This window comes from Rhea pennata, chromosome Z (genome assembly GCF_028389875.1).
Source record: "Rhea pennata isolate bPtePen1 chromosome Z, bPtePen1.pri, whole genome shotgun sequence".
Taxonomy (NCBI): Eukaryota; Metazoa; Chordata; class Aves; order Rheiformes; family Rheidae; genus Rhea; species Rhea pennata.
In genome coordinates this window covers 12,366,060-12,438,148 of record NC_084702.1, presented here as the reverse complement: position 1 = coordinate 12,438,148, position 72,089 = coordinate 12,366,060, and the positions used below count along the sequence as shown (strand labels likewise).

Here is a 72,089-nt window from a genome sequence, read left to right as displayed (position 1 = left end):
ACAACCTCTCTCAGAGGCCAAGATGCCGGGATGCACTTGCTCTTGATACCCCACTGCAGAAGAAGCAGCAAGCTTGGGATGATTTTCCCAATACAGCTTGCTGAAAGGTGCTTGAGTATACTCCTGTCTAGATCTCTCATTCACTAGATGAGGCAATTCTGCAGAGGCCTGCATGATCTGCCTACAAATACTTGAGCCACCTAGTGCCCAGAAAGAGCAGGGAGTTTTCAAGAGGACACCATCACCAAAATGCTTACCATGAATGAGACAAGAAGCCATCATGAAGCTACAGAGCATGGACTAATCCTGATGTGACAAGCTGGAAAAGCTCTTTCTACTAGGGAAAGTCCAAGCTCTTTTTTGCAATGCATGACAAACCAGAGAGCTCTTGGAGCTGACAGGCACCACTTCACTGATGGGCCATCCAACGTACAACGTCAACTCTACTGTAAACAGTGGAGCCATGGTAACTTAAAATCAGCAGAAAGGTGGGGAACGGGGGGGGATGCACATCTGAGGAAATTCCAGCCACGCATGTCACATTGTGTAACGACAATTTAAAGCAAAGACAACAAAACATTTCAGAGTTTTCACTGATTTGATGGCAAGCTATAGCATTTTATGTTATGTCTTTGGAAATAGACAGTAAAAGATGCCTGATGATTGAATGTCCCTGCCCTCTTATGTTCTGAGACAGAATTGCTGAATCCAGTTCTGCAGTCAGGAAACTGAGGCACAGAAAAGCACTAATTAGTTGCATAGCTAGCTAGTGATCAGAAAAACCAACCCAGGACACAAGAATAGAGCAGCACGTGTCATCCCCACATACTTTCTTCCAATGTGACCAACACCTTCTGCTTCAGTAAAAAGCCATATGTTGCTATATTGAGACTTCTGTGGAACCCAACTCTGCTCATTTAGAGTCTTTGAATAGTTCCACACTACAGTACAATGCAGACAAACTCACACATTTTCAGAAGAAGGAAATGACACATCTTACAGGGTTCATCAATCTAGCAAAGAAGGGCTTAATAGGTACTAAGTTCTGGAAGGTAGAACTAGACATATTCAAACTAGAAATAAGCAGGATGAATGGTTGACTGTGGGAACCAACAGCAGAGAGAAACAATAGTCTTGCTGTTCCTTGACACCCTTACATTACACCAGGCCAGTTTTCTGAAAGATACATGCAAGTAAAGAACAAGTTATTGATCTTAACATATTGGCAATTGTATGCAATTTAATAGCCTGTGATAACAGGTCAAGGCCAGATGACCTCCTGCTTCTCTCTGTTTTAACTTCAATGAAAAGATCATCTGTATCCAGTGTATCCTTTTCCTGTCTTTTTCTACACATCCTCTAACTGGATTCAAAACCTGTGTGTCGTTCCTTTACATCACATGTGTGCTCTGTAAGGAAGAAGCACACATGCTTTCAGAGAGTCTGTGAGCAAGTGATGTACCACTGCCTGGATCCATTCAAGATATTGTTTCCTCGAGGTAAGCCCAGGATGAGCTTTTCCTGTGGAATTACTGAGGGACTTTATGAATCTCCTTAACATCTTTCCAAGTCTTACTTCCCTTATGGACTAGGCGTGAATGGTGTGCAGGTCAGCACTTCCAAGCAGAAAACACACTGAATCTCTGTGGCAGCCCTCAGTGAGGATTTCTGTACTTAAACCCAGAGCTGCAGAGACTGTATGATGCAACTAGGGCTAGCACAAAAAGAGATCTATAGGAGAAAGGTAGCAGGCACCAGCACTCTGGCTTCCTGTGATCTTATTTGTGAAGTGGACAGCGAGAATGTATTGTCTGTGTGCTTTGTCTCTCTTTTCTGTGATGCTATTGAACAAAACAGATATTTTGAGATCCTCACCAGCTAAGAAGTATGAGCATTGTCAGTGGATGGGCCTGGTTTCCTGGTTTGAAGGAGTAAAGTAGAATTTCTGGATCCAAAAGCTGACATTTTAGAAATCCTTGAAACACTTGGATTAGGCATGGCACAAGAAAAACTTGGTGATATTTAGTTCACCCTTAACCCCAAATAGGATGTCCACTTGATTACTGTTTGGCAATCTGAACTGGAACATAGATACTTAAAGAGCTCCCAGTATTTGAAGCTTGACTGAAGTTGAATAGTTTATTGACAATAAGACAACAGAAATATTTCACTGTTCTTTCTCAGAGGGACATCCGTTTGCCTCTCACATAATTACCAAGAAAATGAACACAAATCCACTAGAGATCAGTAATAGGAAAACTGCTATTGGGGATCAAGCTCTTTGATCATGCTCCCAGCTGCTGTGACCATGCACAGGCACTGCTGACTATTGTTGCATTTCATTTTCACTTATTTTTCCCCCACATAGGATTTCAGTCCTTAGCTTTGTTCTTGAGCTCTAATAACTCTTACGTGTGAACTCGTAAAACAAGGTAAATTTCCCAGTCTTCAGGCACTGTCATGTAAGTTGACTTTCTACAGATTCTAAAGCCCAAATAACCAGCACCTCTGATGCACAAACCAAGCTTATATGCCTGTGAAGATCATCACAAAGAAAACCAACATTTTTTGCTACTGTAGAGTTTTTCAAAAGATCTGGAAACAATTATTGGCTAGCATCTTCCTTCTAAGACAGTTTACCTGATGCAAGGACCATAAACTTCACCTGACAGGAGACCTACCAAAGCAGCAATGTATGAGGAATTCAGACAGCAGTATGTTCTGTAGCTTTTTGGCAGAGTAGCTTTTAAAATCTCTCTTTTCCATGGTGTTGGTTGTTTTTTTGGAAACATGTATGATGCAGTTGAATGCCACAGGCAATAATTTAATGAGATTATGTTTGTTAGAGAGCCACAGATCAACATAGACTGTTGATCAACTGTGAGAGGCACCACTGATTGAGATGGCATAAGCCACATGAACTTGGTTGAAATTGGGGCAAGTAAGAACGGTGGGGCCCTGTCTCTGTTTCTGCCACAGCCCTGCTGGAGGCATCACAGGGGTGAGATAAAAATTGCCTTACAGTAACTACAATTAAAGATATGAGGTGACTCTTACTGTGCCAGTCACACTGCCCACTTCCCATGCGGCTCTGTGATTTCAGACTCCCAGCTCTACACAGCAGGGGCTGCCTCTTGTCATAGATATGCACAGCTATTAGCATAAGGTCACTCAGCTTGAAATACAACCTTCTGAAACACACTTGCTCAGGCCAGTTGTTTGAGTGAGTGGGTGAACAGCTTGGAAGACACAGCTTTGCTGACTTCCCTCTTCCTCTGCTGTTTCTTAATCTTCCTGTTATATTAAAACTTCAACATAATTGCGTGCTTAAAAAGCAGTGGTTTTATTCCCCATCATCTCAACAAATGCTATAATTAGCACAGCAGCATCCTGAAAGGGCTGCTCCAGCACAAATGTGAAAACTGGTACATGCACATTTTTAATGACTCCCCATACTCACAGAGCCCGGTAGGTGTTGAGCAACTGTGCCCATCAACAGTGTTTTATTAAGAGCCATTAAGCTCTGACTACCTGCTCTCCTGGACAGCAAAACCTTAGGGCCTATAACAATTCAGGCATGCACAGCAGGCTCTTCAGCACACTGATGCTGGTGTCCTACAGATACCAGTTGTGTTGGCTTCCCTCCTTCATCACTCACTGAAGAAGAGGTGAAAAAAAAAACAAGTCTTTAGCCAATTTAATGATTTTGAGTGAGGAGGGGCTCAGAGAGGTCATGCAACCTCCATTCTTGGAGCAGTTCAAAACCCAGCTGGACACAGCCTCAAGCACCTCGGTCTAAATGTAGTGTTGACCCTGCTCTGAGTGGGAGGTTGGACTAGAGACCTCCTGCAGTCCCCTCCAGTTTGAACAGCTCTGGGATTTTGTCAGGTACACCAAGCAACACAACCATTTTATCACCACTGATTGCAGAAGCCATAACTCTAAAGAAAGCCTGTGATACTTACAACACACAAGCTGGTACATGGGCAGAGGGCCAGCGTCTGTGATAGCACCTGGCAGGTATAAGGTCAAGAAATGTGATTTACAGCAAAATAAATACAGTCATGCTGTTTGCTCAGGTGCTGGAGCATATCACATGCCCACTCAGTAACTTTTCCAGCCCTTGTGCATAAAAATCCTGCCTCTCATGAAACACTAAAAATGCTCTTCAGGTTATACATAGGCATATACAGATATGATTCAGATATTGCATTAATGAAATTAATGCTGGCAGCTGAAAATGCCAGCATTACAGAAAGGCATGAAGAGTTTGGAAATAAGCAGGATGACAATGCACCCTGAGTCTTAGACGCACTGTAACCCCACAAAATCAAATGCTGAAGCAAATCTGGCTTTTGATGGGAGAAGTAGTGGGCTTAGGGAATGGCTTATTCTACCACTTGCTGATGATCTAGCCAATAGCACAAAATTGATGGAAGCACCTTCTCAGGGAGAGTACTGACAAGAAGTGCTGTTGGTGATAAGTTGGTCAAAATGGAGATGGTAGCCCTGAAATATGAGGACTGCAGTAAAGCTAATGCTAAGCTTAGCTCCTTATGCTAAACCTGATTTGTAAGAGATATTTTGGTGATTAGCAAACACATTACTACTACCAAAATTATATAAAACAGCAACCATGCTACCAGAACTCACATCTCCTTTTCTTCGGCTTCATCCTTCAGGTCTTCAAAAGCAGGGTAGATTTGTATTTTTATCCCTCTGACTAAATTCTTCTTCTTCTGAAAAAAGATGTGCCCGTTTCCTCCTAGAATAAGATTTATCCATCTTAAAAGACATATTTTAATCACACAGAATCAGAGTAAAGGTTAAGATCTCAGTGAAAGGAGCAGGACTTCTCAGTGACTTTTGTCCTGCCCCATTGTTTCCTCATTCTCCTCCCCAGTACAGCTTGTGCTCCAATGTCACACCATGAGTAACTATAGGCATGGTTACACAGGAAGATGGGAGTCTTCCCATCCTTCTGCTGTTGTGAATTACTGCCTCTAGTTGCTCTTCACTCTCTTTGAATGTTACAGTATACCAGCAAGTCAGCCTTGGACTGAAGATGAGATTAAGGAGTAGAGGAGCAACTCAAGGACCTATGGACATCCTTCCTAAGCCCAACTTGTGCTAGGACAGCCAGGGCAGCTGTCCTCACAGTGCTTGGCTGCCTCTTCTCTCCGTGAGGATATGGTGGCAATGTAAGCAGTTGTCATCCTGGCAGCACACTGACCCAGCCAATGCACCAAACAGGCAACACAAGGCAGAGCATGTTTTCATGGAAGGCCTGGGACCTCTCTGACTTGCTCTGCTGTTTGATATCAAGACAGTGCCTGCTTAAAAAAATTCTCATTTATTTTTAGCCTGTTTCCTTGCATTAGCCAGATCCACGGGAATAAATAGATTACTGGGTCCTCACTCTCGGCTCAGCTATTTCTGAGGCCTGCATTAACTCAAGCCCACATTTCATGGAGCCATCTCAGGAGAGGAATCCCAATGATGTCTCTTTGAGAGAATGCTCCTGCAAAGGCTGGTTTCCTACAACTTGGAGCCCAATATTAACACGTCCCTTTTTCCTCTAACCCTCCTCCAGGCAACTCTGGACCATTTCCCTGCCTCTAGCTCCTTTCTGCTATGAAACCAGCCCCATTTTCACACTCCTTCCCCATCAGGATAAGTGCGTGGACATGGATTGAGAATGATAAATGCGTCAATTCAGCCACTGGCTGGATTAGAGGTCATTACACTAGCCTTTCCATCTTGTCATATGAAAAATCAGTTACAGTATTGAATTTAAATGCTCTCAGGTTGTTCACTGTTACGTCATTTGTGACTAGCCAGTTGATTCAGAAGTTATTCAGAGGTGAGCTCTAAAACACAGAAATTGTGAGAGAAACAGGGGTAAAAATCTAATTCTGGATTTCCCTAGAAAACCAGTTCTAGAGTAACTTTGCATCTAAATGAGTACTCTGATTTTCCAAAGCATTGAGCTCCTGCAAGAATTTGGCCAAAGGTGCTTTGAGATGCTGAACTCAGAAGTCAGTCAGAAGATACCGGAGGTTTTGCAGTATCACCACCTACTTTTGCCCTTAATTACATGCTTTACATTATCTATTCCTTGATATACAGTCATTTTAGGTAAGGAAGTCTGTAATAAGTGTCCATTTACATTATTATGTAAATTAACGCTTAAAGGAAGCTGGAAACAAAGCAATACAAGAGAAAGCTAACACATACAGTAGAAGAATCTAAAATCTGTTCACTCAGTAGGCTGCAAATGTGGCAAAATCTTCAGCATTAAACAGTGCTTAACCCCTCTTGTGGCCTTGCACGCACAAACACAGAGATATTGTCCCGTGAGAGTCTGCAGACTGCAATTCTCCAGAAGCATGTACCGTCCTTCCTGCTGCAAACTAGAATTTTCCCATCAATACCCTTCAGGACACACCAGGGTGTACTTTGAGCCGCAGAACGTTTAACAGATAATCCTACAAATTTCATACATACCACAAGCACACAGGCAGAGGCTCTTTCACAAAAATGAGAACAGCCCCATAAGAGCTCTTGGAGAGCTGATGCAGTGCTGGAACAAGTGACTTCCAGCCAAATAGCTTGCTGTGTTGTGGGATTAACAGAGGGATGCATTTCTTTCTTCTTCCCAATTAATAACTGTAACTGTTTTGACAACGTCTGTAGCAGAAAGGAGGCCTGGCATAAGAACATTTGTGTTTGCAAGGAATTAGCAAACATTTTCTAAATCTGGAAGAATCTGAAAACAGCCAGCGCAAGAAATGCTACTTCCTTTCCTGTATACTAGCTTCAGACTAATGCCACTTTACAGGAGCAAAATTAAACAGCTATTTCTGGCCCCTACTAACAGGGTCTAAGTGATGTAATTTATTCCATAAGACATGTCAAATGGTATTAATGTTTTATTTCAGTGAGATTACTGTGTTGATTTGATATACCTAGATTTTCTCAGGTGCCTTACCTCCATTATCTGTAGTAAGATCTTACACCGTGGACGTTTACAAGACTGGAAGTGATATGTGTAAACACTTTCTTCACAGACACATCCTCAAGTTCTGCAGTTATGAATGAGATCATGAGAAATGTGTGGGTCTGTTTTAACAACCCCCCTAGGTACAATCCTTGCTGCAACACTGCTTTGTATTGCTACCTGCTATCTAAACAATTATGCTAAATCTGTGCTGGTAAGGTTGGTTGGCGACTCACAAGCTGGTAGGATAGTAAAAGCTACGTAAGACAGACAGTCATTACAAAATGATCTGAACCAACAGGTTAATGGCCACAAAACATTAGTTAGTTTGTACAACAAAGGACTAGATATTACCTCTGGACGCAGCATCTAAGTCCTACGAGCAGGGTGAAGGTTGTCCCATGCCTCACCATAGCTACTCCATGTTCTTCCCCACTCCAACAGCACTAAGACAGGGCAAAGATGACTCGAGGGCAAGAGGAGGACTGCTGAAGAACGGGTGCAGAGAGAGAAGGGAAGCAGCTGCAACTGAGACACAACTCAGTTCAAACAGCAACACAGGAAAAAGACATCAGATGCTGGACAGCATCTCCTTTTTGCCAGCAAATACAGCAGTGGAAGTGTCTAGCAGTTGAAAGTAAAGAAATTGCTAAGATATCATCTATATGTCTACATGGAATAATACCAGTCATTTCACTCCGAGATTATGAAAAACATATCAAAATATTTTTTTTTCCTCCACATCTCCCAATTTTTAAACAAGAGCTTAGTGCTTGAGTTATGGTAGGGGAAGTACAGAGGACACTAAAAACAGCCATAGCTTGGTGGTGAGAAGAAATATTTCCTCATTGCACTTTGTTCAGAGAAAAAGCAAAAAATGCAAACTGTTTAAAAAATCTGAAGAAAGGAATTACTTCCTAACAGCAGAATATGTTGGCACAGAAACAGGGTGTTTTTAGACTATCTGGTTTGTCAGCAAGGATCATGGGCATAGATCTCAGAAATTAAGTCCTTGGCATTGGAGACTTCTGTGCTTGGTGTAATTTGGTCTCCTAAAAAGGGCAGTGTCTTTCTTCAGCTTAAAATCTACGGAGGAGAGTAACAGGTGCTTCTTTGTAATGCTGATCAGCTTTTCTTAGGATACAATCCTGTAGATCTTTGCATCAGAGTCTGAGTGATGGGAAAAATTAAGGGGGCCTAGGGATTCAGAATGACAGAGAAGCCCTGACGACTTACATTTTCAAAAAAATAATGAGTAATTTCAAGTAAGTTAAATATACAAGGCCTCAGTTTTTCTAGATGCACAGTCTGATACCTCCTGGTGCAGTCTATCCAATCAATATTCTAAATTCACTGCTCCTTCCTGAAAATATAGCCCAATACCTTCTCTACTACAGATTTTCATTCAATTTCATAGAAGTCTGTCCCCTTTCTCTTCATATATTTTAATCTGTAACCCCCAGCTGTACATAATAAATTAATATACCTTGGATCTCCTCCCTTTTTGAAAAAGGTTTTCAGAGAAAGTGTAAGCTTCGCAAGAAACCTCTATCCAGATCACAGGACTTAGACTTGTGTTTAGGTCAGAATAATTTATTATATAATTCTGTGATTCAGTCTGACCCTCTATATTACATAGTCCCTTGGAAAGAAATCTTAAGAGTGGTTGGAAATTTTTCACTGGTTCAGCTCTGGAACCCAAACAACTTACAGCTGAGATTTCATTTTCTAGTCTATAGACTAATGATTTTGAAAACCTAATGACCCCCTAACAAGCAGTAAGCATAGGACTTCTCATTTTTGTGAGGGTTATAGCTCCCTCACACAACAGAATTAAAATAACATAGCTTGCTTCTTAAAAAGCATTCGTTCCAAAACACAATGACATCAATGTCACTAGTAGTAGAACATCCCAGGTTACAAAAAAAGTTGGCGGTAAAGCTCTGCATTGAAGTTCCCTAACCACTGAACAAAATCCCCACCTCTAGACTCAACAAATCCTTAAATACTATGTTCACTGGCACATTCAGATTAGTTTCAGACTGAGATGACGCTTTAATGGAGTCTTACTAATTGCCTGGTACAGGTTATAGCAGAGGGCTGTGAATTCAGCAGTGTAGTAACACTCGGAGATGTTTCATTTCACATGTGACAGCAGCTGTGAGAAGACAAGAACTACCGGGACCTGCCTCAGTAGGCATTGACCCAAACTCCTAGCTCTGCTGAGGAGCTCTGCTCCTAGCACTTGACACTGAACTTTAACACCTGAAGTAAGGCAGCATGAATCCTGCTCTCCACTGTGCCCAAACCACAGCAGAGAACAATTAAGACTATATTCACATACTTCCTTTGTTCCCTCCATTTTTCCTGAGCTCTCCAAGAAAAAAAGAACCTTTTTGGATCAGAACTCCTTTCTGACCTAACATGACTTTCCTTCTTGTAAAGGTTTTATCATCTGGTACTAAGTCCCCTATTCTCCTCTCCTTTTCTGTTGCTTCACCTCTCCTCTCTGCATCATACTGCTAAATCCAACTAATAAGAAGCACTCAGGAAGAAATCACCCTACAGCTGCTTCCAACATCACAGAAGGTTGTCACAGCCATTTTGGCTCGGCTTTGTAAATTGGCAGGACTGTCTCTGAGTAAGCAGGCTGAGAAAAAAAAAATAGATTGGCGAAATAGAAATAGCTTATCCATGGAAATAGCTAACTTTCAAGGGACTCCTCTAAGAAGGCTCAAAATGTCACTCTCCCTCCTCGCCCACCACCGCTCCCCCAGACATTGCCACATCCATACCATTTAACAAAGGTCATGAGATATTTTTTGCTTTGGCTTTATTTGGGCTCAGGAAGAATTAGTTGGCTACTGTCATCCAGAAAGGGTCTTTCAAATACCAATGTTCCCGTCATTTGTACTCTCTGTTGGCTCAGAACGTTCTGTAGACGGCAGGCCACAAACTTTCATTAAACCAACATCAAAGCATCTATTTTTTGAACCTTCAATCTCTCTTCCTTAACAAGGCAGGTTTTTTCAGAGCAATGTTTGGCATTGCCACACTCCAGAAATTAATTTAATGATCTTCTTTTGTTTCTTGGTGGAGGTTGCAAGGAGATATTTCCACAAACCTTTCAAAAGATCCTTCAGCAACACTTTCTTATTCTGGCTATCATTAGCTAAGCCATCACATACTCGTCTCAAAACTACTAAACCTTCCCTCTGTAATATTAGTGACTTGGTTATGTTATGAATTGTCCTGAATTTGGCCAAAGAGAAAGGGACAGATTTTCCATTAAAGGTGGCGTTTGTTACAGAGATGTGTCATGGGTCTCCTGGAACTTTTGTTTTGTTGCTTCTTGTATCCTTACCAACATGCTTGCATCTATACTTAATGGGATTGTGATAGACTCTGAAAGTGTTTGTGTGTTTGTTATCCCCCCCCCCAATATATAATTATTATTATTGCTACTATTAGACTTTCAACATTCAAAGACTTCAAAGGGCTCAGATGAAATGTTATGTCTTCACATCTATAACCAGGATTTAATGAGGCATTACATTTTTGGAGGTGCAATTAATTGCTGGCACCAGTGCTACAGTGTAGATATCTGACTACCTCAGAGCACCTACAAACCATCCAAAATCTTCCTGGTATGCTGAGAGCTGAAAGGTCAAGCTGTTTGTGCCAACAGGCAGTAAGACTTAAAATATTTTTTTTTTTGCCAAATTTCTCTGTCATATCCCTTTATCTCCATATGAAAGGAACAAGTCACTGGGATACTCTTGAACTCTGCTAATTTACATATGTTCATGTAAGAATCACTTTGAGGTTTGAGCCTTATATTTACAGTGCATTTTGATTTCTCTTGAATCATGGAACCAGCCCCAAAACAAAAAGGGTAATTGATAACACAGGAAAGGTAGAGGAATCCTCAATATCTTAAAACAAGCCAGCAATATACTGCAGAAATGTGGCTTTTCTCTATGTGGTTTTCTCAGACTTGGTGCTGACCCAACATGTGGAGAACCCCAACATGACAAGATGTCCAGGTGGTCAGAAGAAGGAGGATGATCTAACTGTTCAGAATAAGACAGAGGACTGAAGAAGCCTGTTCAACTCATCTGCAACAGACCTCCTTCATGACCTCTGTCGGGCTGTTTAGCATGGTGTCCTTTCGAGATGTTTGTGGGCTTAAAGAAACAGATGCCAAGACATGGTGCTTTTTGAAGTGTCTAAACACCTTTTAAGAAAAGAAAAAATCATATTAGACTGTCATTCACATCTGAAAAGCTGGGCCTTTCATCTTTGCCATCTGTCTCCATTTAAAGGTGCGGATGCGCAGAGTAATGGAAAGATTAGCATTTCCCAGCTTCATCAAGTAACAGGGAATAAATGTACTAAAGTACGAGAGAGTAATCTACCACAGACTGAAGTGCTCAGACATGATGGGGACAAAGGCCAAAACAAGAACAATAAGGACCTAGAACAACCAGTTTCTATGAAGGAAAGATGAAAGGCTCACTCCTGACTGTGATTAAAGTCAGTGGGAAGGCTCTTATTGACTTTAATAGAAGCTGGATGAAGGGCTCATTTGTGTTTAGCTTTGTGAAGCAACAAAGATGTGGATACAAGCCTGAAGATACACATGGCAAGTGTCATAACCAGCCACAAAGAGGGGCTTGCTGCAGGCACAGCAGGGCAGGCAGAATTGAATTTCTGGTCTGGATAAGCAAAAAGCTACCTATAACAGACTATATAAAATTACGTATAAAACTGCTGTGAGGAGTAATGTAAGCAACAACCCTCTCATGACTTCTGAGGAACCTAATGCTTTTGGCCCGAGTAGAACTGACTACACTGAATAAACCTAGCGATACTGCTCCCAGTACCTCGAGGTACCAGCCCTCTGCTAGGTCACAGGGACCTTTGCTCAGAGCTGGGTAAACCACTAGAGACATATGAATATACAAAGCACCGGGTAAACACGTCGTAATAACGATCCTGCATTAGCACAGTGGGAGCGTTAAACAGGTTTGGTCAGCTGTCATCCCACAGGCCAAATTCAGCCCATGGGACAATTCTACTGACCTGTCTGGATTGGAGCACAGCTGCGAGAAATGCAGAGGAGGCAGAGCGAGCACAGATCCAAAGCAAATTCACCAGCAGCAAGACACATCCTGCCCCTTGCAAATGTGGCTGCATTAGCCTGGTCTTCTCCAAACACCTGGCTGCAAACAAAAACGTCCCTTCAGCATGCAGAAGCTGTCAATCCCTTAGCAAGGTGAGCAATACCTCTCTCTCATCTTTGGCTGATGACTGACCAGACTGCATGTGCTGGCAAACAGCATCACCAGCCAGAAGTTAATTTCAGCCTTACATTAATCCCCAAGAAGCAATACGCAGCAAAATAACCTATTATGTGGAAGAAAGGGATAAATGTTTATTAGCAGGTAATAAGATTACAGCAGGAATTTCCATGGCATTTTCAGAGGGGGCGTTCTGAGAAGAGGTACCAGAACTTACACTAGTAGAACCAACCTGGAAGAAAATGAGTAAAAGCACAACGTTTCTGTACTTCATTTTGCTTCTGTGAGTAACGGCTTTGAAGTACTTAAGTTCATACTTGCACATTTGCAAGAGCAGGGCACAAATTGGCACATTCTTAACATTATTTCATCTCTAAAGCTATTAATATAAAAACAAAAGGGAATGTACTTAGCTGACCACCTGCACATACAGTCCTGCTCTTTGTATGAATAGTCACTAAAAGCTCTTTTTGAAATCAACTATGATGTGCAGGCTTTTTCTATTTTAAAATTAGGCCTTTAATGACACATAGAGATCTAAGCAGACAGCTTGCTTTAAATGTTGGGCTTTTTTAAATCCCTCAGTGTTGACTGGAGATTCTAAGTTGTCTCTCAGTGACACACTCGCAGCTGGGATGAAAGGATACGAATCTCTGATCAGTAAAAATATGTCAATTCACATCAATGGACGGTCTGGCCCCTGCAATACCCTATGTTGCTCTATTGTGAAAAGAAAATGAATGGCTCTGTTTCTCAGTCCTCTGCTCTCTAAACAGCGTCTGATTCTTATTTACACTCCTTACATCACTCCGGCCTTGGAAAGAAGCCTCCAAGAGAAGTGGAATTTCCAAAGCGGAACCTCATGGTCTGTGTTCCAGTTCTTCGTGTTCTGCAAAGAATCTGGAAAATATCAAAAGCATCTGAAACTCATGCAGCAGCCAGCATGCCATTGTGAAGAATACTGGAACATTTGTAATATACCACTTTAATGGGCTGCTGACAAAAGCTCCAGAGAGGTTAATGGGAGATTTGGAAAAGTAAAAAAAAAAAAAAAAAAAAAAAAAAAAAAAAAAAAAAAATTAAATTAAAAAAAGAAAGAGAAATTTGTCAAAAATGTAGTTATGCAACACAGATCATTCCATGCTTTGGCCTGAAGTTCACTGCATCCCTATCAGACACTTTGAATATTTAAAGGCCTTTTAAAAGAAGTCTCTGCTTGGGATTGCAGTTGGGACAACCGGAAGTGTAGCCCTCTGAGATATCCATCAGCAAATAAAAGACAGAAGGATTTATTAATGGTTACTCACTCAATTATTTTTTGATGGACTTAGCACAGGCATTCAGTTTGGAGAAGATCTGTTAAAATGAGGAAAATGTCACACAGAACTGATCACAACAAGTTTACATGCCACAGAGTTTTTTTTGTTTTTTTTTTTTTTTTTTTTTTTTTTTTTTTTTTTTTTTTTAAAGAAAGCCTTGTGTATATCAAGAACCATAAGCCCACGGGAAACAAGGTATTATTATTTCTGGCACTCAAAGAACAACTTGTTTTTTTTTTTATTATTACTTCTAACACTGGCAAAACCTACCTTCCCAGTTCAGTATTTTCCTGCAGCATATGCACCCAGCTTATCTGATCAACAGAGACCTTGGCTCCTATGAGCTAGACACATTCACATGACAGGAATAATCTTGAAACAGGCTATTTATATCAGACCCAAAGCAGCCTAATACACAATTTTATCACTGCCCATTGTTTCAGAGGGGAGCGTAGGTGAAGAGGGTTAAACTTACACAGAAGTTGAGATTCGAAGAGATGTCAGTTAACCTATTCTTCACGACAAATCTTATCCTTAGCTCTAATCACCAAGAATTATCTGAAAGCTAATCTCTAATTATACCCTTTCCCAAACCTTTCTTGTCAGGAATGATGATAATCACTGGCACCAAGATGAATAGATGAGAAAGGATCAGTTGCCAAAAATTTAGTATGAAGGTTCAAAGAGTATTTTCAGAGTCTTTTCCAAGCATGAACTCCCACTGAAATCTGCAGAAAGGCTCTAATGTCATTTGGGCCCCGAAAGCTTTCTCCTTTCTGCTTTGAATGAATGGTAAAATTCAAATTTAAATTAAAGTTGAGATGTAATTCAAGTGTCTTATTCACAGCCCCAGGAAGGATCTGCCTAGCTTGGTATCACCACACAGCAGATCATCTTTAGTATTAATAAATGTAGCAGCAAAAATGCCTACTGGACAGCTAGCTTGTGTGAGGCAGATTTCTACAATGACTACAGGAGACCAATAGGGACAACATGAGAGCTAACGTGTTCTCACACAAACAACTTCTATTTGGTTTTCTTGTCAGAAAATCCTGCATAGTATGATGCTCACTGGTCAGCAGATGCCTCTTCTGCTTGCACTGAGTACCCATCCCGTACGTGGCTTGCTTCTCTGAGTCAGAACTTGCTTTTCAGTCTGTGCAGGCTCAAATTAGGACAGAGCCCTGACAGCCGGCACCCAAAATGTAGAACCTCATTCAAGAACACAGTAAACACTCCCTTTCAGGTTGAATTCTTCTTTCTGAAACCACTATATTATTTGTTGGTCCATAAAGCCATTTTTAACACTAGGGAATGAGCTCAAACAGAACTTACAGGCTTGAGAGAGCACAGTATGTGTACATTAGCAAGTCAAGCTTGAGAAGCAAATGCTTTCTTTTCTCCCTTCCTTCTCCCACTGCTAGAAAAGTGCATGGTAACTTAAGGACTGATAATGAAGGGGTCCTTTGAAGTGAAATAGTAGACAGACAGTTACAGCATCTCATTTGGTGCTGTTTCTTGCCCTGTCATTTCAGCATACCAATACTCCTTCCACCCCCAATCTTCTCTCAATTGTTCAGAGATTTATCAGCTCATAAATCCTCTGGGAAGCTTTCACAAGAAACATTCATAACTATATTGTTGTTTCTTACTGAGCAGAGATTATTAACCAGAGCTTCAGTGGCACGCAGACCAATGCAATTCAGTCTTGAAGGATCAGAACACATTGTAGTAAACATCTCAGTTAGCCTCTGCTCTTAGGGAAAAAAATAATAATAAAAATAAAAAGGCAGAATATGGAAAGTTAGGATGAGCCAACACAGAAGTTATACCCCTCACTGAATGATAAGGTTGAATGATAAAGGCATTCAAAAGTTGAGACCTTGAATTAATCACGTTTAAAGGCACGTTAGGAAGTCTTTAGCTCAATCTTCTGCTCAAAACAGGATCAGCCATGAAGTCAGACCTGGTAGCTCAGGGCTTCAGCCAGTCTTCACTTGAAAACCTCCAGAGATATAGATGGCATAACCTCTCTGGAAAAACTGTTCCACTGCTTGACTCAAATGAACCTTCCTTTATTGTAATAAGAAAAAAAAAAAAAAAATGTCCTTCATTACAAGAATGAGTTTAGATACAAATGTTCTAGAAATCATCCTGTGTGAACAGCAGCATTCACGTTCTAGGTTATCTGCTGAAGTCAAACTTGCCTGTATGAAAAACAGCCTCAAAGCGTCTTCACTCATGTATGATGGCTGAAACCATTAGACCACACAGCCTTTCCACCTTAGCTAAGAATTAAGCTAGTAACTATTACAGGATGTCATCTTTCAAGTAATGAGAACAAGATGACAAACTTTTTAAGAACCTTCACAGATATTTACTGACAGCAGAGGACAGGCAATACTCCAGCTCCTTAGGATGTGTTTCCAGAGTGCCATAGCTTGGTGATTCATATCCTACAATCTCTACACTATCTGCACGCAGTCCCAGGAACTGCTGCCAAACACAAACATAACATAAATTCCTGTATATGCAAGGAGGCACTGTGGAAAAAGAAGATTAATAAAAATATCATCAATGGTGATCTTAAGTTTTACATACTTGTAAATGAAAGCTATTGTAGCAACAAAATACAATCATTTTGGATTAAAAACAAACAAAAGCAAGTCAAAGCTGCTCAGAAGTTCTGTGTCTTTTATGAAAACCTGATCCCCACTGATTTTTTCCAAACTTCAAGCCTATAGATTTCTAGAGCTCTATCTTCTCACAGCAATCAACAATAGTCACCTTTTTAGCCCTACAACCTTGAAGTGATCCGTGTATGAATGGTAAATTCAGAATATTCAGAGCAGACAGCTATGTCACAAATGCAGACTTCTCATACGACAGATATTCTGCCTGGGCACTGAACTTTGGAAGCCAAGAAAACACTCAGTCCTCATAGGAACAGGAGGAGGAAGAACTAAGTGCACAGGTGGAAAAAAGACACCACATACAAGAACATCCAGACATCTTGTACCTCTGCTCAGCAGAACAAATTTGAAGCTGAAAAAAAATCAATTCCCCTCATCCTCAAAATTATTTCCCAAACAGCAGAACTGTTTATATTTCCCAAACAGCAGAACTGTTTTATCTGCACCCTGCTGAAAAAAATAGACAGTCACAGGCAGATACTCAGCGAGTTTTCTTGCGTATTGTTTAAAACTGAGAAGTTAGAAGCAACTGACTGCAGCATTTTAGAACACAGGATGTAAATTAAGGTTTTAATTATTCCACTTAGCTCTATGAAAAGCCCTACAATGGCCAGTGTTTTCAAAAAACATGTCCCATCTCCTTCCTGATCATGACTTTTTCTAAGAGTGTAACAGCTAGTCCTTTACACTACTGAAGCTACTCTGATCTGTCAAGTAGCCTGTGCTCAAGCACAGGACCAAACAATACTCCGTTCTCTGAGACAAAAGCAAATGACTATTTCCCATCTCTACACTCAAGCTCTCCAAAATTCCGATTGTTCTCAGAATTACATATTCAGATTTGGAAAAAGAGAAACTATTAAAATACAGCAAACATTCTGGCAACCTGAGGGTACACTCATTTTGCTTGATAAAACAGATGCAGTTTTCAGTCGAAATAAGAACTTATGCCCAACTCTTCAAGCTGCACAAATATTTTCATACATCTATTCAAACCCTCATACAAACAATTCAAACAGACATTTCTTCAAGTATCTGCTCTCTCTAGCCACCTCACTTGCATGCTGCTAGACTTTTTACCCCAAGACTTAAACTTTACTGTCCCAAAAGAGCTTCAAAGAACTTCTGGATTTTTTTCTTCAAAAACAAGCTGGCAAACGTTCTGCCTTCTCTTGTCCAAAATGCTCAATCACTTTATCCTTTTCTCCCCTCTCCTCAAGTTACTTTGTGAGCAAAGCCACACAGAAGCCTGGTCATTTCCAAGTGCCCTCTATTCACACTTTTGTAGCTGCTAGTTTAATTTGATACCTGAGCTGTTCATCTTTCATTTTCATATTCCTACCGTAGTTTACTCTACAATTACAAAATCTGAATTTTAACATGAAGATAACCAACAGTGTGGCTGAAGTCAAAAGTGAACGGAGAGCATGATTAAACCAAGCAACCTATACTTTCACCCAATTACAGCCACTGCCTAAGGATGACCCTATCCTTCTGACTAAAGAAAAAAGTTGCACCAATTTTCAGGTTGGAGCAGTTGAGCAGTACATAAAAACAAAGCACAAACCCACAAATACACCATACTGAAGATTAGCTGAATCTAAGCTGAAGTAGAAAACTTGGCTTCATTTGCCTCAACATTCAGAGTTATTTGTTTTTGTCTGTCTAAAAAGAAGCTATATACAAACAGGAACAACAACAAATTTTCAGACACTTGTACCATAGCATTTGTTCTATGTGGCCTATAAAGATGATGTGACTTTTTTTTTTTTTTTTTTTTTTTTGCTAGAAGGAGTAATATGACAAGTTTCCAGTTTCTCCATCTACAAATCATACTCATGTAAATGATATCTTACAATCAAGAGAGCTTGTTTGTGTAAACACAGATTTAAGCAGTTAGATATTTGGAAGGCGTTCTGAACATGCCATAAAATCCAGCAGGGCAATAATCAACAGAAAACCCAGTGTCAGTGTCTTCAATTTAAACACGTAAAGATGGCAAAATTCTGCTTAAGCACTACAAGAGGCCCCACTAATCGAGTATGGTTTTCTTGCCACATTGACCTCCCACAAGATCTCTTGTACTCCCTTGTTTTATCTTCAGATGAATTATGCTTTGCAAATGTTAAAATACCACTATCTATGCCTGACGTCATGAAAATAGGATACAGTGTATCAGATGCATTCAGCCTCACTTGACATTACTGTGCTTATTAATACATCCCAGAAAAGTCTAAGGTCTTACCGCTCCATGAAGGAACCAGTGGCTTTCTCAGTTGTTCTCACTAGAACCCTTAGCTTTCTTTCAACTAGCTTCCACTTCAAGCAGTGGGGTAATACAACTCAAAGATGACTAAAGTTGGCTCTTCAAATAAATGTGCAAAGCAACAGGTTCTTTTCTAGCAACTCGGAAGTAAAAACATTTCTGAATTGAGTTCAGAAACACAAACCAACTCCCACTGCTAGCAGCAGCAGCATAGAAAGTTGCCATTAAATCCATCCTCTCCACAAATGGTCACGCCAAGTAATTATAACCAGCAGTAACATCCCTTCATTCACTCTGCTGAGTGTGAGCAAGTCATCAGTCTTGCTCACTGCAAAGTAAGGGTAAATATTTCAGGAATGTCATTTTACCACTGATTTTGAACAGTGACCAGGACACTACATGCACACAGGTGTAGAAACAGGTGTAGAAAACGGTCTGCGTACTTTTACCTCTTTAACACTTGTGCACCTGTGAGTCACTTTGGATTTTGAGAAATGGGAATGTCAAAGAAAAACAATATAGCTACGTCCTCATTTAGCAACAACTTGTTTTCTTTCAACAACTGCAAAAATAGTGTGGATCTTGATTTAGAACTGCATTTCACATATTCTGAGTTTCTCATCTTAACCTTGCTCTTCTTCAGAGATTATTCCTAGTTGTTGCTCTTACATCTTCCCATGGCTCTCAGTTCAAAATTTAGAAGAGGCATAAATTAGACATGCCCACGTGACCTGAGCCTAACAGAATTAGTTGCCGAAATGAACTTTGCATTGGTCCATTGGTATGCTGCGTAACACTGCCCAACACTGAAGGGGAATTCGATGCTTTACAAAAACCTACAAATAAAACGAACAGTTAAATGTACAGTTAGGTTGATAACCCATTTCTCTCACTTCAACAGCAAAGGCAATAGATTTCTGAAGAGGCCCAAAGAGCAGATTAGGTCTCTATAAGGTGATATACAGTTGGAAATAAAACCAAATGACTCCCCCCCCACACCCTCAACATACACACACCCCTTCAAAAGCAGGAGCATCTCAGCAAGGTTAAGCTCAGCAGGATTAAGCTAAGATTGTATCTTGGCATAGATCTCAAAGACAACATGTAGCACACTCTGGTCTGTTCTTCTTTATTGTCTTCTTTATTTTGTAACCTCTTTATTACCTCTTAGTTAGAATATGCTTCATGAATAGTCAGCTCGTGATGACTGACCCACTAGATAAAGAGCTAATGGATGAAAAGCAAATCCTTTTTCCTTGCCTTTGAAGACTCCTTCAATATTAGTTCTTCTCCCAGTTTCTCTACCAACCAAAAACTTGCATTTACTTGTATAAGCCCAAACATTCATTCATTATCTGGCTCTCTCTGTTCAGTCCTGCCCTGTGACTCCATTCTTCTGTGTTCAACATGGGTGCCTTAACTCTTCCAGCCATGCCCTTTAACAAGCACTGCCACCTCCTCTTCTATATGCAGACTCCTCACTTAAAGATAGCTGCCCTACAGAGGCAATATCTACTAGTCCATTCGCTTGGCAATCATCACCTCAGAGTCACTGTTTCATTACATTCCCACCCTGAAGGCTAACCATTTCACTATCCTACACCTCAACCTCTCTCTTTGAATTCCTGTTCTTCTGTTCACAGACAAGCGCTGATGACATTTCCCTTACAGCTCACATGCTTTCTTTAAAAGTGGGAAGAGACAGGGGAAAAAAAAGTCCATGCTAACCTGAAATATACCATTAAAAATACAGACCTGAATTTAAAGGATTTTGACCAATTCTACAAATAAGGCCACCTAGGCACTTTGGAGATACTGCCTTGTTTTTTCATCTTTGGTTGCTGCACATTGAGGCTTGTGCTTTATGTTGCAAGGAGAGCAAGGAATCCCTCCTTGAGATGGCAAATAGATCTGCCTTTTGCAGTATCTGGTCACACCTAGTCTACCACATCTAAAATTCTTATCTCAGGCAACAATAATCTCTAGGATGTTGCTCCTTGTCCTCTGGGGCACAAAGTATTTACATTAGTGCTTCTAGTCATACCATAACAGGATAGCAGAATAGCAAGGTATGCATTTTGCAAACTAAAGGCATTTTGCATTCCAGTTCTCCAGGCGCAGCTGCGTAAGTATACACAACACAAAACCTTCAGGTAAGTGGTAGTTTTAACATTAGACTTTTGATGAACAAAAGCATACAGTAGATACTATTTTATAAGTGTGCACTGAGGGAAATGCTGAAGCACAGGGGTAAGTTGAGATAAGACTCTTTAGAGGGTATTACTGTTTTTCTAGCTGAACACTTCCACTGCTTAGGAATGCGTCTGAATTCATTGATCTCAGTGCAGTTCTGGACAGGAAATATCGCAGATGCTAATGTCTTCATAAAATGTGCTTTGATTAGAATAAGAGTTAAACTGCTTATTACTAATATTTCTTTCCTTTGCCTAGCCAATAAGTGTATCTCACTTCAGGAAGGAGGAAAGAGAAGTTAGTTGAATTTTAACAAGAATCAAGAAGATAAATGTCCCATTTTCTTAGAGGTCTTATTCATTACGAAGAAGGATTTTTATACAAAAATAGCACTAGTACTTGACAATTAGAATCCAAAAGAATCAGCTACAATCAACTACAGCCTGCGACCACAAATTCCAAGTATTAGCATTGATGATCAATCAAGTATTTTGTGGTAATTTCAAAACTAAATTATTGCACATTCCATCAAGGGTAGAATAAACCTACCTTTGTAGATATTTTAATGAAGTCCCATTTTCTGCCACATAGTTTCATAACCATATAATTTTTATTTCAAAATAGTGTTTTTAAAAAGATAATGTGATTAACTTAGAAGAGCTGAACATCTCGCTAGTGTCCCAAACCACAAAAGAACAAAAAATTTTTTTACTGACAGAGGTTGTCACTCTTCCCTTACCATTTCCATTGAATTACAAAGTATTCTCAGTGCAGAAACTCTAGAGTGAATTCTTTTGCGCACATACAAGTCTGAGTCTGAAATCAATACAAAACTTCAAACATTAACAAACCTGCTCCCAAATCTATAAAATCAAGTGAAACATCCCCTGCACATCCCCAAAGTACAGGCCCACTGACATCACCAGGGGAGGTGGCTTTGTGTCTCCCAATTTCTTTCATCAATATGTATTCTTGAAGAAAGAGGTCAGCCTGACACTTCAAAATTAATCATAGCTTGACTTCTTAAGCGATTACGTCATATTCCCCCCAAAAGTTACTTTACTGTGGTAAGAATAAAAAGCATCAATCAAAGTCTTGGGTTTTATCTAGATTCATGAAAGGATGCTGGACAAAGTTAATGAACCTTACCATTACGATGTAGCAGTACAGAGGACACAGCAATTAACAACTCTAAGGCTGATACAACTTTCAGGGGAAAATGTTTTCTCTCAATGAAAAGTCCATCAGAAATAGCATAAAAGGAGAAAACAAACAAATAAAAACCTTTCAGAGGTTTTCATCCATTTTTCACTAAGCAGATACCTAAAAGTTTTTCAACAAAAGTAAGGACTCCAGTAATAAAACTGAAGTAGTAAAGCTTGCTTTTCTTGGTTGCTGTTCACAGAGGAGGCAGCTCCCCAAGCTGGAAAATTCTTATCTGCGCAGACCATTTCTGTTCTGGTGGTAGCACATGATACTTAGTAGGGAGCATTATACCTATGCAACTTGTTCAGGTCACATCAGTAAAACAGCATAAGATTTCCATATATTCTTCCTTTTTGGCTGCTACTGTAGAGAGAGATGTGGTTCTGCCTAGCAAGTAACCCACTATTGATACCCATGCATGCTGGTTTTGCTAGCATATATATTTGGTATCCTGCTCTTCATCAGAAGACAGACAACCAATGGAATAGAAATGAGTCCATTGATGAAAAACAGGAACATCATAATCAGTAAGGCTTCAACCAGGGCAACTATAAACTTCTCTAATACCCAATATAAAAAGCTACAAATGACCATAGTATATGCTGGAAGATCTTGTATAAAATCAGCATTTTTCAAGTACCTGGTAGTTAGTCCTTATACACATAATTATTAACCCCTTTTTTTGTCTTTGCGTAACTGTACATTATTAAAACCAATCTCTTGCAGTACCATAAATATACTGATACTCCTGAAATATACTGGCAGACTTAGATATTTATGTTAACTTTTGTAAAATGAAAGTATTGTGAAAAAGTTATTTTTGTATTTTATTTTGTATTTAGCAGTGTCACAGCTTGTACTGATAGATTTTGATTGCACTACTGATCACTCAAACATTATGCATTTATGAAATATTAAAAATTAGAATCTGAATAATTAAAATACACACCATTTCAAAAATATCATAGATGTTTAAGGCTACAGAGAAGCAGTGAAAGGTTTTATTATGTTCCATTATTTTATGCAAATAATTATTTAACAGACTAAGGCCAACCAATGAAGAAATAAAGTATGAATACAAGTGTTTCCACCTTTTTCTCCTTCTCTTTTCTCAGATACATGATTTGTACTTTGAGCATAAGCAGTAGTAAAATCCCATTTCTACATATTCCAAGCAGAAGATCTTTCTTTAGTTGCACCACTAAATTATCAGTGTTATTAATGGTACAACAGTCCAAGGTTGTTCCACTAATGATGCTAATATTGTCTTAGTTACTGTAGTAAAAAAAGCTTGTAATCAGCTAACCGTAATACAATAGTAAAAAACTCACGATATCCCCAAAGTATGTTCAGGAAATGTTGCACAACACATCTTAGAAGAAACTGGAATTTGTTTTTGTCACCAGCACGGCATTGACTAGCAAGGTTGTCTCTAAAAATCAGTGACTATTAAGAATGTTAAATTTCCTGCTCACTAAACAAAATAATGACAAATAGGTATCAAGAAATAAAATTTAAAACTCTGTAATTAGGTATTATTTTTAAAAGAAAAGTACGTATGTGTAATCTTTTGGGTTACAGTAACTTGTTTGCTTAATTTCTCAATTTTTGAGCTTCTTTCTCACTAAGTAAATAAATCCTAAAATAGTATTACTGAACAGAAATGTCTTGATCATTACAACCTATTCAAAAGCAATAGAAAGCAAAGAACTTCAGAGTGGTCATTCATTCCCAAAGATAGGAATAAAAATAAAGTTTAAAGTATTACAGATATCAGACACTTGGTTCTAAGATGCTAACAGCTGTATTTGTTGGACCAGCCCTTACAAAAAAAGTAGGAAAGTAAAATTTGAGTTGGTAATAAATAAAATATTACTGGGATGGATAAAAACAAAGCTTACATTTTCTTTTTTGGCAGAAAAAAATACTCTGTTCACAAGAGTGAATATAACAAAATCAAGCATGCAATCATTGCTTTTCAAACCTTTACTGCAATGTAACATTGAAGTAAACAGTAATTAGATTATCTATCATTTTTCCCCAAAATAAGAAATGTAAACAGGAGAAAAGTTTTCCTGTACATATACAGTTTCTCAAATCATTTTAGGAGGAGAGGAGAGTTCTCAAGTAATGATGAAGACACTTAACTAAATTGGTTTCCATTTAAAGGGATTCATTTTTTAATTGTTGAATAAAATAATGGGTTTCTTGCACTAATTTAATACATCTGAAATAGCAAAATAACTACCCATATTTTGGCATTTATGTTTACATTTGCTCAGATATTTTAGATTTCTCAAAGCCACTATCCAGTGTTGCCATGAAACACAGACTGCAGATTCTAAGTAGCAAAGGCAATCTCCAATACCAAAGTTAAGGAAAAAGGAACACGAAGCAGGGCATTACACTACATTTCTGGAACTACTACAGTAAGAGTGAAAACCTAGAAAAAGAAATTAACCTACGGTTTATAGAAGGGACTAAATACCTGCAGAAGCTGATTTTTGGTTGCATATTATTTTACGCTGTGCGATTTGCTGCCTCTGCTAATTTAAAGCAGACATACTTGTTTTTCTTTCCTTTGTTTCCTATATTTTCACCTCTCTTCCCCCCTCCCCCCACCCTCCCATATACCATACACCAAGCATTATGGATATGAGCCCAAATATCCCAGACAATCCAGTGAACAAAGTTAGTGTAATGCACTGGTGTGAGGTGTGAGATTAAAAAAAAAAAGTCTCTCCCTTTCAATCTTCATCAAAGTTCTGTTGTAGAAGAAAGTTGGCAGCCAAGTTTTCATTCTTCTCACAAGCAAAATATGCTTGTATCACAAGTCCTTCAGGAAATCCTAACGCCTTTAACTGAAGAAGAGAAACATATTTAGAAACTACAGTTTGTACAGTTAGCTTCTTCGTATGTTTAATAACTTCAGATGCCACTTAAGCCATTTTTGGTTTGTTGAAATAAATATTGCTGCTTAGCTCTATATAGTCTTCAGTAAACAAAGAACACATAGCCTGTTTCTTTAGGAAGCAAAATTAAGTTCTCACTTAACAAACTGGCTTGGAGTCTAATGAAGCACTTAAAAGTCATGTCATTTTGCTTTCACTGCCGGAGTAAATTATTAAAACAGATCCGTGTCAGAGTAATTTTAGGAAGTAACTACACAGTGCATTGCTACAGAAAAAAAATAATCTGAAGCAAGGCACATTTAATCTAGTGATTATACAAAGCACGGTACTTTTAACAAAAAATGCCTGGAGCAGAAGCTTCCAGCCTGTGATTTACAGACCACTGGTAAGCAGTCCAACACATAACATTAAGCTATATTTTTGATTGTTCCAGCTAGGCTTTGGTTTTAAAAGAATCTAAATAAAAACTGCAGCCATGAGAAATAAGTCAGGAGCAATCTGGTTTTCTGAAAGTCTGGGGACTAACATCTTGTACACAGTAACATTGGGGGATGAGACTACTGGAGAAAGGCTTGTTACTGTGCCAAATGAAAAGGAATTAGCCTGTATTTAGACATTCTACAAACACATCTTTGTTTTAACCAAAGACAAACAAATGCAATCTTCTTTTAGAGATTTTCTTAAAATCTGCACAGCACCTGCAAGGCATTCTACATACAGGGCAGATCAAATCTCTGAGCGAAACTAGGTTCTATTATCTCTTATCATCCCTTCTTAGATTTAGTATCATGCTTACAAACAGAATGAATGAGTCTGTTGTAGTGCTAAGTTTTCAGGTGCGTCTTTCATGGAAACAAGATGAAACTTATATCTCTCTTTGTATGTTTTGGAGCAGGCTTTAGTGATAATGCTGTACTGCAAAAAATAGTTTTAAAGGGAAATGCAGCAGACTTAAGAGAGGATAATCTGTAAAGATGCACATCGGCAAAAAGAATAATTTTATTAACTATTTCCTTCAGATGTAGGAAACTAAAGGCCAGATTAAAAAGCTTTTTGAGTAATCCTTACATTACCCTGTGCTTTGCCCGTTAAAAAAAAAGTCTTTGATATACAATAAAAACATTACTACATTATATCATCGTAAGTCCTTTCAGTTAGATCTTAATAAATAAAATCTCAGAGGCAGTGCCATCTATGTAAATCAGATTTAGTCAGTCTTTCAAACAGTATTAATGCATGCAGTAAACCTCCAAAAGTTGATTTTTTATTTTAAAATTTTACCAGTATTTTTAGAAAGTTAAAAATAACTAATTCTTACAGGTAGCCAAGTAATTGGGTTAAGTAGTGACTTCAACTAATCTACTTAACTATGAGTGCTCTTACCATCCAACTATTTTGCAAACAGTGCTCATGCACACTCCTTTGAGCCTAGCAACCTATCACAGCTACACTAGCTTGAACACTGCCATCTGAGGCTTTGGCAGAAGGAGCTACTCCCTGAAGGTCTATTTCCTCAGTTAAGCTCATTCAAATAATGATTTATTACAGAAGACCTCTGATCAGTTAAAAGGCTCTATATCTTCTAAACAGGACAGATTCAGGAGAGTTTAGACTTAATTGCTATACAGCAAAAACAGACGTGATTTGAAACACAGACTACAGCAGCTATGAAATATCAAATATAAGCCATAAACTACTAAATATGCAGTTTAAGTTAAGGCATATCTTAACCATGCACTAACTTCTCTAAGCAGAAAGGCTCACCCTTTCTATAGCTTCTTTTTCCTGAGGTGTTACTTGAATATAGTTCATGTGACCACTTCCAGCTTCTGCTGCTCCAGTGCTGCCATCACCACTGCTTATACCTTGACTAGATTCTTGAACTGGCTCATTCAACATCTGAATAAAATGCTCCTGATGTTGGCTTATTTGCTGTAGTATACAGAAGAATAAAAGAAACACACTGAAATAAAATATATCTAGTCCTGCCAACAGGCAGCTAACATTATTTATTTTCAGTGAATTAAGCAGTCAAAAGAATGTGTAAAAAGCACTTAATAGAAAAATGACTTAATCTAACCATAAGAAATGCAATTTCATTGTCAAATCCAGTTGCAGTGACCCTCCCCTCTTGCTCATGCCCTTTGCATCTCTTATAAGGGAATTCAGACTCATTTCTAATGCCACAGAAAATATAGTTCCATATAGTCACAACTGCTATAAAGCCAGTAATTGCATGCTGAATCTGCTGTTAACATGTTATCACTTAATGTCAACATCTCACCTTCCTCAAAAGCTACATACTTAGTAACATTATTTTTGTTCTCCTTTAAAATTCACCTGCAGTAGTTGAGGGTTTTCCCGTCCTATCTGTTGTAGCAATGCTGGCAACAGAGAAGGATTTTGCTGAATAATTTGTCTCATCTGCTGGAACTGAGGCTGATTTCGTAAAAATTCAAGTGGATGTCCTGCAAATCAAAAGACAGAAACTTTTTTTTAAAAGTAAGTTACCAAGACTTTTGTAAAACACAGTTCTACATCATAATTGTAAATAGAAACATGGCATTTCCAGGGTCAAGTTAAAATGTAAAAAGGCACATGATCTAACTTGAATAAAACTCTACATTCCTAATTAATCTAAATTAGAAGATTCCTTTCAAAACAAGTCAATTTTTCCAAATAGTTACTATCTTAGCATCTTCCTCTCTGACTGACTGGGAAGGAGTGTATTTGACAGCTTAACTAGTCTCATATGAAAGCGGACAACACCTGCCATCTTGGAGAAGAACAGAACTTGCTTTTTCACTTTAATTTACTCCATAGCTTTAACTTAGTATCTTTTCTAACAAAGTTAAAAGTTAAATGGTGTACATTCTTCTCACCCCACTTTCTCTGAAGATCCCACAGGTCTTTCTCCTAGTTCTCCTGCACTTTTCTCATCTCTGAGTCATCTCATCCAGAGACATTTATTAGCTTCTGTTTCTGTGCCTAAAACAGAGGCATATCTCTGAAAGTGCTCTGAAATAAATCATTCCCCCCATTCTTTACTTACGGATGATGCCATGACTGTCTGTCACTCCCTGCCTGCATGTTTAACATTCTGGCCTCTAACAAGGCTTAAATCTTGGAAATTCCCTCTACCACAAATTAGATAAGACAAATTAGGTAAGATCATGCTCCTTTCATGTATTTACTTCTTCTTAGACAGTATTCTCTTAAGTAGCAACGAACCACTCCCTTCATGTGGCATACTGATGAATGAAGGGTGCAAGCTGATGGATGGGTCTCAGAGGGACTATGCCTGATTGCCTATTGCATGTTTCCCTCTCGACATTCCAACTTCCAACAGTAAATGCATTAGTATACCCACAGTCAGCAGAGCACAGTTAGCCACAGCAGTAGGAAGATTTAAATGAGAGAAAACACAACCCTGTCCACATTCGTGGTCTTGCATTTAAAAACAAAACACTGAACCAAAGGAATGGCCCGAGATCACAGCAGTATTAAAAATCTGATGCCTTATTACAGATCTATTCATACACAAGAAGTCTTTTCTTCCAAGTAGGACCACACTAACTTCCATGTTACGGCTCTTACCCAATTCACTTTTACTAGTTCACTTAAACTCACTGCAACACAGAATGCTTAGGTGCACATGTTTATCAGATCCTCTCAAACACAATCTTTCTTACCTCCTGAAGAACTCGTAGTTGTAGGTACAGTTGCTGCTGCTGCTGCTGAAGACTGAGAGGCACCTGTGCTTGGTATTTGAGGAGGTTCAGCCATAGCCTGATTATCTCCTGGAATACCCTAAAGCCATAGATGACATTATTACCTACAAAATGCTAAAAGGTATTTGTTTTATTGCATATCGTATTTAGTTCCCAGAATGAAAAAACAACATCAATGCTTTTACTGCAAATATATAGTCAGTGCACTATTAGTGACAGAAAATCATTTATTGCTTAAGAAGAATACAGGGGGGAGAGTTTATTTTTTGGCATTAAAAATATATGGTTTGCATAGCCATGTAATATGGAAATAAACCTTGTGATGCATCAGTTTGTTCAGATTAAAATGCATTTTACTCCATAAATAAAAACTTGCTTTGAATCCTGTACTAATATACATGATGTTGTGAAAAAGTTTAACAAACTATAAAGTTGCAACTCTATGTTATGGTATTATGCAAATAAAGTTACGTTATAGCCCAGAATTGCAGCATACAATGCTTACAGTGAGGTTATAGATGCCGTACAGTTGGTTAAGGAACATGTAATTTAGCTAGCAAAAAATTAAAAGAGATAAGAGCACAGCTGCTTGGATCTCCTTTCTCCAGCTAATGGTTGTATGATTCTCATTCACTGTATTTTGAGTGTGAAAAGGCCTGTATATAGTCAAATTCCTAAAAATTAAAAAAATAGCTAACTTGCATTTTGTTTCATTTTCTGTATGCGAACCTTGAAGAGTAACTAACTGTTCAGAGGGGTGAATCTAAGAAATTCAAAAAAAAAAAAAAAAAAAAAAGAAAGAAAGAAAGAAAAGAATAACTAAATTAGAATGTGATTTTTATAGTCCAGATAGATCATAACGTATCGCCTTCCTCTTACATGGAAAACCCTTTGAGCTTTCTATCCTAATGATACTTTCACCACGGTGACTGAACTGTGACTGAATATGCCAAATTTGCCTATTCCATCATCCTCCCTGAAGCCTGGAAACTACCTTTCTGCATACTTCGAGAGCAACGTTTTTCAGCTTTTCACAGGAGGATCTCTCACAAAGAGATTCCTAAATGACTAGAAGCTGGTGGAACAAGAAGTGAGACAAATTGCTGGAAAAGAACCTAAAATAGGCAGGTTCCACAAAGCAGTAAACCTCCTGACACATACACAGCAATAACTGGGGGATGTTAAACAGTGTTAAATCCAGACCTAAAGCAGCAAGTCTATATGAGATTCTCTACTCCCCAATACTTTGCTTCCAAGGTACACAGAAAATCCAGTTTTTCTACACCTTCCAGAATATTCTATCTAGATCATCCTGGGAAGGCTACAGCACTGGTACAACAAAATACATTTTACCTGTCTCCAAGGGAAAAGACACTCTACAGCTCAGTAATACCAAGTGTAACAAACAGGGTGGTTAGCATTAGTAAGAGAACTTCAGTGTAACCAGACAGTCAAGCAGTATGGTAAATCTCTTTTGCACAGAATATACTGGCAGATAATGTAGATTAAAAGTTCTGCTACAACATGTTCTTCACATGACACATTCATCACTGTAACTGATGAGGACAAATATAAAAAAGGACAAATACTCAGCTGATAAAAGGCTACATCTAAAAAGGGAGAACTGCATAATGCTCTGGGCATGACTTGACCTTATTTGAAAGTTCAGAAGCACATGTCCATATTTAAGCCACTCATGCAAATTTTCCCTTGTCTCTTCTTTTATTACCATTATTATCTGGCTTGATTAGCTTGCTGTGCTTTCTTCCTTTCACAAAGGGAAAAAAATTCCATTAATGATGCAAACTTGTGGTAACTCTTTTACTACTGCCTTACAGAAAACTGCTTAAAAATATTTTTCCACCAAATCAGCTATCTGGTAGTATCTAAGTACAATGTATGAACTCTGGTTAATATTACAAAATTACTGGTTGACTTCACCTATTTATAGGGGCATATGTTGTCATCATGATCTATGTCCAGATCAGACAGTAAATGTTTGTTAAAACCTTAAGTTTCTTCTTGAATAGAAGCACTAGGGAAAGTAATCTAACCAAATTGATTTAGGGATGATTTGTCAAATTAATTCTTAAAGCTAAGCTTGAAGTATCAATCTCTAAGTAACCAAGGCTATATATTATAGTAATCAGATGAGACTATTGATCTCTACATGCTTAGTTCATACAGGTATACAACTGAATAAAGTATAATGTCAATTAAATGCTTATATGGAATATAGGGTTCTTAACACAGAATAACTAATTTTGGATGTAAATATTGCCTGGGCAGTGGGAAGAGCATTTCTGCCCTGGAGCGAGTTAAACAATTTGTTTACAGTTTAAACTAACATTGTTCACTATGGGGAGAAGCAATAATCACAACAGGCTCTATCGTCAGAAGGTAAAGGTTTCCAAACTAAGAAGCTGCAACCAATGGTCCAGTGGCTGGAAGAAAGCCAAAGCTCCTTCTTAATTAAGGATTAGCAAATCCCTGGATCAAAAACAGATTTGAAGCTAAATGCCTCCCAAAGATGAGTCTGAGGCACAGAAAGAAACAGCATTTTTTGAAATCCAGACATTCCACAAACACAGCTCAAGAGTATAGGATTATATATTTTCAGATCCTCAGCCAAGGAGCTGAGAAGATCAAAGCACTTGCCATCTGAATGCTGGGTAACAAGTGTTGTCCAGAGCTAATCTAAAGAACTACCATGATTTACACATACATTTCCTCTTTTCCATGTCTGTTTAGCAGTTTACAGGCACTTTTTGAGTAGTGATTCTTAAAAATACACCTACAGTGCTCAACATCCTAGTAATACTCTGTAGATTATCAAAAACAAATAACAACAACAAAAAAACCACCAACAACAACACTTAGCTGGACTTAGGTGATCTGGTGGTTGACAGAGCAAGAGGACTAAGAATTTTGTCATCAATTGGCCAGTACTGCCTACTAAAAGCTTTCTGATGTAGCAGGATATTAAAGAGCATGCTTAGATTCCACAAGATCAAGAAAAGTTAATAGGTCACTTTTAATAGCAGGATTTTCCTAGTCAGAAAATAAGACTGTGCTGGCTAATAGGGTCTCAAAGAGACCTTCTTACCACCCTTTTTTCTAACAGGAGACAAGTAGAAAGAAGAAAAATCACTCGGTAAAAGATGACACAAATCAGAGTAAAGAACAAGCTTATGTAACAGAAAGACCTACTGAAGAAGGAAAAAGGGTTTGCTCAGAACAGGTAGACTTAACAGTTTGGCAGACATGGCATGTGTTGGACTCCATTGTACGGTTGCTCTACTGCTATTTGGGATTTCCTAAATAAAAGTAAGTGAGGACAGGGAAATAGCAGACCGGCTGTACAAGCACTGTAGAAAAAAATGGCATACACATAACCAACCCAGCACTTCCAGAAGGCACCCAATTTATGACACATGCAATAAGCACACAGTAAATCTGACACTTCTGTGGCATGAAACATATTGAAATGTTAGAGATTTCCAGACCACTGGCAGCCAGACTGTAGCTACTGCCTTTCTTTTGGGCAATAAATATTTACCACCTTTGGTCTGCTTAAAATAGACGAGAACTGAACTTTTGATATCCAAATTACAGACATTTGTTATCTCTCAAAATCTGTAAGTTAGAAAGTCTTAAGACCATCAATGTAAGTAACAAATACAAAAGTGACTTGTTGTAATTACTGAAGTGAACCTTCATTAACAGAAAGGAAGTTTTATAACTGGAGACCAAGGTCATAGTCTCCCTATCAATTTATCAGAAATTCAACCTGCATACATTCTGCAAGGACTAGATCAAGGTAACTAGCCTCAAGATTTTAATCAAGTTCAGATATGGAAAAAAGAAAAAAAAATACATCAGGGAAAAAATGGTATGCTAGAGTGAACTTGAGCATAGTCAAATGCAAACATACTGGAAATAATGATTAAACAACAAATTCTGTGCATATGAGCTCCCAGATCCATTCTCCTATGATTACAATTCACCTACCAGACTACGGCATGCAATAAGATGTAATTCAACAACAAAAACAACTCACAAGATTCCCACTAAACTGTAACTATTCTTCATTTCCTTTCAAGTCAATGAAACTTATTTCAGCTTTAAAACTAGAATTACTTGTAGTAAGAAACAAAAACTTGCTTCATGCCCAGAAGATTATTTAAAATACTAGCTAAACTACATACAGTATTAAAACCTAAAATCTTCCTGTTTTCAAAATGCATTAATAAGGACACTGTATGAAGGAGAACTCTAGAACTTCCCTTGTGAAGTTAGACACTAATATAAAAATGCAACTACTGTTGTCACTAAGACATCACCACAAACAAAATCACTTCTTGAGCTACACTCTAGCAGTTCCAGTTTATCACCAAAGCAAGGCATACTTTACAAGCAAGGTTATACTTACATATAACCACATAAATCAATATAAAATAAAAGCAAAGAAATTACAGATATAGTTAAGGATGACTTCTGTATTTCCTGCAAGACATGATCCTCAAAATTCTGTATCTCAGCCTTCCAGATGCTCTGTTTAAAGCTGCTATTCCCTTGTGAACATACATTACTCTTGCTGATTGGATAATAATCAAAGTCAGTAAATCCAAGTCAAAATTTCTCTTTAATGCAGGCAAAACAAAAGTGAAAGGGAAGAGTGTAAATGAAATTATCTGCTCACCATTAGAAGGTATTCCACCGCTCTGTCAGGATTGTTGAAACTGGCTCTCAGTGCTGCAATTACTTGCTCTCGTTCATATCCCATTGACATGATCTCAGTCACCATATTCTCATAGGATTGACCTGTCACTAGAAGGAACACAACCATCATTTTCAGAGAGTAAGGCAAAAAAGAGCACAAAAATCTTTCAAAGGAAAAATATCATTTCTACCCTAAATTTGAATCCCATTGGAGAGTAAGGAAGAGCAGCTCATAGTAAACTTGCCATGGTTCTGTTTCATTAACTTAAAATGCATTCAGGGGGATTCATTGTGCAGTCAGTTGGAGTGGTAAGGTCCAGGGGACAGAATACAATGCAGCCTTCTATTGAAAAAACAAAATCAGTATTTATGACACCTGTGTATTCATAATTGAAGTAATTCTCCCTCCAAATGCTTTCTTCTAAGATCAAGCACATCCTCATAGCTAATATTCAATTCCTTACCTAATTAAAAGGTCTCCTGCAGTAAAAGGCTGTAGGCTCTTTAGGCAGAAATCTACTTGTTAAACTGCTGTTAACCATTATGGTTTGCGAAATAAAATCCTAACACAGCTATAAAGATGACAAATAGAGAAGGTCAAGTTATAATTGTGTACTGCTACATACTGGTGATAAAAATTAAGTCATTTAATCAACTTCCTATGGATCAACTTAAGTCAGGTTGAAGACCTGAAATTACATCTAGAAAGTCATTTAAGATTTCAGTGAGGATCAGGGAGAACAGACTATCTTATGTATTTTGACTACATAACCTTCACACTGAGTCCCTCATCACCTTATAGCACAAATAGCCTAAAATTGGCCCATACCTGCTGTCACATCTCAGTGGGAATGTACTGCTGACATCTTAATACTAGCAAGTGATCGGCAGGAAAGTTAAATAATTTAAAGTTATCATTAAAAATAACAGATTACAGAAAAACAAGAGGAAATAAAAATAGATCTTTCCTTTTAAGACAAATACATCACAATTAAAAGAACCGAAGTGTATCTGTTTTAATGTTTAATGTTAAAAACGTTTTATACACTTAAGGATAAGGAATTTAACTCAAGTCAATATCAATACAGCCACATTGCTTGAAGTTAATTTCTTAGTTTAAGACTGTTTCCAATTCATCAGTGGCTGTATAACTGGGGGAAATATACTCAAGCACAGCAAAATAGCCCTAAGCCAAAGATATACATGCTTTTTCCACTAATAAGAAATGAACCGACATCATGTTACCAATCAGAGTATTTATTGCTTAGACTACAAAACAATAGCTCTGACCTGAGTTTAAGGAATGGTATGTACAAGTCTGTATACACAAAAATGGAAAGCTACTTCACATCAACCTTCGTTCTTCCAAAGAAAAAATATCCCACAAACTTGCGCTTTAAAGATACATATTTCTGCATATCTTTCTAGAGAAGCAAAAATGTCTAAACACAATTGTTCCAGCAGAGTGATTTTGACAAACTTACTGCTTATGGTCTTTCTCTCTCACCCCTAGACTATCCTTGCTAACAATTAACAACTCAACAGAGCAGTGGAGCAGGTTGCCCAGAAAGGTTGTGGAGTCTCCTTCTCTGGAGATCTTCAAAACCCATTTGGATTCAATCCTGTCTACCATGCTCTAGGTGACCCTGCTTGAGCAGGGAGGTTGGACTAGATGATCTCCAGAGGTCCCTTCCAACCTCAACCATTCTCCGATTCTGTGAATTAATTGAGCTAAACAGCCTTCTGATTTGACTAGTTATTTGTTAAACAATTCAGCAGTAGTCTACCAATATGGTCTATGCAGAAACCAGGATATTATGAGATAAACTACAGAAAAAGAAAATTTGAAAGCAAGGAAGGCCAACTTACACCCTACTCTTGCTTTTACTTATGCTTAATGTAAAGAAGGAAATGAATATTGTAAATGTAGGCATATGTAGTCTGTACACAACCTATTTACACAAGTAATGCTAGAGCAAGTTCAAGTAATTTGCAGTTATCTTGTGTTACACTCAAGCCCATCCCTGTGTAGTGCCACTAAGAAAGTTTGCGAGATCACTACTGAACTGATCCTGTTCTTTTTGTCTTTCAAACAAAATTTTAAAACTTTATTAATTTTCAAATCCAATTCCTCACACTCCCCACAGTAACTTCTGTCCCATGCCCTAACAAAAATCTAGGCTGTTCCAGAGTAAGAGATGGCTACACAGAAATTGTAAAACGTGTATCTTTATGTAACACACACTCAAGGCTGATTTTCAGCCATCTTAACTGACCAAAAATAGAAGCAGTTCATTAGAAATCAATCCTTGTTTTCAAAGTAAAGTCTCTTCAGATAATGTAACTCAGAGACCAGAGTAAGAACATACCCAGGATTCTACTTACAGTGCAAAAAATAAATTACATGAACTTGTGTGAGTAAAGATCCTTCTCCCTAAAGGAGAAGGATCACAGAGCTCACATCTACTGCCTAAAAAAACCCCAAAAAACTTTGGCTTATAACCCTTGCAAAACATTTATCCAAAAAATTAATACTGGACACTGCAGCTTCTGAACTGTTAAACACACATTTAGGTTTACTGTAATAGAAACCAATTAAAGAACTTTCACATCAAATAGATAAATAAGCTGATTCTCTTCTGCTACATTAAAAATATTATATATATTCAACTCTGAAGGTAATTATTAAACTAAGACCACCTGTGCATTTAAACTTGTTGGTTATTATTTTTAAAGTGAGCATTTGTGATGAGCACATCTCAGTTACTAAGTTATTAATGAAGCCTGTACCACCTTTGGCACCAGTAATCACTCATGAAACTTAATAGAATACTTGACTGATGATCTCCTAGACTACTTATCAGCCACCTCAGCTCAAACAATTCTTCAATCTTTAACAGTATGTCATAACATAAGTCCTTAAACTGCAATTAGATGAACCAAATCTGGCGGATACTGCTAATGCAAGTCAAGCAGTATTGCTCCCAAGTGACAATGAGCTGCTTAATCACAATACGAACTTCTACCATATGCACGTACCATTATACAAAAATGTAAGAAGTTACTCTTTATTTGGCTTAACTATTTAAACTGAGATGCAGCTTAATGTTTACAGATATGAGAAGGGCCAAAAAAAAAAAAAATCTTTCTTTCCTAACTTCTGTGACTTATTTTGCTACACTTTGAAAAATCCCCTCCAAAAAGCTTTAAGTGGACAATTCTAGTGACAGGAGTTTGTGAGTTTGTCTAGTGGTTCTGTAAGTTCCTGCATCAGTGTAACTGAAGAGGAGAAATTTCTGTTGTTTTTACCCTATTCGTTCCATTGAGAAGTAAAGACATTTAAACTGTCAGAATAAAAGTAAGTTGACTGTAGTGTTTGGAGACACTCACTCCTCAGCCCAGATAGCAGCAGACATGGTGAATTCATCTAGATGCAATCTAAAAGTAATTGAGATACACTCTGACAGTACAGTCAAAGCTGAAACAAGTGAGTAATAAAGCCAGCCATTTTATCAAACCTGCTCATTGGGAAGCAAACGTAAAAGAAAAACTTACTTACAGCCAGTCTTCTATCCAAGTCCCTTTAAGCTGAATAATTAGAAGAGATATCAAGGCAAATACGGGGAAAAAAAACAAACAGGAAGGATAAAAAATTTCTTCTTCTACAATAAAAATACATGAAATTTAATATTCTTCAGTAGAGAAGTTCCTGATACTGGTTCTACAATATTGACTTCTGCTCTCAGAGAAGAGTACTTTGATTGCAACTTCAAAAATTACAGACACTGGAGAGAATGTCAACATCAATGACCCCCTCATTTGTTCCTGCTGCACCAAAATAATGTCTACATTAAAAAAAAATCAAAAATCCACTTACCAAGTGCACTTATAGCATCCTCAAAAAGATTTGATCGAGATGTATCACCTGTTGCACTGTAAGATGAAGACAAGTGCAATGGTAATCACAAAACTTTGGAAAACTTCCTGTTTTTCAAAACAGAAGCAGCAGCTGTAACTCTAAGTGGCACCTTTTTGTTTTTGAAGAATAAACCCTTCCAAAGACCTCTTTCTCTTGGACTTAAAATGAGACTAGATTTTATAAATGTACAATGCTATCTTTTTTAGGACTCAAAGGTCAAAGGCCCCATCCCATATTTTGGCCACTGCCCATCTGTTCAGAGATTGCCATCTGCTTGCTTGAATGCTTTAAATAGTGGGAGAACAAGCTGGATTTTGAAAAGCACACAAACTGCTTCCCCAAACTCTATGATGCAACTCAGACTAATGTCAGTAAGGATCTAAGATGATCATGGTCAAGCACTTTAAAACCTCAGCGTTGTACCGTCCCAGTAAGGTAAACTACTAAAGTATGCAAATATTCCCTTTCAAATTATCATAGCTGTTAGGTTATGAGATTAAAGACCCACCTCTATAAACACAGTAGCACAGAGGCACAACAGCAGGCAGAAGAACCCCAATAACCTAACCAGAGCAAGCAGAGTCCCTGCCCAAGCTCCTCCTGAGCCTGTCAGAGGATGTCCATGGGCCAGGGATGATATTTCCCTCCCCACCCTGACAGGTCAATGGGAAAGCCTCCCTGGTTGCCCTACACACTTGAGAGTTACTGCCTTCAAGGCTATGGGATTCATCACCAGATACCAGGAAAAGCCTTTGGGAATTGTGAAAGATTCATTATGGGATGTCTAGGAGAAGGACCAAAGGCAGGTAAAAGGTGGGCGGTGGGGTTGGGGGAGGGATCAATAGGAACTAGGGATGGAAAGCAAGGAAAACAGAAGTGTAAACAGGACGGAAGGGGTCAGTCATGTGTAAACTGGTGGCTGCTCCATACATTTGTCCAGCCATGCCATGTGCCTCTTCACCACAGTCAGTCCTGCCTTCTTGTTAACCACACATTTCTAAATACATTCCTGGGTGACAGGGTTCTCTCATCTGTGTGTATGGAGGTCTAAGTGCCAGCACCTACAGAATGGACCAGGAGTCATAGCAGCCAGCAACTACATAGACTGGACTGTGTGGAGGTCTAAGTGCCAACAACTGGAGAAGGGGCCCTGGGTCACATACTTGTGGGGCCCATATTCCATGTGTATACATATCTTCCACTAGCAGACTTTCACCCTCATCAGACAAAGAGAGGAAGTAGACAGGACTGCTGGTGTTGTTTGTATTTCCGTGAGTGTTGCATCTTCTCTCTGTGTGGGGCTAGCCACGTACATGTGTATGTACTCAGAGCGCTTGTGTGTCCATGTGTGCCTCTACACATGCTCAGCCTCAACACCACAAGGATCTGGGTTCATGGAGCTGCAGCAGCCTCGCATTTACTGGGTTACCAGAGCTGCCAACTCCTAACAATGGCAAATGAAAAAACAGATTAATCAGAATCAACTTGTGGAAGAGGCTGTTATAAACCACCTTGACCAGGTGTGTGTAGAGATGCACTCTTCATGTGAGAAAAAAGATCTGTTCTAGCAAGAATATTTTGCTAGTACTTATTACTGGTAAGATTTACCACAGCTGAAAAAGAGCAAAAATGAAACAGGACATCAGCTTCCCTGTACAAGGCCAGATAAATCCTTACTCGCCTCTGAAGCAGTTATCGCTTAATTTCTCAGGCAAATCAAAAATAAGCAGTACTCATTAAAGTTTGCACTGAAGTGCAGGCTCTGCACTTTAAATTACAACCTTTGTTTCCTTATATACACATCAAATCAACATTTCATGGTATTTAAATACAACCACTCAAAAATTAATGTCGTATGCAACAGTATTCACATAAATAACACAAATAATTACAAACTGATGTTTAAAAACAAAAGAAGATCTGATGCTATGTAGCACATTGCAGGCCATTTAATTACAGCCAAAAAAAATTTTATCCCATGCCATATTTAAGCAACTTTAAGTGAGCAACAAAAAGCAAAATACAATCAGTGATGCAACTTCAAATTTGCACTTGATTTTCTTGATTGAGAACTGAGGTTAAAAGCTACCCCAACTCTCACAGATACTTACAGATGAGCCAAAGGAATGTTCATAATGAATAAACTCATAGCTTTAAATCATTAGATGATTAAAAGCAATACCTTATCTTACATTTTGGTTAAAAAAAATGATTCCGTAAAAACTCACCAACAGCATGCACATTATACGTTTTTTTCATTTTATAAAAATATTTTTTTTGAAATTAATTTCTTTCTACTGAGAGATTTTTACTGCAGTAAAGAACTTCTTAGTATGATTCACATCTAACTATTATAATTCAAAACACAATCAGAGGTCTATAAAGGGGGCAGGACACACTCATTTGAAGCCTGGGAAGGCTTCACAAACATGATTCACCATGCAGGTGAATGCCCTCAGTTTAAAAGAAAATGCGGATCACAGTAACTCTGAAATACCTGAAGAGAATATAACAAGTCTTGTATCACTTAACACTTCACTCCATAGATTTAGTTCTAAAACCACTCTTCCCAGAGGAAGAGGTGCAGGGTGAGATGTGAGCAAACTATCTTCAGTAATATTATACTTGAGCCAGAGACTGATATTACATAAGTCAGAAGAAAAGCTATGTAAAATAGAAAAAACGACTGGACTCACACTGTAATGCTAAAGTCAAATTAAAACCAAAACTAGAAACAACACAAAGTGACAGAGAATCCACTTTAGGTAGCTCACTCATACCTGTCAGTTGATGATGGGCTGACAGCAGCTGGTGCTTCAGATGTTTTTTCTGCTGGCTTCTCTTCCTTAGGAGTACTTACAGATGCAGGATCACAAGCAGCTGCAGGTGGTACTGGAGTGGTAGGGACAACAGCTGGCACAGGGGCAGCAGCAGGTGCTGGTGCTGGGACTGGCGAGGGAACAGCAGTTGTAGAGCCAGTAGTGGTTGCAGCATTTGATTGCTGCGTTGCTGCTGTTGCCTGTGTTGGTACAGCTGCTGCTTTGGGCTATAAGAGGACAGAAGAATTCAGATAATGCACAAAGCTTCTATAGCAACACTTTCTATAGTCAATACATTGCATATGTTAAGAACATTTATGTTTGACGCTGTGGCCTCAATATCAAGCACAACAAAAATATTCAAAATATAATCTAAATCTGTAATGCCTATTATGTTTAAAGTTTCAAGTACTAATTTAGACACCTAAGCATTCACACTATCTGATTAAAGTGCAATCTGGAAAGAAAATCTAAACATTTATAGAATGAAACACATTAAATTTAGAGAATAACCTTGTGTTTTATAAAAGCACCTTCTTTCAGATGAAATTGAAATAATCATCAAAAGATATCTGACAAGTGTAACAAGCATAAAGTTTTCACACTATTCAAATTCAAAAAAAGATAAAGGAAGAAATCGTATTTTGTTATGAATGTGATTTTCTGGAAAATGAAATACTAAAATTAAGTCTAAAAATCTGAAACTTAACCTTCAACAAGTTTTACTTATGCAGTCTTTACACATAAAGCACTATGTAACTAGCATTAGACATACTTAAGTTTTGTATAGAAAACCAAATTTCAAGGAGAATCAAGGACTATCGAATCAACAGTAAAAAAAATTAGGTTTGCTAATATAAGCATGTAATTTTATCTTCATGAAACAAGAATTCTGCCTGGCTATAGTAATAAAGCCATTATACAGAAATTGTGCTCTTCAGAATGTGTATAACAACTGCTTAAGGTATGTAATTAGGTATTTGAAAACTCTATCAGTGTGGTCCCCTGTCTACACATATCCTTACAGCTGAGTCCCTTCTCGGCCTGAGCAACAAAAATAGCTACTTTCGCAAAATATAACTAATTATTCAAGGTGAATCACTTTCAGATAATAGTTTGCTCAAATTAGAAAAATATACTTCCTTCCTTTGTCTGAAAGGAAAGAGGTTGAGAATGGAGAATGAGCAGTTTCTAGCACGACAGTCACAACAGAAGATTAAGAAGCATATACAGAAAGACTCAAACATGTATATTGATTTGAATATCAGGAAAGGTTAGTGGATTTGCTTCTTTGACAGGGGCATGTCTTATACAGAAAAAGAGTCAAGAAAAGGAAAAGTTAGCTTAAGGACTTAGTATGCACAGGAATAAATGCATCGCAGAAGCCTGACTTCAACTCAAGCAACGCCCCAGTTTCTTCATTTCACGCACAGGTCCATAACACTGAAGAACTAACTAACTCCTATACACAGGCCAGGTACTGCAGTTAGCAAGTTTTCAAGTGATCTGCATTTTTTTATGCTCAAATCACGCTCTGAAGTCCCATCTGTACCTGTGTGCTTCTACCGATAAATGCCAGTTCTGCTGAGTTCTGAGCTCTGGTTTGCCTGGAGGATTTCGTTAGCAGTTACATTCAAACACAGAATGTAATGAGCCAACACCAGACAAAAGCGAAGGGCAACTGAACTACAGGTTCCCTTTGTCAGGAAGGTGACCCATAATTCCAAAGTTAACCTTGCATCTCCAGACGGAGACAAAGTCAGACTTCTAGAGGCTACTCGTATCTGAAGGACCTGCGATGCCTACAAGGTGAATGGCTTGAGACCCTGGAAGCAATCTGGCAACAGGAGAAGAGGAGAGGCGAACAAGTATCACAGTCATTCTCTTTAATAAGCCACAGTTATTAAAAACTCACAGGTTTTCTGATTTGCACATTCGTCTTCCTCTACTGGTTTAAGTCACTGAATTTGACACAAGCAACTGGGGCACTAGTTTTGAAAAGCAACAGGGCAAGACCGGAGAAAGATCCTTACAGAAGATTTAATAACAAACTATCTAAGTTCTCTTGTTTCTTTCAAAAATTCCCTGGAAGAATATATCACAGAGGACTCTAAGTCAAAAACAGAAGAAACAGTAAGATTTAATAACAAACTATCTAAGTTCTCTTGTTTCTTTCAAAAATTCCCTGGAAGAATATATCACAGAGGACTCTAAGTCAAAAACAGAAGAAACAGTAAAATCAAGGTCAGCCACTGTCAATCATTTTCTCCAGTACTAACACTCAGCATAGACCCGAAAAAATATTGAACTCAGGGAAACTGGAATTTCAGCTCTATTCCCATCAGTATTTTCCTGCTGACCAAAACGTTCAGATAACCAGTTTCAACTGGTTTAAAGTATATGCATATACAATAACTCATCACAATGAGAAAAAAAAGCAAAATGCAAATTTCTTTTCAAAAATAAGTACCACTCACTTTTGTCACCATAACCACCACGAAGTTCTTCTCATCTATTTTGTATTCTTTAAGAGCTGTATCATCATTAAGGATTTTACCTAGCAAATTAAACAGATGCAAATTAATAAAAGGTCATTTACTAGATCATAAGACGATCCTGGGATTCATTCATGTAAAGTTCCAAAATACATAAAAACAAGTTTTATGCATGCATACGAATAGTAATAATCCTAGGAAATGTATTTTTGTCATTAAACATTGACAGTAGAGTTCCAAGTGACTGTCTTTCTATGACATCCCTAGTACTAAATGCTTGAAGGCAATTTCTTATACCCACTAGAATACTTGATACCTTTCCATAAGTGTTGAATGCGTTTCAGATCATTTAAAACAAAAGTATCAAATCTAGGGAAAGACTTGCTGGACCTTTAAAACAGATTCAAGATGTAGAGGAAAAGTTTTAGGACACAGTAGGCTAAACTAAATAATTTATGCCTGCTTATATGCTCCAGACATAAGGAAATTCTTGCCTGCTTCATATTTCTTTGTTCTCTTCTGTTAGCCCTTCAAATTTAGTAAATGATCTGGAGTTCCCTGCAACAGCATAAATATACCTGCAGGAGACCAACTTATGACTTTGCAGTTTTAGTAATTTAAATTTAACTAATGGCTAAAGCATTAGGAAAAGCCAGAACTGTTTCATGCACAGCTATCTTGGCAGAAGGATGAAAGAGAATGATTAGACAGAACCAGAAACCTTTGTTTGCTTTATTACCACCTGTAATTCTCATTAAGCAGGTATAGTATTGTAACAAAGTATATTTGCCTAATTTATACAAGAATTTAAAAAGATACTAAACATTGGCTTTATAAACATACACACACACACAATGAGCTGGCTTACAGGCATTACCAAAAATCTGAGAGTTAAGTCTGTTTTTCAGGTAGTTTTACAACACCTATCTACTACTAAAGAATTTTCAGAAAATAGTTTATAATTTTAACAGCATTTTCTGAAGGTGTACCCAGGATCACTTCCCCATTTCAAGATTAAAATACACATTCTCATAATCATTCTCAGCAGTAGTGAAATACACTATTTAAATGCAATAAGAACGACAGATCTTCATCCATCCTGACTGCAAGGAAATAAAGCTATGTACACACCATGGCATGCAGAACAAAATGAGATGGCACTGACTCCTCATCAGTTCTACTGTGTCCTTGCAGGTCAAGTACCCAAAAATGTATTACGTGTACTGCAGCAGCAGTAATACCTAATTGTAGTGTATGGTACAGCATCCAATTCAGAATCTACGTAGACTTACACATACCAATCTGTTTTATAAACACTTTAAGGAAGGAGCTTGTACAATGCACATACACTGACATCCTATTTCCTTGGGACACACCACTCTCAGGCTTCCTAGGTACTACATTAATACTAATGACAATACAACTGATCCTCATCACTGCTGGTCAGTGTAACTTTTTTTGCTTAATAAACTTTTTTAGTAACAAATTGTATACTTATAATCAGTCTGACTTGGGATATCACACTCAGTGCCACTAAAATACTAAAATTCTCAACCTTTTTCTAATTAAAGTAAAAATGTCATCAATATGTTCTTGCTATATCTCTTCTCCAAATAAACAAATAAATAAATAAAATACACCTTTGAGGAGCACCTTGAGCATGACAGTGTTACGGAAACATAAGAGAACCATTACTAAGACTAAACTTTTATACTAAATCTTATTTTCTACATTTTTTATGTGCTTGTATGGGTTATACAATGCTAAACAAATTCTGGCTTTTGAAAATACAGAAAGTAAACTTCAGTCACACTATATAATCCCCTCCAATTCTTAATTTTTTTAGTCACAAAAACATTAAGATTAAAAGTGTCATGCAATACACATCACAAAACCTTTGGCTTGCATATAATTCTTCTTTATACAACAGACTTTTACCCTCATGGTCTTGATATTCACTGCCTTCACTCAAGTGTAAGGGGCAAAACATTTGCTGGAGATATAAAATTTGTAAAGAAGCATAATTCTGAGGAGTTCCTACAAACAAGGAGAGATTTCTGACCTCCGGTGTCATGATTAGCTCATTAGAAGTGGAAAAATAATACTGTTTACAAAGTGGCATACTAAAAAAGTAAAGATCAAAACTGCTTTCAAGTGTGGCTTGAGAGGAAAAAGCATTAGGGTTTAAATAAATAAATAAATAAATAAAGTAGTAGATTCCATCCCAGTCTTAGGACAGAGTCTTTTAAACCCAGAAACAAAGCAGGATGTGTGTATTCATGCCAGAATGGACCAGTCAGGTCGAAGATCAAATGAAATAATTTTGTATCTTTATAATTCATCTGATACAGCTTGTTTTACACCTGTACATAGTACATTTTTCTAATCTCAGACCTTAGAAGTATGACAAGTAGTTTTGTCTAGCAAGAGTTTGGACGGAAGGGTTTATTTTTGGTCAGTAGATAAAGACTAGCAGAGCAAATCCAAATGAAACTGATTTTAATTCTGAGGCATATAGATGAATGCTCTGGATAAACACAAGACAAAAACAAAAGATAAGAATTGACCAAAAACATGAAATGTGATCTTTTCAAATCTTAATTTCTTGTAACAATGGCTACTCCTATTTCACCTTCTATACACCACCCACAAATACATCTAGAGGCAGATCACGTTATCAGAAGAAAGAGAAATATGATATTTATTAAAACTGGAAAAACTGATTCAGAAATAAGAGCCCTTCTTGTCAGTAAGATTTTTCATTTGTTTGCATTTTAGAGAAGGCTTAACATTTAAATCAATGTCACAGAAAAACGGGAAAAATATTGTAGATTCAGACACAGTATCTTGAAAACATCATTACCTGCATAGATTAGTTTTTGGCCAGCTACTGGAAAGGCATCTTTCCCCCTTTCAGATTCAATCTTCTCCTTCAGTGCCCTCACCTAAAGCACAGAAATGCTCTTGTTAATTTAAAAAGAAAAAGCATTTTCATAATACAAATCTAATTAAGTAGACTTTGTTCTTTTTTTTTTTTTTTTTTTTTTTTTTTAGCACATTTCATTCACATCCTGGTTATGCAGGGAACATCAGCTTGCCAAAGATGTCATTCTAGCAACTTCCTACAGCAATTTTTTCTCTCCGCAAATAATCTCTCTTCTGCTTTATCTAATTAGATTACTAATTTCTTCACGATAATTGTTAAATACAAGTTTACAAGACAGTGAATAGTAGAGAAATTTGAGCAGAATAGGTCTGTCAACCCATTTCCCTACCACTCCTCCTTTGGATTATCTGAAATAATACTTTCCAGTGTTAAATGGTAAGTATTTACTATGTATCAAAAAAGTTAACATTTCAGCCTGAGTAAAATCTGTCATCCACTTGCCATATCCCAGTATTTTTCCTGTCTTCACTTTATTTCTCTCTAACTGATGCTAAAACCTTTCTGTTGAGTACCTTTGCTCTTTTTCTTTGTCGTTTCCTTCTTCCTCTCCCTGTTCCTTTCAGATTTTAATTTCCTGGTTTATCAGTTTCTTTAACACTCACCTTTTCAAAGTCTGGAACTTTGAAAACTGATGGGCCAAACTGTCACATTCATGAAGCAGTTTTATCTTTTCAGCAGTAACATGAAAGAGAATCATTCTGCCAGACTTCATTACTTGTCAAAGGAGGCCTGCAGAAGCAAACCCCTTCTCTAGGCTTACACCTGACTTAGGTGATTAGACAACTAACCAGGACCTAGCAGGACTACAGGTGATTTAACCACTGAAATGATTCAGAATACAAGATACATTGTCTATGGGACAAGACTGAAATAAGAAACCAATCTTTCTTTTTCCTTTCTTTCCCTAATAGCTGGAGAAAGAAAGCTGTTGATATTCTTATTCTTATTGGGAATATCTCTGGGATAACATGCCTAAAGCCCAAGTACCAGCCTGCAGCTGACCAGTTGCAATTCTGCAGCGAAACTAACAGTAGTTCACAACGCTCCTACAGTCTTCAGTAGCAGCAAAGTTTTAACTTAATACTAACAGCATGTCAATAGCATCACCACTCTCATGCACTTACTTTAAAACAAGCAGCTCTATCTCTTGATATACACTTGTTTAAAAGCTCCAGAAGAATCCTTTCTTTAAAAACTGGAAATCTAAATTGTAGTTCCTCCCCAATCAGTATTTAAAACTGTCATTCACATCATTGCAAAGTCTGCTTAGACCACTAATATATGATCAAGCAATTTTTGTGAATTTTAAAGAACTGGATACACCAAGCACCTACAGGAAATAGCCTGTGCCCACCCAGGTAAATTAACCTCAGAATCGGTCACGGTTAAAATCTGTCATGTTTTCAAATCCCTATCCTGTATTTAACACACAGCCTATTCGCGCACATACACGCTTGTACTGATCACTCAATGCTGATGTTTCAAAGCTTCTCCTTCTATTCACACCGTCCCTAACATCTGCTACAGATATGTAACAAGTGCTGCAATGCAATCAGTACATATAATCTGTTTTGATGGAAAGGAAAGAACTAAGACTTGTTTCAAGTTCACTGCACTCAGTCAAGCTATTCTGTTCAGATGTCTATTGGCCTTTGTTTTTTTTCATGTTTTAGTGTCTGAGTTTTATTCTAGGCTACACTTTTTCCTACAAGGAACATAAAACAAAACTAGCTCTGACAAATAAAAAAGTTCTAACTTAAACTACAATATTTAGCTGTTAAGACAGACTAAACATAAGCATTAACTACTATGCAATAATTCAGTTTTTGTCAAGAATTTCAGGTATCTATTGTAGTAAAATATTGGTAATAAAATTCCAATTTTTAGCCTTTGTTATCTACCTCGAGTAGTGTTTCCTCATACCATGTTGTCACTGAAGCACTGCAAGTGATCTTGCACAGCCTTTCTCCAAAATATTTTGTATTAGTCCATGACAGACAGTGGAGACACTCTTCCATCCTTACTGTAGGCAGTCATTCTGGATGTCATCTCCAGACATATGGAGGAAAAGAAGGTGATCAGGAGTAGCCAGCATGGATTCACCAAGGGGAAATCCTGCTTAACCAATCTGATAGCCTTCTATGATGGAATGACTGGCTGGGGAGATGAGGGGAGAGCAAGGCTCTCCCTTGACTTCAGCAAGGCTTTTGACACTGTCTCCCATAACATCCTCCTACACAAGCTCAGGAAGTGTGGGTTAGATGAGTGGACAGGGAGGTGGATTGAGAACTGGCTGAAAGGCAGAGCTCAGAGGGTTGTCATCAGTGGTGTGGAGTCTAGTTGGAGGCCTGTGGCTAGTAGTGTCCCCCAGGGCTCTGTACTGGGTCCCATCCTGTTCAACTTCTTCATCAATGACCTGGATGAGGGGACAGAGCGCCTCCTCAGCAAGTTTGCTGATGATCCCAAGCTGGGAGGAGTGGCTGACACACCTTAGGGCTGTGCTGTCATACAGAGAGACCTGGACAGGCTGGAGAGCTGGGCAGAGAGGAACATCCTGAGGTTCAACAAGGGCAAGGGCAGAGTCCTGCACCTAGGGAGAAATAACCCTAGGCTCCAGGACAAGCTGGGGGCTGACCTGCTGGAGAGCAGCTCTGCAGAGAAGGACCTGGGAGTGCTGGTGGACTATGAGCCAGCAATGTGCCCTTGTGGCCAGGAAGGCCAGTGGTCTCCTGGGGTGCATTACAAAGAGTGTTGCCAGCAGGTCGAGGGAGGTGATCCTGCCCCTCCACGCAGCCCTGGGGAGGCCTCATCTCAAGTCCTGTGTCCAGTTCTGGGCTCCCCAGGACAAGAGACATGGAGCTACTGCAGAGAGTCCAGCGTAGGGCTACGAAGATGATCAGAGGGCTGGAGCATCTGCCCTATGAGGAACGGCTGTGAGAGCTGGGCCTCTTCAGCCTGGGGAAGAGAAGCCTGAGGGGGGATCTGATCAATGTGTACAAGTACCTGAAGGGAGGGTGTCAAGGGGATGGGGACAAACTCTTTTCAGTGGTCCCATGTGACAGGACAAGAGGTAACGGGCAGAAATTGAAGCACAGGAAGTTCCGCCTGACCATGAGGGGGAATTTCTTCACTGTGGGAGTGACGGAGCACTGGCACAGGTTGCCCAGAGAGGTTGTGGAGTCTCCTTCTGTGGAGATCTTCAAGGCCCGCCTGCACACAACCCTGTCTAACATGCTCTAGGTGACCCCGCTGAGCAGGGAGGTTGGACTAGATGGTCTCCAGAGGTCCCTTCCAACCTTACTCATTCTATGATTCTACAATGATTCTACTGTAGTTCTCTCCAGGTAAAGACAAACCACAGTTTATACTCAGAGACCAGAAGAACTAAGAAAAACACAATAGCTATGAGGATAGTTGAGTATCAGGCAGCATTCTGATATGCCTTATTGGAGCTCATACTGCAGTTCTAGCATATTTGGTACCGCTGCACTGAAAGGTGGCATCAGCTCAAACTTCAGGAGTCTCTGTCTAAGTCTGCAAACACCGTGGCATTTTCACACTGTCCAGATGGGGAGACTGAAGGATGAATGGAGCTGAAGCAGTCATCCACTTGATTTTCCAGTTCTTTAACAGGACCAGGTACGAGACCAAGCAAATACCTATTGGTTTGCTATTGTCAGTACACTGCAAAAGCTGCAACCAGCACCAACTGAGGTGACATCTGTAGCAGTTTATTATTTTCTGTTCTTCTGAAAGGTCAGGCAGCTGAAATACTAAAGGAATGCCTTTACGTTTTTACAGCAGTAATGCCAAATACTCACTAGTGTCCCTGCAGGTCCTAACAGTTTTCCTTAACAAGTCAACACCCAAGATGCAAGGGGCACCAGGGCCTGTTACAACTTCAGGGATTTCCAGTTTCCTTTAGTAAGAGCAAGACTAGCTTTTACTACACACCGCTTCTGCTGGCTCATATCAAGGAGCTAGTGCTCTCCTACATAAGCTATTAACACACTGCCTGAGTACTACATGTACTTCCCACTAGACCTCTACCCCTTAACACCCACCTTCAGGTTCCACAACACAATATACAAGCAATTTAACTAGGTACTGTAGGCTGTCTTGGCCTCACAGATATTCATCAGAAAGTGCTAAAGCTGTACAATTCTATTTTCACAGTCCAAAAACCTCCTTTGGATCCCACTGCTAACACCATTTTTACTAACATTGTGATTTAAGCCAGGACAGACACAAACATTAATTACTACATTATAATTAGATCCATGCAGAGGAGTCTGGATGTTTATCATCTCTCTGAAAGGGTGATTAATGATGCAAAGAACACTACAAAGTCATGGAAAAGCAGCTATCGCTACTTCCCCTTCTCCTTGCTGACAAGAACAGCAGTGCCAGCAGGGTGCTGAGCGCAATGTTTTTGGCCTCACAACCTTGGTCCCAGACATCCCTAAAAATCCTCCACAGCCAGGTGCCAAGGGCAGAGTCGTGTTGTCCCCTGCATCAGGTAGGTTGGGGTTGGGTGAGGTTTATTACAGTGAGAGCATCTTGCAGACCATTTGATCTTTACCAGCTGGCAGACTGCTCCAAGCTGTTGCTCACTGATCAGTGTAGTGAGTCACTGAGCAACTGTAACTTTAGTTCTGCTGATTCTACCAATTGTGTGCTTTTCATCACATCTGCCTGTGATTTATTTAACAGAAATTACATCCCTAACAACTACACAGCAACACACTGAAGGTGAATCTGTGGGACTCTAACTACTTGAGTAGTGTCAGCTTTGGTAGGCCAGGATGCTAAACAAACTCTTTGACTTGAATGGCAAAGAACATGCAGGGCAGTAATAAAGTTAAAATCCTAAAGAATTCTACAAAATCATATAAGCTAACAGAGCACTGAATACAGCACCAAACTACATACTGTCCACCAAAGAATTGATATAATCTTCATCTAGAACAAACCAATGCAGCCAATCACAACTGGCTTCTTTTAAGAATTTTTTAAAAAACATGGAAATGCTAAAGAAACAAGATCACAGTTTTCAAGACTGGTCGCCTACATTATCAGAACTTGCCATATACAGCAGTGAATTTAAGAATAGATGATAACTTCAGATAAACTATTTCCATTCTCAGACACACTTCTCCAGCTTACAAATGGTTTACACATATCTAAATAAAACTTAAATTTAAAATAGTTCAAATCATCTACAATAGCTTGCTAACTAACTACATAAACACATATTGTTATTTGCAAAAGCAAAGATGATTAACTTTACCCTCTCTTTTAAACACTTTCATGATGGTCTAAAGCCAAACTGATGCCATTTGAAGACATTTAATGTGTTCTTCTGACTGACAGTAATTTCATACATCATGAGTTCCAAATTATAAATTAAGCAATTCTGTAACGTAGCTCAATTTGTTCCAATAAAACTGGAAGTATATAAAATATTCAAGTAACTTCCATAAGATACATTCCTAACATATTTAACTGTTTTATATAGAAAAGCAATTTATATAAGGGAATTTCCAACCTATCTCAAATGGGTTCTAAACAATCCTGCCCATTCACAGCAGCAAATAAAAAATAAGTTTAAGCTTTAATGGCTTAATTCCTATAGCTTGAATCTACAAAAGAGCTAACTCTGCTACAGATGTATACATTCTGCTACTACAGGCAGAAGTTCAAAAAATGCAGGCTAAAATCAGCTTTTGTTCTTTCAGCTTTCACACTGCCTAACCCGAGACCACACACATTTCACCTGCAGAGGATGTTCTAAATTTTAGAATAAAAAAGTATTTGGTAACATGATACACCAAATTTACCAATAATCCGTTAGTGGTAGATAAATTTCTTTTGGCAGTTCTAGCTGGAGTGCCTGAAGACTTAATATCCACTAATGAGAATACAACCACGTCCTTAACTTAACCAGCAAAAAAAAAAAAAATACCAATACTTAAAAATACTTAATTCACGTGCCTGACAAGGCAGACACTGGTTCAAAGCACTTTTAGATTTAAACTGCAAAAGCTCCATTTTTCAAGGAAAGAGAAGAACCCTCACTGCTCTTTGGAACAGCAACACCTTCCAGCTAGCAGCATGACGAGCTGCTGGATACAGCAGTATCTTAAAATTTGCCTCTACCAAATTAGATCTCCCAAGTATCTACAAGATCTTTTGGACATTGGTAAAACCATCAGTTCAGGTTTATTAAGAGAGAAGCAAGTCCAACCAGCTGATCTGAAGATTTTGGAAAGCAGTTTACCTACACACTATCACCCTCTGCATCTATAATATTATAAAATACTTTTCCTAATAAAAAATTAAATAAAAATGCATAAACCAAACCTTCAGGCTACCAAGCTTAACTCCACCTAACCTGAGTTTAAAATACATTTGAGTCCTAAGAGTCACATTTTTCTTTCATTCTAATAAATACAGAGCAGAATAAAGAGAACATGTATTATAGGACAACACCTTTAAGAATGAGCATCAACTCACCTGTAAACTCTAAAGACTCAGAAAGAGAACACACATTACAACAGCCAATTTACAAAACAAGCTCGTAGATAATCTTGCACCCTCTATAAAATAAGACCCACAACTCTCCCTGCTATTCAGAGAATACACTAAGTACAATCTGCTCACGAAAAAGATGCCATGCAATATGGTGTGCAATACATCTAGGCATATCTGACCTGATTGGTAACTAAACATGCACTTCCTCACAGTTAAGTATATTAAGCAAACTCCCTCCCTTCCCTCTCATGCATTAATTTCCACTTATAAAATATGCTAAAACAGGAAAGAAAAAGAAAGAAAGAAAGAAAAAGAAAAGAGGTAACGTTCATACAAAAGTCACATTTCTTGATTCCTAATAAAATAAGCAGGAAACAGTATAATTTCATCAGTTTTCAGTTGTGCAACACAGTCAAGATAAATCTCTCAATTTCTTAAGATCCATATATAAAATGGATACAGAACCGAAGTGGATCCCTTTTGGCATCAAGTCATGTACCCTCCCTGCACCCCATAATCTTTATTACATGTGGAATCTGATCCAGCTTCCTGTAACAACTAGTAAGATTTTCTGTTATCCCCTCTCCTACCATAAAGCTGCTTCTGATGTTAGAAGCTTTTTTACAATGCCTAGTCTAAATTAGTTCACAGACTGTTAACATTCATTTGTTCCTATGCAAGTGCTGTATTTTAAGCATGAACAGCCTTTCTCCCTTCCGTGGTACTTATCACTGTAAACATTTATACAGCACTACTAAATTCTCCTCTCAGCTTGTGAGCGAAGTTTGCCAGGCCCCTTTAGTTTCTTTTCAGGCAGTAGTCTCAGTATCATTCTAATACCTCTTTCTTCCACTTGCTCTAGTGGAAAACCATTCATGCTGGAGGTAGGGGGCCAACATTCTTGGACTAAAGTAGCATCCTAATTCTGGAAATTCTAGGATTGAAGAAGTACAAGGATTCATCTTTTAGTGAATCCAAGCAGTGAAGCAATGTTGCTCATTTGACAGACACTTCCAAAAGACGGCCTCCTAATCAAGATACCCAAGTCAAATCTTAAACTTTGTATTCTTAATTTCATCATGTTTCTATTGCTTTGGTACTCAAAATCATAAAATTCTTATCAAATTATTAATAAAAACACTTAAAAAGACTGATCCTAAGACTAGCATTTAAAGACCTTCACTATTAACCCATCTACACTTCAACTGTTTTATTTGAGTAAGTAATTCCCAATGGAGTGTTTAAATCCATGTTACAGCTATTCTAACAATCCCCAACCCTTTTATAATAAACTATCAGGTTTTTCTCAGCATTTGGGGGATGGAGGAACAAAGTCATCCTTCAAGTAGAGTTTTCAGTTCAAAGCATGAAAGCTTCCAGTTCAAAGGGGTTTGCTCTCCTCCCCTTCCCTCAGTGAGGGCATGTAGAGGGTAAGAGACTACTCTAAATACTTTTGTTTAGAATTTACATTTAACATTCCAGAGTTTTCACTCCCACTGCTCTTAAAAACATGCTTCCCATATATTATACTACTATGTTGATACTGCTCAAAATCAGTGCAGTTATATCAGACGATAGGCCAACTAGGGAAGAAAACTAGACTACTGTAACAGGAACTACTATCCTTAATCCAATTCAATGATTAGCAACACTGTAATGGCATATATTTTGCAAATTACTGAAGTGTTCAGAGCATCAGATACTAGTTGTCTCATATAAGTAAGTGTTTTATAGTAGTTTTGTTGATAAGAACATACTTGGTTCTAGCCACATCTACAAATAATAAAAGCAGGGTTTTTTGGAACAAATCTACATATATAATAATGCCTTACATTACTTTCCTAAATGGAACACATGACTTTTAACCGGGAAACCACCTTCACAGATGAATTAACAGATTATTGTCCTCCTTCAAGTCCCAAAGGCATAACAGATACAGCAGCGAAGAACCACCATAGAAGAGGAGAAGTCTTATGAGTCCAGCCAGGTTTACTAGCTTTGCTAGTGGTCAAAATAGCCAAAGCTAACACTCCAAGGAAAAAGGCATTTAAAGGAATTATCTTCATATTTAAAAATGGATATCACAGACAGTAGAAGGCATTCAAGAACTTCTGTATTTGCAGCCCATATTTACTATGCTGAAGTTTGTACACAAAGACAGAAGCAGCATGGCCTAGTAAGTAGTCTAGAATTTCCAATGTGCAAATCTAAATTTAGCTTTGACATTGACTCCTGAACAATCACTTCTGCCTTTCTAATTTTCCCTCTAGAACTAAGCTCATCTACATAAGTGAAGCTTATTAGTGGAGTAATTGCTATTATGTATTGTTCAGAGATTAACAAGGAACTTCCTATCTCACAGTTGAATATCCCACTCTTCCAAATTGATCTAAACACTGCTTCTTTAAACATGGGAACACTAAGTCAGTTTTCTAAAGCTAAACAGTGACTGAAAGGGCTGCATATAAGAGATTTCTAGTAATATGTAAACAGATAAATAGGTTTCAATATAAAGTAGACCTTTACATAGCAGAAAAAAAAATATAGTTGTCTGTGCATTTGAAGTACAGTAGATATGGCTTCCGATACTCTTAGTACTCTCTGAGCCCACAATGGTTTGTCTTAAGGGGAAAGCTTATACTCTGAGTGGTGACTCTTGCATGTTAATGTTTATTAACTTAACTGAAACCTTGCAGTCCTTTGAACAGATAGATTTTAAGTGCAAGGCTATTCCTCATAAATGCTTCAAAGAGAGGGCAAAAGCAGTATCATGGTTTCAAACACAAGCAGAATTGACAAGACATTTTAAGTCATTATAAAAAGATACTTTCCAAAACTATTTTTCTAAGACTGAGTACCTACAAACAGGCTTATTTAGGTATGTTGAAACAGTCTTTGTTTAGGGTGCCAGATTACAAACTAGTTAGAAGAGGTTTGATGCCCCGACATTAAAGCGACAAGGAGGGAGGATACACATTTCAGCCCCATTTCTCTTGGTTTCCTTGACTCTACCATGCCTCAGATCCAAACAGAAGGAGTAACAGAGAAAGTCACAGAGTCAGTTAGTCTTTGTACTATTTTATATCGCTCTCCTAGCCAATATGCCTATAGTAGCCACAAGCCTCTTCCTCTCCTTTCCATGGTTACTTGACACTACCTGCAGAGCATGCAAAACGCAGGCAAGCCTGAAAGGGCTCCTGGCTGGCCCTTTTGGGGGTCTAGATGAGACTGGCTACACTTCTCCACATCCTGCATGGTAAAAAGTGATTTGACTCCACTCAAGCTGAGTATGCTGCCTGAAACAGTGACCAAAGAAGCAAAGTTTCTTAGTGGGAAAAGACATTGACAACCACATCCTGCAGTTCTGTAAATTTACACAGCCTTAGGAATTTTATTTAAAATAAGTATTTTGCCATGTTTCAGAAATACTATGAAAATATATTCCAAAGACTGGATGGTAAATTATGTTCTCTATACAGCAACAAAACTCTGGAACACATCATGGTCACCTGGTCATACTATTATTTAATTTACACACACCTTTATCCCTCTCTACACCCCCGAAATTCCTGAAGGAACATCTTCTGACATGTTCTGTCATCCATACAAGGGATAGATATCTTTAATTACCAATTACACCTACAAAATAGAGTTGAAGGCACAATTACGTATATAACAATCTGTTAGCACAAATAACCCTGTATATTTAGCCTCTCAGTTTATTGGCCACCTTCTGAACTATGCCCCAGGAAAGTTCAGATTGTTGAGAAATACAGTATGCAATATTGATGAATTATTAAAGCACATGAAAGGTACATTTTTTTTCTTGATGATAACTAAAATGAGTAAGAACATTACAAAACAAAGTAGTTATAAGCTTATGGTCATAGAGCTACTGTATCTGAAAAAATGGTTAACATGTAAAAACATGCAAAATCACACTCTAATAGGAATCAAATTAGTTGTATTCATAGTTTATGTTTAACCTCGCCTTCATTAAGTTTTATGGAATATGTATCATCCTCCCAAAAGTTCTTTGGGAGTTAATATTACAACACCCAGTTGAAATTAAGGGAAATATTCCTGAAGATGTGAAAGCCTAGATCTCTTCAGCCAAGAAGTAAAACAACTTCTCTGACTTGAAAATTCCAAAACTAACCATGAGGCAGAGAGAAGGGGGAGGGAAAGAGTGAGACGGAGAGAGCGAGTGAGAGACTAGCTACAGAAGGAAAGCCTTAGTAAGATAAATGTGAATAATCAGAAAATATAACTTACAAATTCTAGTCTGTAAAAAGTGTAACAAACAATAAAAAAAATACAATGACTCTTTTATTCCAACAGTCTCCAAAGCTACCATTTTTGCTGAGTCATCTATCAAGTCTCAAGCAGCAAGTACAAGCCCTGCAAATTCACAGCTTTGCTGAGTCTGCACGTTCATACGCTCAAACAAAATGCCAGCAGATAAAAAGGCAACATGACAATCTCCTAGAACGAGAGCAAGACACCTAGTGTAAAACAAAAGAGATGCAGAAAGAAAAATATCAGGACTTAAGGACATATCTCTAGCCTAGAAGCATATTTCTGGATTTAGAACAGGATCATGAGGGCACTTCTTCTCCAACTAACCACTGTGAATACAAACTCTAAGGGAAATACAAAAATAATCCTCTTATCAGAAACTGCTGTTGCATTAACCAATACTTATGCCCATGCAAGGTGGCAGGCAGCAGGCATTTGTTTGCATTTTCTTGTAAGTTAAAAACCTCCTAAGGTCAGACATTTTTGAACACAGCAATATTCTCTGGCTACTGCAGAACTGTTTGAAAAGTTAATTCTTCTCACAAATATAGGAAAGCAAAACTAAAATATTATTTTTATACCAGTTATGTACTATTACAAAAAAAGATTATCACTTTCTTACAAATTATATCTAATACTCCTTGCAATCTATTAAGTTGTAAGTAGAACTAACCTTTATGCTTCAGTCAATGCTATTAGATCATCAGATGTGCTGCTAACAGAAGCCCAAAGTTCACCTAGACTGCCTTAAGAAACATGAACTACCAATTAGCAAATTTTACAACAATCCATCACTTGTTTCCGTATACCTCTCCTTGCCCCAGACAGAACAGGAATAGATGAAAAGTATGCATTAAAAAACAAACAAACAAACAAACAAAACCCCAGCTTTTCCACACTCATCTTCCTTTTTTTAAAAAAAAATGGATGTTTATCTCTCGAAACATAGAATAACTACAAAGATACAAAACCAACTAAACTTTTGTGTGGGTTCACAGACAGTACTGTAGCCACTCAAGATAATAATTTCAGTTTAGTCTTACTTAATTCTAGAATCCATTACTGCAAATAAAAGGTTCTCCAAAGAAAATTAAAGCAACTTGCTTCTTTATCACAAAACTCTCCCATATTAAAGAGCATCTCCCTGGTATGTACTGTTTTCTTGTTGCTACACAACCAAGACTTTTAAACCCCCTACATGTCAAAAAATAGACATTCTTTGCTAGTTTCTTTCCAAAAGTCTCCTTCAGAGCTGTGTCCTTTTTTTCCTAAAGCATACCTATTTTAGCTGGAGAACCCAAACATATGCCACTCCTCACTTTTTCTTTATTGTATCTTGCTTCGTTTTCTATCTGTTTTTCCTGGAACCCATTTCCCAGATATTTTGTACAGCCTTCTTTAGTATCTAGTCCAAAATCCTCAACTTAAAAAACATAAGCCTTCAGTACAAGAGGAATATTATGTGCATATCCAAAAACCCCAGCACACACATTTAACAATAAACTTACGTATGTTAAGAATACACTGGAACATATAGAAGCCCCAACTTCCACAACAAAGCTTCCTGTTGACCCTTAAACAAGCAGGCATTTCCCCAGAAGGTTTAAACACTGTAACAGAACACCGAAATGCGAAATCCACATTGAAATGTGAAAACTACATGAAGCGGAAACAGTCAAAGGATCACTGACATCCTGAATATTCCTTGCATTTCTCCCCTTTGGGAACATCAGGGTATTTAGGTTAACAGTACAGGGAAACTGAAAAAGAAATAGAATATACTTATTTAAGGCTGGTATTTCACTTTATAAGAACATCTGTGGGAATCAGAACTTTTTAAGAAGTGTATTTCATGGCTACATAGTGATAACTGCAACACAAGTACCAAACTTAGAAGCCTACAATATCACCACTCAAAAACAGATGCAGCTACACAGGTCTGCAGTTTCAGACAGCGCTTATTATTTGTTTAATAAATTTATTCTTTCATAGTGAGGCAATAAATAAGAGGGCAAATTGAGAATACCAGAATTGCTACAACTGGTAAATTCACCTTTTCTACAGAGCAGAAAGAGCAAAACATCAACTCCTATACACTCCAGAATTTTTTTCACAAAACTTAACAAAACCAACCGCACTTGAAAGGAAAAAAAAAAAAAATCTCTGATAATGAATCTTGCTCCTCAATGAGTGGGGCCTCAGGCCATCTCAGCTCCTTTCTGTTCAGCCAAAATATACTAATCTTCACCTACCACTTTTTCAAACACAGACTTCATGCTTCAAGTCTAACACTTATTCAGCAAAAATGTCCAGCTGGCTAATATTTTAAAACACAACTAAATATAAACTGAAATCACATTACTATTAAAACATGTTCTGAATTATAAAATTCAATCATCTGATAAAGTAGGAAAAAAACTGTTCATGTAAGAGCTGTAACAAAATTTATGTCTGCTTTATGACAATGAAGTGTGTGGCTTCATATTCTCACTGCAAAGTACATTTAAATCTTTTCCTTAAAGCTTATGACAAGCTTTAGTAACAGGCATGAACTGCTGTTAAACACCACTTTGCACTGTAACATTAAGTCTGTTTAAATTCAATTTATACTAAGAATGAGGAGAAATTGCTAGAAACAGAGGCCAATTTTAGAGCAACAAGTTTCCTGGGCCTATCGCAACTGGATCATTTTTGGCCTTGTCACAGTACAGGGCAGAGCTCCAAGTAAACAAGCCTACCTCCAGCAGTGAAACACACAGGCACAGCGCAAGGGCTCGAAGGAAAGGGCGTCCAGAGCAACACCCCCCCCATCCCCAAAACAGAGCATTTTGGTTCAGGACGTCGGAAATCAATCAGTGTTTTTTTCAAAATCGTGCTGACTAGGAGCATCCAAGCAGAGCTGTGAAGGACGTACGTTAATGAGGTACGTTTCAAGGAATTTGCTAGTTTAAATAAGATATTTAAAAAAAAAGACTCAGAAATGGGGGGGTCTGGAGGTTTTCGCCCCCTCTTTTTTTTCCTTTTTTTTTTTCTTCTGGCCATGTCGCACTCGGTTCTACTTTCAACCCTCCCTACGAGAACTTTGTCCTGGATTTTCCGGCCCCTCAGGAAACCCGCCGCCCGCGCCGCCGCCGCGCCGAGGCCGAGGCCGGGCCGCGCGCTGCCCCACGGCAGCCACCGCGCTCGCTCGCAGAGGCCCGGGCCCTCCCGTCCCGTCCCGTCCCGTCCCGTCCCGTCCCGTCCAGTCCCGCCACCGCAGCCGCCCGCCCGCCCGCCGCGCCGAGGCCCCGCCGCCCCCTGGGGCCCGGCAGGGCCGAGCGGGGCGGCCCCGGCAAGGGCCAACGCCGCCGCCGCGGGCCCGCACCGTCTCCGCGGGGTCGATGTCGATGCGGAAGGTCTGCTGCTGCAGCGTCTTCAGCGTGATCTGCATGGCGCCGGCGGGCCGCCCGCCCGCCCGCGGCGCTCGCTACCGCCGCCGCCGCCGCCGCCGCCGCGCGTCCCCAGGCCGGAGGGGAGCGGCGCGGCGCAGGCGGCGCGGGGGCGGGGCGCGGGGCGGGCGGGGGGGCGGGGCGAGGTTGGGGGCGGGGCGGGGGCGCCGCGCTTGCGCGGGGGAGGCGGCGGGCGCGCGGGGAGGCGGCGCGCGGCGGGCGGTGACGGCGCGCGCTGGCTGCGGGGGCGGGAAAGCCGTTGGGGCCGTTGGGGCCGTTGCGGCCGCGGCCCCTGGGCGTGCTGGGAGTCGAGGCCGCCCGCTCGGCACGGCTGGTGGCGGGGGCCGAGGTCGCCCGGTGTCTGGCTGCCGTGGCCTGCGCTGTGGGAAGGCTGAGCCGCTCGGGGAGTGAGCTCGTTTTCTGAAAGCGCCCCAGGGAGGGGGTTGCTCTGTTACCTGGATACGTTTGCCTCGTGGCGTCTCACCGTGCCTGTAAGAGAGTAGGCCGGTTCACCGGCTCATTTAGCAAGCTGAGACCTCAGCTGACACCTGAGGAAAGCAGCTTATTTGTCGCAGCAGCAAATACAGCATGATGGAAGACTTTTCTCCAAGAAATAGATAACTTACTAGGGGTAACTTACTGTTTCCCCTATCATGACCTTTTTACAGAGTGAGTGTCATTTTAAGAGATGCTTAAATTAAAACACAGGTAAAATCGGGGGAAATTTTAGGATGCACAGAGTGCAGAAGTCAACACCAGTGCTCTGCAGTAATCATTCCAAGTTCTATAACTAACGTAAGTTGTTAACACAAGGTGCTTTTTCCAAAGCCTGCAGCAGCCTTCCAGTGTTAGTGTTTCACCATAACTGGGCCAATGTCTTCAGATTAAGAGCATAAGCAGCATTCTTGCTCAGAATGGAGGCTTTGGGGTCCAATGCACAGGACAATGTCACTACATGGAGCAGAATTCTGTTTCAGTAGTTACTGCTTGCCTTTGATGAATTACTAACCTGTGGTTCTTCCTATATTCTTTAGGCAGTGAAAGCATATCCGTGCAACAAAGGACATCTAATGTAAAGTTGCACCTCTGTTCCTTTGCAGCATTAGCAATGCTGGTGACGGAGAGAGCTACTCCAGCTCCTTATAACGTCTTCCACTGATAGGTGTGAAACCTTATAGGGCATTTTCTTCGTAACCAAGGCTATCTCTTCCTGACAAAAGTAAGCACAAACTCAGGCTAACTTAATCTTGTAATGTAATTAAAACTCAAATTCATTAGTTTTCTTAGATTGCCTTACAAAGTTCTATTCAGGCACTTGGTAATTTTTAGTAACAAAAAAGATACCTTAATTCTCTATTATAGTAAACTTGGCTTCATAATAATCCCTTGCTGGCAGGAGAGAAGAGCAGAGCCCAGCAGGTTGCATTACATTACAAAGAAAACGTAGGAGACCACCCTCCCCGCAGGAGCATGTAAGCGTGTATGTGTTTGTGTACACAGTTGGTGCCGTTGTTTTTGTCATCATCAACCTCAGACTCTGACACACACAACTGTGCTAGACAGCCAAAGTCTCATAGGGCTTTCGCAACCAGAAAGAAACTGCTGACTGTTGCTAATAGGAATCCAGTAGTCTTGCCAGCACAGAATAGCTTACTTGCAATGCATGGAGAGCCATTCAAAAAAAAAAAAAAAAAAAAAAAAAAAAGCAAGAGATAGAGTATCACTTGCTATTTTTATATGGGTGTTTACAACTTAAAATGCTATTTGCTTACTTTCACTACTGTCTGCTACCAGATCTAATTCTGTCCTTTGCGTATAACTAAAGGGGATTTTTAAACCTTCCATTTCAAAATCCAGCATATGTTAAGTGTTAGACTTCACATGCAAATCAAAGAACTAGGTAGTCATATGAGTCCCACTATTCCATTTTACTTGGAAAATGTTAAGTGCAAACTACCCATATTTTGATGGTTGTGGTTGCTGGTAAGACACAGTTCTGCCCTGTAAGGGGTTCATTTACACAGCGGCTGTTTAGCTCTGCTCTGAGAGCTTGTAAAAGCCATAACATTAAGGTATGAGCTCCAAGCACTATTAACTGCAAAGGATGAAATTTTCCAAAATAATTTTTTGTGTGTGTGTGCTTTGAGCAAATAGAATGAGAAAGGAAAGGCTATGCTTTTTTTTTTCCCTTATTGAGTAATGCAAGAATTTAGGACGACTGACAGTATGAGGCCTCTATTAAGAAAACAAGCTCTTGGTGTCTTCTATAGCCCAGTCCCTTCAGCCTCATAAAGTAGCTTATAGCAGAGCCTGACTCTTGCAGATCTTTCTTCAGTCTGGCTTCTATAGATAACAGAATTGAGATTTTTCCACAGTACTCTTTGGTCATCCATGGTCAGGATACTTCCCTTTGAGAGCCAGTAGAATGTGAGTACACACGTGTGTGTTCAGATTCTGGAGTATTTGGGATAGTTCTGTGTTCAGACTGGGATATCACAATTAAAAATTCATTTACAAGGGCTTATATGCTGACTCAGTGAGGGCAAAAACCATGCCTGTGCAAAAGGGATGTGCAAAAGTCTAAAAAGTTAGATTTGGTGGCATATGGTTGTGGTGATTACTTTTTCATAGCTCCTGAATTTTCCAAGTAATCTGATCTCCCTGACATGGTTAATTCAATGTAGTGCTACTGTGACTTTGTCTTGCACAATCCTTTTTCACTGTCTGTGATTCTCCAATAACTGCTTTGACCTTCCTCTTTCACATCTCCCAAATGGAGACATCTATTTCCATATCTTTCAAGACACAGAGTGAAGCAGTTGATTACAACTGTATCTTGCAGAAAGGAAGGAAAACAATACAAACAAAACATGGTAGAGAAGATAATTGTGTGTCTCAGGTGATACTTTTCCATTCAGTGAAGTTTGCTTATAGAGCCCCAGTGCCTTGGGGCACTATAAGATGCACACTTACAGAGGAAGGAACAGTGGACGGTGCTGTCCCATTTTGACTGGAGCTGTTAACTGAAGCTGAGGTCCTGCAGCTAATATGTCAGATCATACAGAGGCAACATGGTAGAGCCTGCAGTAGGTAGCAGCTGGATTCCATGACCTCATAGGTCTTTCTCAGTTGCGTTAGATTTAATGGAAAGAGAGTCTGACAGCTGAGGCAGCAAACAAATCTGATGCAAGCCTGCATATTTGCAGTGACTGTACAAGGCACTGATTCTTTGAGCTACTGGTGGCCCAGTAAAAACAGTATTGCCATTGTTAGTAACAGACCACAGGCCTTTTGCCAGCTTTGTGAGTCCTGGGGACTGCGGTCTATTAGGCTTGTCAGCTTGTTGTGAGCCCTTGCTATGTGAACTGGTGATTTGTGACAGGTGTCTCATGTTATCATGTGAAGTTCAAACATAAAATAATTGCAAAGGGCTTGGGGATTCTTTTTTAGCTTAGGGTTAGAAAAGTATCCCCAAGGCTACGAAACAAGTCAGTTAGTCACTTACTGGTCATGGAAGAAGTACAGCCTTGAGAGCTGAGCAAAACTGCAGTAAGTGTTATAAAGAAGAAAAAAGAGCAAGACGCTAAGCAAGAAAAAAGTCAGGCAACAGCATAACGTATCTAGCAGCCTGGAAAGGTAACACCTTCGAGCACTGTGCAGCATAAAGTCCAGCAGGCAGAGGCAAAGAGCTTGCTTAGAGAATCAAACATCTTAGAAAAAGATGAAATGTATCCAGTGGCTGGATTTGTTTCCCACACACACCAACTCAAATCTGTAAGCATATTGCAGGCTTCAGGGACCCTGACTGTCAAGGACTTTATGACCTGCTAGTCCAGGACTATGCATGAGAAGGTCAATGTGTGTATGTCTGTGAGTTTTCCCCCAAATTCTGTGCATTTCACCTTTCCAGCCCCTCAGTAAATCCCTTTTGCACATAAATGCATTTTGCTAGTTTTGGTTAAGTGGATGTTTTTCTTGCAAACGGAGATGAAGACCTGCACTAGCCAGTGCCCTACTGCTTACTAAGTCAGTGCATTCAAACTCTGCAATAGCTATCAAAACCTAGGCCCTGATGTTCTCATCATTGCTTAGGTCTTACAGATCTTAAGCATCTGTATGCTGTTAAGGCTATTAATCATGATTAGCATTATCGTAATTTTGACAAGTCCTGGCCATAGATTAGGACACTGATAGGTAAAGGATATGAAGGTGATTCTCACCTGAAGAACCAACAATTTAAGGATACAAAGAATGAAAAAGTGCTGGCTAGAAAACAGCACTTTCATAGCCGGAATGCTGTTTCAGACCTTTTAGAGGTAAGATCTGACCTTTCAAAGCCGGGTGAGAAATGATAGATACGGTAGCATGGCCTGCAAAAGGCCTTTAAGGTGGTAAAAGCGGCTTATATTGGCTGTGCTGAGGAAGGAGGATGTGTGCAGATCACAATACTTCAGATACCTGTGAGACTTCCTTCACCAGCAAAATGACGCCAGCTGGAATGAGAAGAGGCAAGATTTTGAGTTTGTGAAGGCAGTAAGGCAGAGCTGTTACCTTGGAAGTGTTTAGAAGGACTCCAGGATGGCACTACAGCCTGAAGAGACTTCAGACCAAATGGAGTGCACAGGGAGTGAATAACAAGCAGTAACATGAAGAGCTTTATCCTCACTCCTAATGAAGACTGCAGGCTTTGTTTTGTGTCTAACATGTACGAGCAGAGAATTTCAGTGTTTCTTTCTGGAAGGTTTTTCAATAGGATCAACTGAACTGTTTGCAGGCATAGTTCTGGAATAGGTGAACGCATACCTACTTTCCAGTTTTCAGGAATCAGTGGAGTGTAAATGGTTCATACAAGTTCACCTTTAACCAAATTCTGTATGTGCTCAGGAGCATTATTTATCTTCTGATGACAGTGTATTTTTTTCATTAACGGAATGATTTTGAGGTTGGTTTGAGAAGCCTGCACTTTATTGTTTATGAAACTGCTATTAATCTTTCTTAGTGAAAGCAGTTATTCTCATTTATTCTGCAAAGCATTGCTGAACAAAATTCACAGTATGTTGTGATAGTAAAGACCAACTGTTCAGGCTAATCCAGTTTACTGGACTGTGGAGTGTTAAGGCGTAATCATGGGATCAGTAGTAACTTGCAGCAAGATAGTTAAAGCTGCTTCAGCCATTACCAGCTGCAACCAGAAGAGAGTCTAGATGTAATTTTAATTTTGTCAGCATTATTGGTGCCTTTTCCATCTCTGCATGCCTTGAGATCTCACAAAGTCATCACAAGGGGCTGAAGGCTTCAAACTTTGAGAAGTCCCGCTTCAAAGCTGTTGTACTCCTTGAATGCAGGGAATAATTTGGGTGCATTTTCAGCACCACACCCAGAAGCAAGGAAATTCCCATTAAAGTTCCTGTCAGCACAAAGATACCACAGGTGATAGCACTGGAGTATGCACTGGAACAGCACTAGTTCACATGCATAAGCGAAGCTGATGTGAGATCAAAATGAGAGTATTAAAAAAGGAGTGAATCTAATAGTGATTCATTTTGCAGCATTTCCTTTTATTTTGAGGAAGGTTGCTTTTTTGTTTTTAAACTTTTAGTGTGGTTGGCACTAAGCAGCTGGCAAGACTATTGGAAATTTACCGTAAAATAACAGCATGGAAAGTGCATTAGACTTGATCTTCATGGCAGGCTTCTATATTGCCTTAATTATGTCTGTGTAATAATTGTATTAGGAATAGGTAGATGATATTTCTCATCTCTAAAACCTGACATAAAAAGCTTGCTTTTGGCATGCAGAAGTCCACAAAAGACTTTTAGCTGACTCAAATCTACATGTTTTCTTTAAAATATATTACAAAATTTTCTCAGTAGCAAAACCTTTGGATTCTGTTGTTGTTGTTGTTTTCCTATGCTAAGTTTTGGGTGCAGTAAATCTAGTAAGGACGTGAGCTTGCTAATTTGAAATCATTGTGAATTCATGTTATTCAGTTTTTTAAAGGAGCAAGGGGCAAGGACTAGGGGGAAGGAATTTTAATTCAAGGAGTGGCTACAAGGCATGCTGCCTCTGAGAGCTATTCCTGGAGCACTGCTTCCACGGTCTACCTTTGCACCAGAGCTGTGCCTGCAGTTAAAATCTAGCCCCTTCATATATAATATTTGTTTTTGTTTATAGTCTCTCATGTAGTCATATCAGTGTCATTTGGCTCTTCTTAGATGTGCAGTTTGCCAAGAAAGGCCATATGGGAACTTGTAATTGAACACCAAGCTCTGTACTACATGATTCCCAAAGCATTTTAAAGCAAAGATCATCTTCCAGTCTTGTTTCAATCACGGCTGGTGACTCTGGAAGCTTAGCCCATCGGCGTCAATGTCCAGAAAAGACTACTGACTGGACATCAGAATTAATCCCTGTGAATCTTTGTGTGTATAAAGATTACTTGTCAGAAAAGAGAGGAACATACTAAACTGTATACTTCAATAGAATTCCTCCTCATCTGGAAATAAACAGAACTCCTAGCTATAAAAAGTTTTTTTATTTAATCACCAGTTACTTTGAAGTACTAAAGATTTAAAAAGGAAGGGAGTAAAATTATTTGATTTTGAAGATTGTCAACATGTGTCTCAGAGGACAAATAACTGATGGCTGAGGCTGTTAGCAGGAAGACATGTTGTTTCTGTAGGATTTTTTATGGCATTTCAGAGTGCTGACTGTCTTTGCCATCTATTGTAATATTTATGCTTTGTTTGAGCTTCTGTCCTGTCTTTGTCCCTATCTGTGCTGTAGTAATGGGCACAATTGGAAGCCGGAAGCTATATATTGCCTTCTATAGTTCAGCAGAGCTACTACAGAAAAGCAACACATCTGAATACTTCCATAGCACTGCCGGTTATTGCATGAGACATTAGAATGGCAAATAAAGTGGTCAAACCAAGGTAGCCCACACTATTTTTGTGAATTTTATGAAGTCATAGTAAGAGTCTTCCCAACTTCAGGGCTGGACTGTGCAGTTATAGAATAGATTGTTGACTGCACTACAAAGAGCTGTTAGGGAAATGACATCAGACATTGGCAGCAATTAATCGGCAACATTGTCTCCAAGAATAATATTTATCTGAAAAATAGTGAACCAAATCCTACAGGTCTAACTAGGCCTACTATGAATAAATTAAACAGTTTATTTTTGTATGGGTCATTAATCATACTACAGTCATCACTGTGGTTATCTAAAAAGATTTTAATTTAATTAAAAGCTAGTTAAAACTCATTTGAACAAATTTATCCTCAGCATACTGTCCCACATGCAGACTAATCTTTTCCAGCATGGTGTGAAGAGTTAGACACCAAAATAAGTCTTTTTATAGCAACTTGGCTATGGATTTATGTATTACTTAGTTTTGGGCATGCCCTTTCCAGCGTACTGCTTTCAGTGACTGCAGGATAAAAGAGAACAATATGCAATGCTCTGAAGCTTTTGTCACAGTGTTCATTGCTTGTACAGGCCATCTGCTTTGGAGTAACATAACTGGTGCAAAACATTGCTTTCCTAGCATATGCATAACCTGACAGCTGGAGAGTGTGGATTCATCAGGAAGCCACTTTCATGCATAGCTACTTTGCCCATTTAAAGCTCTGTGTAAAACGATACTAACTCCTAGGTCACAGAGACCACAGAATCACTGCAGTTGGCAGAGATTGCGAGGTTTCCAGTCCAAACTTCTGCTCAGAGCATTATCAACAGCAATTCCGGACCCTAGTGTTCAGGGTTTTGTCCAATCAGATTTTGATAATCTCCAAGGACAGAGATCCTACAGCCTCTGTGGAGTTTTGCTCCAATGTTTAATTACCCTCATGGTGATCTGCTTGCTTTCTGTCCAGCCTGAACTTCTCATGATTCAGCTATACCTACAATCTCTCACCTCTGTGAGAGAGGCACCACTGTGAGGAGCTGGCCTAGTCTTCCTCACTCCTCTCCCCTTAGCACCTGGCAGTGCTGAGGGACTGCTGCCAGGTGCCCTGAAGCAGTCCCTGTTCCAGGTGATCCAGCCTGGCACTGCAGTCACTCATCTCAGGCCAAGGTCTCCAACAGCTCAGTGGCTTTCCCCACTCGGGCTGTGGATGTCTCTCCTCCACAGAACCACACACGCAAGGCAGTGTCTGACAGTGGTGTGATGAGACCGAGAAGAAGGCACCCTCACTTTGGGCAACGTCTCTGTTTGCACCACCCAGTACGTTGCTGTGCTTGATGCTGCCTGGTGCCCTTACTCTGCTTACTGCTGCCAGTAATGAATTTACCAAAAGTAAACCATGTTTGACCAATCTGACTGCTTGCTATGATGAAATGACTAGCTTGATCGATGAGGGGAGAGCAGATGTCATTTACTTGGACTTTAGTAAGGCTTTGGACATGGTTCTCCCTAGCATTCTCATCCAACTGGGATATTATGGTCTCTACTAAATGAGTGACAAATTGGCTGGATGCTTGGGCTAAAAAGTTAATGGTCTTTACTCTGTTGCAAGTGGAAGCCCTGACAGGTATACTCAAAGACTTACACTGATTAGTATTTTTATCGATGACCTGAAGAAAACAAAAAAGAGCACCTTTCTCAAGTTGGCAGAGCATGAGGGCAGTGCTTCCCGGAGAAAGACACTGTCAGGGCCCTCATGCTGACTATTCCCAAACACTTTCTTCTCCTTCATATGGCCAGAAATGGTAGCCAAGATTACTGTAGTTCCTCAGATATCTTTCTTGCCTTTTTTGGAGATGGGTGAAACATTTGGCTCTCTCCAAACCAATATTGGAGGCTCCCCCAATCTCCAAGTCCTTTCAAAGATGATAGAGAATGTCCTCACAGTGACAGAAGGCAACTTTCTTAGCACCCACAGGCACATTTGTCAGATCCCTTGGGCTTGTATAAGTCAGATTTCATAGGTGACCCCGACTTAAACCTCTTTCACTGCTGGATTTTTTCTGTTTGAACTCTGTCTCTAGACTCCAAAGCCTAGAAGACACTCTCAGCAACAACTCAGGCAAAGAAGGTACTGAGTATCTCAACCTTTATTGCATTTACTTTGACTGTATCACTCAGCTCATTTAGTGTGCACATATTTTCCTTTATTTTTTTACTGTTTATGCAGCAGTGGAAATGCCTCCTGTTACTCTTGACATGCCTTGCTAGCTTCAACCCTAGTTCAGCTTTGATTTTCCTAAGCTCAACCCTGCACACTTGGGCAATGTTTTTATGCTCCTTAGCCTGTCATGAATTTTACCATCCTTTTTTTCATTGTATCTCCATAATGAGTTCCCTACTCCCAGTCTCATGGTATGTCTGCTTGTTTCCCTGAGCTTCAGTATGGACCATTGTTGTGCTTGGAGAAGATTGTCTTTAGAGATCTGCCAGCTCCTTTGACCTTCAGAGGTGACTCCTGGAAGAGCTCCTTCCTATAAGTCCATGCTTTCTTTGCCAAAGTCCCAGGTCTGTACTCTGCCACTCACGTTCCTCAGTTCCCCACAGGATCTTGAACTCCTCTATTTCATGGTTGTTGCTGTCAAAGCTAATTGTCACAGCCTTGCCAGTTCTTCCATGTTAATGAGTAGCAGATGCAGGACTGCATCTCTTTGGTCCGTTCAGCCTCTGTGTTATCCCTGACACCCTCCATAAATCTACCTGACCGCTTATGTCCTGCCATGTTTCCCTTGCAGCAGATAACAGGGGGGTTGAAGTCCCCCATGTGAACCAAAGTCAGTTACCCAGAGGCATTCTTGCATTGTTTAAATAAAGCTTCGGCCACATCCCCCGCCGGTAAGGTGTTTGGTAGCACACTCCTGGTGGTGTCAGCTGTCTCACTGCCCTCTCTGCTGACATGACCCACCATCCCTAACCTTGCCTGTTGTCTATCCAATGGAGGAGCCCCATGCATTGGCACTGCTGTCCGAGGGGGAGAGTCACCTTGCCCCTTCCTCCCTGCCTGCCTCTCCTAGAGGCATAGTGCCTGTCCATTGCAGTACTGCAGTCATGCAAGCTAACCCAGCACATCTCGGTTATGCCAAGAATGTTGTAGTTCTGTATCCACACACGGGCTCTAGCTCAAATGCAGTAACTGGGAAAGTAAGAGGCAGCACCACGGGAACCTTTCTCAGGGATCAGAACTGTCTCATTGTTTTAAAAACATCTTAAAACAAATTAAAGTGTTTTCCTGTCTTGATTTTCTAACAGTAAAGCATTCTGTGTCAGAAAACTCCTACTCTGAAAGTGAATAGCTCCCTGTCTCTGGCATAAATGCATTTGTGATTGGTTTAAATATATCCGTTCCTGGGATAGCATGGCCTTTCAGCAGTCCCCTCTGTGATGTATTTGTGTAGAGTAATTGTACTCCTCAGCTTTCATTTTGTGAGACTACGTATGCCAAGCTCCTATAGTTTTTCTTTTTCCTTTATCCCTCTGATTATCTTCATTATCTTTCTCTACACTTGTTAAAAATTGATTTAATCATTCTTAGACTTGGGTGACCAGAACTGTGCTTCTTCTTCCTTTCCACTCACTAATACCATTTGTGCTTCTGTGTCTTGCTTTGCACGGGCCCCATGAAAGCACTTGTCTTTCTCAGAGCGCAGTCTTGTTAGTGAGGTTTAGATACCTTTGGATCAGTTATATGCAGTTGCCTCTCTCTTACCTGTTGGCAGTTTTCAATGACTGATCTCCAGCTCAGAGCAGAAATTCTTGTAACTGTTGCAGAAGAGATGACTGGTGTCTGCACTGCTTAAATTTATTTCTTTGATTTTAGTTCTAAAAGTCACTTCTTTATGTTGACAGTGCCTCAGGACTTTGAGCTAATCATGATGTTTCTGCACAGCACTTCTACTTTTTTGGAATGAAATCATTAGAGATAATTTCAAATAAGATGGGTCTGAACAGAAGTCCCTGCAGAATTTCTGAAATAACATACTTCCAACCTCATAATCCCCTGTCAGTATGGACTCCTCCACACTCCTTTCCTTTAAGCAGCTTCTTACCTGCTATACCACAATGGTACCCCATTTTCTCCAGCCTCACTAATTATTTCTAAGATGACATCAAATGAGATGGTAGAAGCTGTTTCTACCAGGTTAAGGGGTCGACAGAACACCCATTAGTCTGTGATGGCTCTCAACAGTTAAGACCATTGTTAAATATAAATATAATGGAAGTGGTGCAGCCCAGGCTGTGCCAGCAAGCACCAGTTTTAAATTCCGTCCCATGGAACGGAATTACAGCTCCCCATGGGCTGTACTTCTGTTTTGTCCAGACATCCCCAGATGCACAGAGACACACAAGGCTGCCCCCTCGACACATACACACGTGCGCACACGTACACATGCATGCGCGCACACATGCACGCACACACACACGCATTTCTGCTCTCCTCCTTTGTACACTGTCATTCGTTAACCAGATATTTACAGATATCAGCATGCAAACTGCCACAGCAAGTGTCTGAACACTAATGGAGCAGCAGTCTCTCTGGGAGTGTGCCTTGCTTCATTAGATGACTGAGAAGCATGCTCAGTGCTGATTTTTAAAAGAGATCTGTACAGCTTCTGAGCTGGCTCTACATACTCTAGTTGAATACAACTTACCAGACAGATTTCAAGGTTCGGCAAGCAATTCAAGTGGGGCAGAAGGAGTAATTACAGAGTTGTGAAAGGCTGAAATGTAAAACAGATGAACAGATTGTTCCCTTCCCCTGCCAACCTTGGGGAGAGAATATTCAACTTCTAGATAAAAGCCAACTCTCTCAGCTCAGACAGACCTTTTCTCCCACCCCAAGCTGCAAAATGACAGCCCAGTGTAAGAGATTGCTGTGCATATTTTTATGTTAAACCTTTACTCAGTATTTTATGTATTTCTGATATGCAGCTTGTCATCACGATTTCCATTCTCTTTGTACTCAATGCAAATACATAACTGCAAAATTCCCTATATGAGAATACTGTTACCAAACTGAGCTCTGCAAAGCAAAGCTGATAAATTTATCTGTTCTTTTGTCTATTTCATATCCGGGGTTGGATCAGTACTGAACTCTTCAGGTGGGTATCAATAAAATGAAATATGGAAGAAAGGAGAGCTGAGGTTCTGGGGTTTTAACAGTATGTTTTTCTTTGTTTATTAATGACCTACTGTTTCTGCTTCTACTACCATGTTTCCAGGCGTCCAATCATCAGTTTAAAAGGCAGTTCAGACCAATGCATAAGGGTATGACTGGGAGTAAAGAGACTTGGCTACTAATCCTGACCAAATTTACCAACCAGTCTTTTGATTTTAG

The 72,089-nt window shown here is 39.3% G+C and overlaps 1 protein-coding gene across 2 annotated transcripts; it reads right to left on the bottom strand.

Annotated features, from left to right (window-relative positions):
* Positions 1-22,945: 22,945 nt before the first annotated feature.
* Positions 22,946-59,840, bottom strand: RAD23B (RAD23 homolog B, nucleotide excision repair protein). Of its 2 annotated transcripts, none has more exons than XM_062599171.1 (10): positions 59,723-59,840; positions 45,442-45,523; positions 42,561-42,640; positions 40,045-40,310; positions 37,223-37,278; positions 33,326-33,453; positions 28,585-28,702; positions 27,233-27,360; positions 26,657-26,824; positions 22,946-24,841 (listed from the first exon to the last, which is right to left on the bottom strand). In XM_062599171.1, exons 1-10 carry the CDS (start codon positions 59,786-59,788, stop codon positions 24,728-24,730), a joined length of 1,206 nt encoding a protein of 401 aa, XP_062455155.1. In that variant the 5' UTR covers positions 59,789-59,840; the 3' UTR covers positions 22,946-24,727. The 2 variants fall into 2 exon arrangements, with proteins under 2 accessions (XP_062455155.1, XP_062455154.1); XM_062599170.1 differs by lacking the exon at positions 59,723-59,840 and adding an exon at positions 47,427-47,558.
* Between the last annotated feature and the right edge of the window lie 12,249 nt (positions 59,841-72,089).

Coding starts and splice junctions, on each gene's coding strand:
- RAD23B (XM_062599170.1), bottom strand. CDS start 47,543: ATGGAAGAGTGTCTCCACTGTCTGTCATGGACTAATACAAAATATTTT. Junction 40,311..42,560: donor TGGTGGTTATGGTGACAAAA/GTGAGTGGTACT, acceptor GTCCTCTTATAG/CCCAAAGCAGCAGCTGTACC. Junction 37,279..40,044: donor AGCCCATCATCAACTGACAG/GTATGAGTGAGC, acceptor TTCATCTTACAG/TGCAACAGGTGATACATCTC.